The sequence below is a fragment of the Arvicanthis niloticus genome, chromosome 8 (assembly GCF_011762505.2).
Source record: "Arvicanthis niloticus isolate mArvNil1 chromosome 8, mArvNil1.pat.X, whole genome shotgun sequence".
Lineage (NCBI taxonomy): Eukaryota > Metazoa > Chordata > Mammalia > Rodentia > Muridae > Arvicanthis > Arvicanthis niloticus.
In genome coordinates this window covers 28,418,011-28,490,099 of record NC_047665.1, presented here as the reverse complement: position 1 = coordinate 28,490,099, position 72,089 = coordinate 28,418,011, and the positions used below count along the sequence as shown (strand labels likewise).

The 72,089-nt window shown below is 44.8% G+C and overlaps 1 protein-coding gene across 3 annotated transcripts; it reads right to left on the bottom strand.

Annotated features, from left to right (window-relative positions):
* Positions 1-25,345: 25,345 nt before the first annotated feature.
* Positions 25,346-51,259, bottom strand: Pxdc1 (PX domain containing 1). 3 transcript variants are annotated; one of them, XR_004607486.2, is made up of 6 exons: positions 50,373-51,259; positions 36,046-36,137; positions 35,217-35,334; positions 34,514-34,667; positions 28,449-28,560; positions 25,346-26,433 (listed from the first exon to the last, which is right to left on the bottom strand). XR_004607486.2 is itself a non-coding variant. In XM_034510876.2 (6 exons), the coding sequence occupies exons 1-6, from the start codon at positions 50,626-50,628 to the stop codon at positions 26,316-26,318; spliced, it is 756 nt and encodes a 251-aa protein (XP_034366767.1). In that variant the 5' UTR covers positions 50,629-51,254; the 3' UTR covers positions 25,346-26,315. The 3 variants fall into 3 exon arrangements, 2 of the variants coding, with proteins under 2 accessions (XP_034366767.1, XP_034366768.1); XM_034510876.2 differs by having other exon boundaries at positions 34,608-34,667; positions 50,373-51,254; XM_034510877.2 differs by lacking the exon at positions 34,514-34,667 and having other exon boundaries at positions 50,373-51,245.
* Positions 51,260-72,089: the final 20,830 nt, after the last annotated feature.

The following is a 72,089-nucleotide window of genomic DNA, read 5'->3' as shown; positions in this document are numbered from 1 at the left end:
TTGGAGTAGGTGTGGCCTTGTTGGAGGAAGTGTGTCACTGTGGGTGGGCTTTGGAGTTTCAAAAGCCCATGTCTATTCCAGTCTCTCTCTCTCTCCCTCTCTCTCAATAGTTGCCTTGGTCAATAGAACAATAACTAAGACAGATAACCACAGGTTGTTAGTAATTGGTTGCTGTCACTGTTACCCAGACACTGGAGAGGGACAGAGAAGCTACAGCTGTGTGATCTGTTATACAATGACCCCCAAAGACAATAGAGAGCACTAAGGCAGTCATGAGGAAGACAGTGGCAAAGGTCACCAGATAATCTAGGAGCCTGTCTATCTAGGCCAGCTTATCCCCATCATTGAGTGCTTACTTGACTCCATGTACTGGGGCAGAAATAATGACTGCAGGGGAAAGATGCTCTTACCACACAGCAGGCAGGAAGCAGTGACCGCCACTGTTTCTGTTCTTTGCGCTTTCCTCTTTTTTATGGGATCAATTTTTCTTTAATCCCATTGTCTATAATCTTATAAATTACATTTTCATCTTTATTCTTTCTGTGTTATTAACACATTTACATGTAAATTTCAACTTGTATTTTAAAAGGAGATTTGTAAGGAAGTCTAATAAACTCATTGGTTTCCTTGAGTGAGCTTGGGTGACATTGTGCCTCAGTTTGTCACCGGGACCATAGGAGGAGGAGGAGAGTTTGCTTTATGACTCCTACTCATAAATTTTAGGAATTTTAGCAACAGCATCTCTTACTGCAAATGCTCCTTTTCAACCAATGAATTATTGTTTCAGGAACCAATTTCTTTCTCTAGAATTTTTTTTCGCTTATTTTCAAATCCAGTGTTGATTTTCTTTTAAATAACATCTTGTGTTTTTGCTTTATATGTTCTATTTCTTGTTTGTTTAAAAGTTATGTTCAGATTGCTCTGTTATCTTATATTTTCTATTTATTATAAAACATAGTCTACAATATTATACCAATGTTTTGTCTGAATTCTTTACCTGCTGTATTAATCAGGGTTTTCCAAAGGAATATAACTGATAAGATGAATATATGTATACATATATATGAGATTTATTAGAGTAGCTTGCAGGCCATGGCCATTCAAGTCCAACAATGGCTGGCTCAGGATATAAAGGCTGAGCATCTGTCAGTTGTTCGGTTCATGATACCGATTTTCCCTACAATCCCAATCTGGTCCTGGAATCCTGGAGAATTCCTGAAAAGTTGCTGGCCTTCATTCTCCATTGAAATCCTGAAGAAGCTGGATTTAACACCAGCCACAGCACAGGATAAATGAACTTGTCAGCAAGACTGGGGCAAGAAAGTGGGTTCTTTCTATGTGGGCTGCCACCAGAAGGTGTGGCCCAGATTTAGGGTGGGTCTTCTTGCTTCAAATAATCTCATTTTTAAAATTTTCTGAAGGGAGTACCTAGCAGCTTGGATTTAAATTGATTATTGATTTAGTCAAGTTAACAACCAAGAGTAGCCATTGCACCTGCCTGGCAAAATTTCCCTGATCTCTAGTGGTAATTTCTCTAATGAGGATTCCTTCCATATGTATCCTAGGATGTAACAGGCTTCCTGTGGACATCTTCCTCATTACCTCAGAAACTCTTCTAGAGCTAAATTTGTTTTCTACTAGGGATTCTAGCCCTGAATAATGGTGTTGAGAATTCTGACCACACATCAATACTCAGTAGAAGTTATGACATCCAATTTCTCACAACTGATTTGATTTCCACCCACAGCCCATGACTGACTGGGTGGATTGTAAGTCATACAGATTTCCCTGGTGTCAATACACAGCACTATTACTGTGGCTCCAGAATTCATAGAAAAAAAATCTCAACATGGATGTTCCTAAACCTTTGACCCTCATCCTTAACATTAAAATCCCAGTCTTTAGAAAACATTTCTAATCTAGCTCTCATTATATGCCATATAATTTTCACTATCAGTTTTAATTTTTAAGAGTAAGCTTTATGTTAAAAAAAAAAGAGCTTCCTAATGTAGTTTATTCTTCTTTCACTGGTTTGAACTCAAAGGGAGAGGTTTCTTTCTTAGAATTTAGGTTTATCCAGATTGGCTTCTGAGGTCACGAGGCAAAGTTAAAGTCTTGGCCAATTACATGGTAGTGCTGCAGCTGTTGGTAGCTTAGTTAGGAGTGGGACAGAAATAGATTTGATGGGGAAACAAAAATGTTCTGTTAGGTCATCTTCTCATTCTCTTCATCGTTGTGTAATGAGTGTGATTTTAGGGTAAGATAGCCATCAACCAGTTTTTGAGAAAACCACATGGATGTCTTCATATTTTTATGCTCTTCAAAATGTACCAGATGCCTGCATGATAAGCCTCATTTCTATGGTATTATAACTCTAAACTTTTAATACTCTAACAGTAGCTACAAAAGAAATGATTAGTTGTATATTTAACCATTTGTGACAAGTAGCTAAGGTGCTGGGCAGGAAAGAGACTACATGGTCATTATTACAGAGTAATGTTTAAGAAGCTTTCAAATTAGTAAAACAGAAAGGGAAAGATTAACCTTATGGTATATAATATATAGGATGCATCAATATGAACCTATAAATTTTTAATATGAAGATGATAGGTAAATAGATATATACATAGATCAATAGGTAGGTAGATAGATAGATAGATAGTACATATACATATACTTATTTCCTCTGTTTAAAGAGCCTTTGAAGCAATGAACTTTGAATAGCAACAAACATGACCATGGCCCAGTTCTTGCAACCAAAAGAGCCCAAAGCTGATGAAGAAGTGGTTAGTTCCAGGACAAGGGCATAAACAATGAAAACAAAAACATAAACATAATACAAAGTGCCTAGAACATCCCCAAAGGCCAACAGTAAGGAAATGCGAAAAGGACCAGGTATTTGCAGATACCAGAGATGCCATCAAGGAACAACCTGTGGCCAAAGCATAAGCTATTCAAGGAATAAAATAAATAATCATGGTATTGAGTTATATACCAGAGAACAAAGTAATAAATTTGTGAGTCCATACTGATATACAATTGAGTAAACACAGGTTTCATGGGAAAATGTTCTTATTCAACAAAAATATCAGACAGAGATAACGCTTCCTTCTTTACAGAAGCATTCCAATTAGTAAATATCACCAAGAGTTAGAGAATTCAAAAATTATCACTTGATCACCTATTCAAATGATATACCGTGACTCACCAATGGAAGTGTGAGTGGGGATGGCCATTTAATCTCAATGTATCTCTCTCCCAATATCAACCACAAACAGAGCAATAGGAACATTTGAGTGGTGAAGGCCAGTAGATATGTATCCCCTTCACCAAGCAGCCAAAGAGAACATGAACAAGAACGCATAGCGATACAAGGCCCTCTGATATGAAGCACTGGGGTTCTATGAGGTGCTTTCCTCAAATATATAACCTTAACATAGTTTACAAGAACACTTTACAAGAACACAGACAAACTTGTACTGAGGAGGTAACTTACAAAAATGGCTTGTCAATACTCTTCAAAAGTGCCAAGGTGGGCCTGAGATAGCTCAGTGAGTAAAAGCACTTGCCCTCAAGCCAGATTACCCGAGTTTGATCCTGGGGACCCATATGGTGAGAGGAGAGAACCAACTCCAGCATTTGTCCTCTGACCTCCATATGTGTACCCTGATACAGATGCATCCCAACACAGATAGAAATAAGTACGTGTAAAAATAAAACAAATGCTAAGTTCATGAAAGATACGCAAAGATGTAAGAACAATCAGAAGTGGTGGAAATGGGGAGGTTGGTGTTAGAATGGCTGGACTCTGTACCGCACAGCAGCATGCCTACAGAGGCTAGGGGAAACAAGAATATAGACAGGAATGCAGAACCGTGGTGTAGCAGGCTACTTCCTCCACCAGAGTTTCTATTAGTGAAGTTATTACACAGTTGTTTTGTGGGGGGAGAGGTTTTGGTGAAGGTGCACAGGAATGCCGACCTGAGGTCCAGCAGTAAAAAGGAACATGAAGAAGGGCACACACAATGAAAGAAGGAGATGTGGGACTGAAAGGAATTCTCTCTCTCTCTCTCTCTCTCTCTCTCTCTCTCTCTCTCTCTCTCTCTCTCTCTCTCCCTCCCTCCCTCCCTCCCTCCTTCCCCCTTCCCTGCCCCCTCCCTCCACTCTCTGTGTGATGTTTCACAACTTCCAATACACTAGCCAGGAACTATGAGAGGATAGGGACTTATGGGAGCACAAACACACAGGGGCACCTAGGAAGCCTACATGATTTGATTTGGAAAAGATTTTCTGGGCAAAGGATCTTTTGAGAAGATGGGATTCAATTAATTTGTAATCACCAGAGAAGAATTTAGAGTTTTTAAAGTAATGACAGTTGAGTGTGCGACTCTTTAAAGTTTTATTCTAAATTGAATATTACACCTTTCATTTGACAGCATGAAAATATTTATGTTTATTTATTGTCCTGCATTCTGAGCGGGTTAATTAGCTAAATAACAAGCAAGCATGCTTGATTTAAAGCACTGGAAGGCAGTTATTTGTGCACATAACAATGCGCCCTTAGCCAAGATTCTTCCCCATCCACCTGGTAGTGACTTAACCTAATATTTGTCAACTCATTACTGAGGGTCACAAAACCATATGAAAGGAAAGCAACGACAGTTTCAATCTTCTGTCTTGGCACTAACAGCCTGGATGGGTGGAACCTTACACAGAATCTTCTGCTTTCCAGAAGACCTTTTTGACCAAGCCCTTCAATTCCACTGAAATCCTAGAGACCTCCCTTACTTCCAGGTAAGGTGAGGGCATTCATCAATAGCAGACCTGCCTTATAACCTCAGCAAAGACCGGACCTTCCTCATACAGTAGATGAAAATGTCAGGAAAGAAGAAGCAGAGAAATCAAAGCCAGGCATTCTTCCAATTCACCAACATGACTTGTCTTTCTTCTTTTACAATGAGTCTAGGCAGCATAGAGCTAAGAAAGGAGAGGGGGGCACAAGAGTAGCTGCTCCAATGTGGAACTTAGGAGGAGAATAACATCCAGGTAATGTTGAGAAGTGTGCTTTATGGTTCACTATGCAAAATTCTCTTGTGTGTCATAGTAACAGAACAGTGACTAACACAAAGGCAGGTGGAGCAAACTAGTTATCACAATTGCATTGGTTGGACAGAATGCTAAGTCTATGTTTCAAATGCTGGGCACAAAGCTTCATAAGCCCTTGTACTTCCCCAAGGATAGGAATCCCTTTTTTTTACTAGTGAGGTGGCCCTTGGGGACTTGAGGTGGGTCTAGACTAGACGGAAGCTGCCCACCAGAAGGACCAACCCCCAATGGAAGTTAGAATCTTCAGTTGCTCAACATCCATGGAATAGAGAAACTTGGACATTGTGTTCAATCTTGTGTCCAATGATTCAATCAAGCACACCTGTGTGTGAAAGCTTAATAAAAATTTACCAGGCCTAAGACTCAGTAGAGCTTCCAGGTTCTGAACATATTAACATTTTTATGAAGATAAAGTAGTTGGTGCTGGGGAACATTCTGGTCCCATTGAATCAGAGCCTACTGCAAACTTCTGTGAAGCAAAAGAAAGAGGCAGGTAGCTACAGGAATGTACAGAGTACAAGTTATTGGGGACGTATTCACAAAACATAAAACATGCATCTTTATCAAAACCAGTGGGTTTCTGAGATTGGGTATGAAAGAAGCGCTTTATATGATAGAAGAAGAAGAAAAAAATCCAAGCTGATAGAACCAGATTTGCCCCTGGTACAAATTGTGCCAGGATCTTGAGCAGGAAATTTATGTAGAAATCAGGCCAGAATCACTCAGAGGCCAGAATCAATCATGAGGGTCACCACTCAAGGTGGACTCAGGCAGATTAAGCTAGATCCAGACACCCAGGTTTCATGAGGAGAGGCATGTAAGCTCTTTGTTAGCAACTATATATGGCCCAGGGGTCTCCCAACAAGACTGTTCCTCGTCTATATTCCCTATAACAAATATGTAATTATAAATATAGTGCTTTCTTAGCTTCTGTGAATCATTTTCCCAAATTAGTGAACCTACAAAGAAATCATGGGACCCTTTGAATTTGCAGTGAAAGAGTTAAAAATCTTTAAACCTTCCACAGATGGAGTCAAGAGTGCAGATCAGCTTATTCTGCACTCTGGGTCCTAGGAAACTAGCTACCCACAAGACAAATAAGATAAGAGTTCAGGACAGCATGACCAAGCGCTATAGGTACCAGGAACTAAAAACTGACCATAAGATAGATTGAATAGGGTTTGAGCTGGGAGTTCAAGTTAGCGTGCCTGTGCACCCTGGATACCAGGAACTTGGCTGATGTATAGACTCTTAAAGAATAGCCTGTTCCTTGTACCCTGTCACAAACTGAATAATGGGCTGGGACTTTCCACAGGTGCTCTCCAATAGCCCTCCCTTACTCCCCCTGGGTTGTGGTTCCCCCTCTGAGTTGTGGTTTTGGGCTTTAAAGTCTCTCTGTCTCCAAAGCCCGGGGGTCAGACCCCACTGCCCCTGCGTGGGTCATGGATCTTGACCTCAGTATACTGATTAAAATATGCCTCTTGCTGATTACATCAAGTTTGGTGTCTTGCAGTTAATGGGTGGCCTCGAATTCCCGAGGCTTGGGTGAGGTCCTCCATTCGTGGGGGCCTTACAGCAGCTTCATCAGACAGAAGTACAAGTGGCCTGGAACACCAGTTGGCATCTGAAGTGAGGGCAGTCCTGATGGAACTATAACATTGAACTTCTAGGATCTATGTTGAAACTTCAAATGCTTGATATACAACTTAAATTTAATTATGTGACACCCAGCTGGTGTTAAGATTTGGCATCAGAAAATAAAACACACAAATACAATGTAGTGAATCTTCTTTAAAAGAAATAAAAGATTTTATTTTGAACCAAATATGAGTAACTCCAGATATACAGATTCACATTACCCAAAATGACAGGTTTTACCATAGAAGTCTCTGAAGAGACCTACCCTCCTATATAGGCTTTGGGAGTTCCTTTGCATTATTAACTTCAGAACTGGAAGAACTAGGAATCTAAGTTATGCATCTTCACAAATTTACCAATTGATCACAAGAATGTTAGACCATATACAAAGGATGAGATGGTGGGCTAAAGGGCATAAGAGAGCCAAAGATAATTTGGGCTGTAGACCTACAATATTGCGTCTGTCAACAGTCAAGATGATATTCTAGTCAACTGAGGTCAAGCCATGCACATGATCTTCGATATAGATGCAACTTCTCCAGAGACTTCAGTTCACAGGCAAATCACCCCAATGGTGGTTCTTGAGGAGCTGAGAATCATGTTCATTTGAGACCCAAGGATACCTATGACTTTTTTGCTCTCTATTTCTTCTCTCATACTTCACGTTGCTTCTCAGTCTATTCACTTCTACTCAGTATTGAGCAGATCCAGCTCCAACCCAGGACTGTTAACATGACATAAAATGCCTTTGTGCCTCCATGAAGAAAAAACAGGGCTGTATCTTCAATGGAAGAAAATATATATCTGTTTCCCAGAAACCTGGGAAAGGATGTAGTTAATAGTGTTATCTGTAGGGCCAGGCCACTCCTGAACCACCCAGACTATTGTGTTCATCACAGACTCTTCCTCTCTACACTTTTATCTTGAGTATAGTTTCTTATGGGAGATGTCACAAGTATTTTATAGCAGCCTACCTAACCTCTGTGCTATCTGTAGGACCAGGCCACGCCTGACTTCTATGGCCCTTTATGTTTCTCTAAGTCATTCTCCCTAGACTCTTATCTTTAGCATTGTTTCTGAGTCAACAGAACCCATCTTTATGAAAGAGGCCATATGTACTTTGTAAAGAGTTTCAATATAAACATGTCTTAAGCTTTGTTATTGATGGCGTTGAGTTAATTATTATCAGGAAGCCCCCACCCCTGAAAAAAAAAAAAAAAACTGTTCTGTGCTTAAATATGCCTAAAGTAAACTGCCCAGTGTATGACGTTAGAAGTTTGATTCAACACTGTCTGTTGAGTTGTGTTCAACAGAATTCCCTTCTTGCCTCATGGGGATTGTTACAAAGCTGGCTGGTGTTTACAGAGATCTGCCACACTTCTTGGTATTTACAGAGACCCACCACACTTCCCTAAACCTTTCTCATTCCAACTTGAGCCTAAAGCTCTCAGCCTGACCTTCACTGTTTGCTTAGCTCATTTGGTACCCATGGCCTGTGGTTCTTTTGTTGATGTGTCTCTTACATTCACAGGGTAAACGCCATGCCTCACACACCATAATAAACATAGTTGCAGTTGTACAATTGGTTAAATGTGCTGAGGGCTGCATTGGTATGGGATCAAATCCGGAGCCCACTTCATCTCTTGCCTCCTTTAATCCAGGCAATAAATCTGTGTGGTAGCATTTTGTTATGATCCATATTTGAGAGGTAAGGCTACTGAATCCAGGAGATGGAAACTAACATGACCATGCTTTCCACTACTGGTAAAGCAGAAACTTCTTACTAGAGGTCTCCACTCATGTAATACTAGATAAGGGGCTTTGCAATGATAAGCTCTTGTTTCATCGCCCTGTGGCAGTCCTCTGGGTAATGATGGCAACATGAAAGCCATTTGGGAATGTCTGAAATTTCTTTGAAGTCCCTGGTCTGATTCCAGAAATGCAGAAGGACAAGTAAATGGGACATTACAGATCCAGTGCTAAGGATTCTGGAGGGATATGCTAAGCTTGTGTCAATGGTTATGGAAACAAAACCAGACTGAGTACAAGCTTTGAGGCAAGAGTTTGAATTGAAGGAAAGAGGATGGAAAAACAAGGAACAAACACTGACCAAGGGGGATGCAGGCTACCCAGCTGCAGAGAAAGGTGCTGGCGTTTCATCAGTGCCTTGGAGGGCCTTGAAACTTGCTAATCTTGAGGGTGGAAAAAAACTCTTCCTCATGGTTTAAGGGGATTTTCCCACGTAACATGTCTTGGTGGACAGAGAGAAGCTTGGTGGATGACAAGCTGTATGGATTAAGGGATGAGAAGTTATAGTGTCCTGTCCCATAAGCATCTCTATTTTAGTAAAACAATACTGGATGTGAAGATAGGGGCAGATCTGAGAGAAGTTAGAAAGTTAGGGATAGAAGGGGGTCAATAAAAGAACAAAGTATGATTTACATTTTAATCACTTTGCCTAAGAGATCCATAAAACAAAAGTACCTCTAACCTGTAAGGCCCTTGCCCAAAGACAGATACTTCCCGAATTGCTGCAGGCTATTGTTTTCAGAAGAGAACAAGTCACAGGTTTTTGATCCCCTAAACAAGTTTATTTGGCTCAACTGCATCTGCATCAGATGTGCTAGATCACATGTAGGTGTTACATAGGCATGAAATACACAGGATGTATGCTTGCCCCTGCTTGGATATAGGCAGAAGGCACAAAGGCAGGAAGTATGTCAGGATATGGGCTTGCCCTCAACTGGACCTCATGGAAAATACAGTGGCCTTATGGGTGTGCCTCTGTAAAATGTGATTGGTTGCCATTTTCTGAGCGCTCAGGAATGGACCTGGCCAGAGTCCATTATCTTGGTCAGTATTTAATTAAAGTTTGCTTCAAGCTTGATTCAAGATTGTGGCAGTGGTCTTATTCCCACCAGACAGAATCAACACAAAATATGTTGTATAAAATTCTTAAAAAATAAGAAAATACTTATTAAAAATAATAATACTAACAATATAATAACAATGGATGGATGCTAATGATGGAGTGCACACACACACACACACACACACACACACACACACACTGAGCCATACTGCACCTTTTCACAAATCAGGAAAATGTGTTACTTTGAGATAGCCCCAAAGGGAAAAGCAGACTTGTGGAGCAGTCAACCCCAGGCCCTGGAAGGGCTCAGCTGAAGCAGGAGCTGGGGATCAGCCAGGTGTGAATTTAAAAGCTGAAAGCTACCTAATGCTGAACATTCAAGTTTATCAGAGCATCCTCCTCATCAGAAAAAGATGACGGTGACACTGCCCAATCCACAAGGTCATTATAAAGAATTTCCGGAATGATGAAGGGTTTGTAAAATCCTTGACACAGAGCAGTCTTCAACACCAGTTCTTGTTTTCAGTAGGATGATACCTGAGGGATTGATGACCAGGGAAAGATTGAACTCAGAGTGGATTTGAACTGTTCGACCAGGGTCTTCACTGGCCTATAATATGGCTGCCATCTAGGGGTCTTGATCTGATTCATTTCTCTGCCAGTTATCTCGAGCATAGCAAGCAGCAGCAGACAAAAGCAGCAGGTGAAGAAGGCTCTTATTGTGGATGAGGAGACACTCAGAAAAAAACAAGACCCTCGTCAGCACAAGAGATTCTGTCACTTCTTGGGGGCTGGGTTTTTAAAAATTTTTTTTTTGTTGTTGTTTTTGTTTTTTTAAATCTTTGAAGAGTCTTCCTATTCCAATGTTCCGATGGTCAGTCTGAAGAAAGACTGTCTGATTGGCCCAGAACTGTTGTGTAACATATCCTGACCCTTCATTTGAACTTGTTGAGCCAGCCCATCAGCAGGGGCCTACTTGCAAGAGAGAGAAAGAAAATACTTGCAAGAGAGAGAAAGAAAGAAAGAAAGAAAGAAAGAAAGAAAGAAAGAAAAAAAAAAAAAAAAAAAAAAGGCATACAAGGCCTTAGTTTTAGGGGCCGGGTTTTTGTCTTAGGTCTGGAGGGACAGAAGAACCAGCCATCTTAGAAATTCACCATCTTTCTTACCTAACCACGGCCCCTCTCTCTATCTGTCTGCCTAATTCTTAGCCCCTCAGTTCCAGCTGTTCTCACAAATGCACAAGCCATGAACTCCTTAATCTCCCATTGCCCTCCAGGCTGAGGGAGAAGGAACTGAACAAGGCCGGCTCTGGCCTTGTTACCCAGTGGCTGCCATGGGGTTGACTCATATACTCTGATTCTTAGCAGGAGGGTATTCTGCATTCTAAGAGGTTGCCAGACCTCTTAGAATTGGGCTCAGTTGTACTTAAGGGTGGGGGCCAAAGAGCAGGCAGGCAGAAGGCCTGCTTCTGACCCTGCCTCCAGGCCACTTCATTGCTCCAGCCCACAACAAGGTACTCTCCATCTCTGCATCTTCTGAATTAAACAAAAAAAAAAAAAAGAGAGAGAAGTTTTCAACAATGTGTTTCCTGAGCACATACATATTTGTGTGAGTGTGTGTGAGTGAATATTTATGTGTCTGTGTGCAAATGCCTGTCTCTGAGTTTTTCTTTATGTATGTGATTATGTATCAGTCTGTGTGTATTCGCATATAAGTATGTATACCTGTATGCCCACCTGTAAGCATAGTTGTGTCCATAGGTGAGTGTGTGTACTTGTGTGTCTGCATATGTTTCCTATTGTAACTATGGGATTGGATGGGAGCTGTAGCTCATTGCCTTTGCTTACCACCACCAAGAAGGACCTATAGCCTGGGGAAAATCCAAATTCAGATTTCTAAGTCCATCTTTAGGCCTTCTTATCACTATTATATCATAAGACATAAATTCCCAAGTCAATCTTATGTATATATTCTATATAATATGTATATGATATATGAACTATGTATGCATTGCATGCTCATCTCATTCCTGCTAGAATCAGCAAGAAAGTGAGAGCACACAGTTCAGGGTCACCTGATTGTATCATTTTGAGGGGCGTGTGAGTCTAACAAGAGTTCAGGGCGTGGCATGGGAGTACATGGGTCTTAGTGCAGCTAGGGGCGGGGCAGGAGCCCAGAGCTAAAACCTCCCAGTTAGACCATCTGTAAATAAGCAGGCATGGGGAAAAGGCAGCTTTAGATGATCAGTAGGTATGTGAGGGCTTTAGAGGATCAATAGGTATGTGAAGGGGTGGAATTGGGAGGGTTGTATGCTTGGTTGTCTGCTGTAGAAATGAGCTGTCTCCCTGCGAGAGGGCAAGGAAAGTGGAGCTCCCTAGAGAATGAGGGCTTTGCTGGGCTGAGTATGTGAAGGCAAGGCACAGATGCCCCTTAGAGGTTTCTCTGGCATCCTGGTGGTATATCTCTCTGGTCCACATTTGTCTAGAGGCTGGGCTCCCTCTCCCGACTCTGCCAATTTCTAATTTTACATACTCCACGCTGAGATGAGAATTTTTGCTAAAGATGTGCACTGTGCCTGCCGGTGAACATGTTTCACTGTGATGATCAAGACAAGATATGAAGAAATCTCGGGAGGATTATAATCAATCTGAGATCAGCACAGTTTGGCCCCAGGCACTATTCCCAGGAGGTGCTTGGTGACACGTCTCCTCCTGGTATAGAAGGTACTATAGGATTCCTTCCAACACCCAAAGAGAGTATAGTGCGCTCTCTCTCTCTCTCTCTCTCTCTCTCTCTCTCTCTCTCTCTCTCTCACACACACACACACACACACACACCATGGGCTTTAAGTGCAAGTGAGGGCTGAGGGAGCCTTTCTGTCTTTAGGGAGACAGCAGGCTGTGCCTCTTATGCCCATTGTGACTCATCTCACTGATTAAACCCACTGGCTTTACGTGTGACCGCTTCACATGGATAATTAATCCAGCCCATGAGGATAACTATAGCTCAGTTGAGATGTAGATTTGAGAATCCCTATTGTGTGAGGGAGGAACCAAGAATTCTTTGACAAAGAAATGTGACAGAGAAGAAGCACCTGATCCCTGAAAGCAATCCCTCTAGGAGCTTACTGAGGCAACAGCCAGCTGCCATCCACCAGCCTGCTAAAAATCATAGCTGCACCTCCTAATTTCACAGGCTAGACTGACAGCAGGCAATTCCTGGTGTTTTACAGGGGTTCCGGGTCCCAGCTGCTGAAAAAAATCAACCTAAATTCTATGTGTTCACTGGTTGTCAGGGGAGTGAAATTTGCCTTAAATAAGAAGGTGGGCACATGGAAAGAGAAGATGCCAGCTCTGGACAAGGCACTCCACATTTACAATTTCCTTTAGCTGGTTTTTGAACAGTTGTGGGAAGATGACAGTGGGCCAAAGTGTGCAACACTCTGGACCAATTTTGCCTTGCCTCAATGCCTTGGCCTATGTTCTTCTCTTTCCAGCTGCTCCTCACTAAGAAGACCCCAATCCCCTCCACATTCTGGCTCAATGATCATTCATTAAGGAGAGGCCCTGAGAATCTCAGTTACACTGGCACCCTCTGTGGCCCATGCCTCTATCTGGATATGTGTTCCAGCTGTAACCAAGCACTGTATGGGATGCCACTCTGGCTGCAGTTAAGTTTTCTCTGGGTTGGGTCCTCATCTGTCTTTGTGTGTAAGCCCAGGCTCCATGCAGAGCTGCTCCCTTGTATGTACTTAGGAGATGAACAACTGAATACAGACAAGAATATACTTTAACTCCACATCACCTGGGCTCCAAAGAACTTTGAAATCGTGGCTATAACTATTGGGTGACTAAACTAAACTATCACTGTCCACCTAAAAACTTCCACAAGCTTCAAGAAGAAAATGGTAAGCAGACCAAGAGTTTTTGTTTTGATTTCTCTTTTTGAGATAGGATCTCATGTAGCCCAAGCTAGCCTCAGACTCAATCTGTGTCCCTAAGGCTGGCTGTAACCTTCTGATCCTCCTGCCTGCCTCCATCTTCCATGTTCTGAGATTATAGATCTGTGCTCTATACCTCCCTTCAAAGAGTGAAGGCTTTGGTGGAGAGGGCAGATGGTTCTGTTAGTGAAGACCCTACTGTGCAAGTATGGGGATGCAAGTTTAGGTTTCCAGCACCCATGCAAAAAGTTAAGCATGATAGCTCAGGAACCCCATGGATGGGGGAGGGAAAGGCAAAAGCCAGTGGATACTTGGAATTCAGTTGTCAACCAGATTAGCCAAAGCAACCTAGCTCAAGGTATAGTGAGAGACTCTCTCTGAAAATAAGGTGTAGAGGAAGACATTCATTGTTGATCTCTGTCCTCCACATGCATGATCCCAGTTGCATGCACATATGTACCCAACCACACAACCACATATGAACACTAGATACACTCACACAAGAAAGAAAGAAAGAAAGAAAGAAAGAAAGAAAGAAAGAAAGAAAGAAAGAAAGAAAGATGTGGAGGAGAGCAAGAGAGAGACAGAGAGAAAGGAGAGAGAGAGAGAGAGAGAGAGAGAGAGAGAGAGAGAGAGAGAGAGAGCAAGAGAGCTCTGTGATAAACTTGCCACTGCTGGGTCAAATCACCAGGGACTTGGTGTTTAAGTCCACTTAGTTCTGAGACAAACTTTAACAACTCATCAGACATTCTATTTCGAAGTCACTATAACTAGGCCTTGGTTCTTGTGGTGACTCATTCCCCCATCTTTGCCCTGCTGCAGGCAGGCTGAGCCCTGAAATCCCACAGTCAGAGCCCCTTGTGGTTTGAATGTGAGATGTGTCCCACAGGTGCATGTGTTTAGACACTTGATCCCCAGATGACAGCATGGTTTGGGGAGACAGACTGGTGACATATTTGAAACCTAAAGAAAAAATGGTCCCCTTAATTCATCAGGATGTAAGGAGTCTCAGCTTCATGCTCCCACTACCATTAGCTCTGCTATGCCTTCTTCTCCATGATAGACTGTATACCCCTAAACCAAGAGCCCAAAAATCCTTCCTCCCTTAAGTTGCTTCTGTCAGTTGCATTAATGATTATGCAGATGAGAGTATAAGTCTGGTCAAGACACTCTCTCAGGTCTCAAGTCCCAGAGGTCACTTACCAAAGAGGCTGCAGTTCAATACATACCAAAAGACATTGTTCCAAGCAGTGATAAACAAAGGCCATTGTCCCCATCTGATGTCTCCTGCCCTGTTCTTCTCTGCTTGTTGGTTCAGTACATCCTCAGACCTGCTAAGTATTTCCATGGAAACCATTTACAGAAACATGAGAAAAGCCCTCTTAGAGTTAGACCAGTGGCCCTTGCAGCTGCTGATTATTATCAGGGCCTGGGATCCTTGGGCAGAACAGGTCTATTCCAACGTCAGTTATGAACAGGGCTTGGGCTCATCTTTTTAACTTCCCTCTGCAACCAGTAGTACATATACAAACTGATTATTCTGACCCTTCCTAGACTCGTTTGGAAATATATATATGTGTATTTTTAGCCATGAACAGCTTGCTTCACTTTTAAGGAAACAAATATAAGCTGTTCCAGACCAAACTCTTAACACCAACTGAAAAATAGAAATCTAATAACAGAATCTGTCACTTATTGGCCACATTTTCTAGACCAGCCAAGAATTTTACATCTTTTCTTTTATTTCCCATATCAATGCTGATAAATAGTTATTTTTAATCTCTATTTTCAATTGAGGAAACTGAGATCTTATGACCAGCTCAAAGAGGTTATGTGATGAGGTCAAAGGGGATAGATAGATAGATAGATAGATAGATAGATAGATAGATAGATAAGAGATGGATATAGATATATAGATGATACAGATATAGACATAGATATAGATACAGATATAGATGGAAAAATGTTTATAGACTGTTGTTAGGGATTGGCTTAGTAAATTAATGGTTGTAGATTCTCCTCCAAAAACCATGATTCCTCTAGCACTGAACAGTTACCTAGGTTTGCAATTCTATGCTTGGTACTTCTCTTGTTGAGTGGATCTTAAGTTCATTAGAGAGCTGTTGTTACCACAAAGCCATGCCCCATGAGGCCTCAACCCTACACAAAAAAGTACAGGTAACTGAGTAAAGCTGGGAATGGGGGAGGTGATCCTCCCCACCAATTGGTTATCCAATACCAAACAACCCTTAAAATATGAATACAGGTAACACTATATGGATTCAACAGATATTCATATATATTTAGGAATATATATACATATGTGTGTATATGTGTGTTGGGAGCCGACTTTTAGCAGAAGGCAGCTATCAGCTTTGCAGCCATCTTGAGCCATATACCCTGACAGGAGACTTGGATTACAATAGCCTACAACAGCTGAGCACACTCTGATAACATCTTGCTTTAGATACCCAGGACTTTCCTTGGGTGTGTGAGATTAAAGGTGTGTGAGATTAAAGGGGTGTGACTTAAGAGTGTGACTTAGAGATCAGATTTAGAGACAAGACCTAAGGACATGATTAAAGGCATGACCAAAAGGCATGGCTTAGAAGTGAGACATATAAAGAGAGAACAATATGGAGTAACAGAGATTCAGGCACTAGGAGTAGGAATAGAAATTAGACAGACAGAAGAAATTAGGAGTACAACTAGGAACTAGAGAAGTACAACTAGGAACTAGATTGAGTACAGCTAGGAACTAGGAACTAGGAACTAGGAACTCAAGACTTGGGACTTGGACTAGGAAGAGAGACTGAAGAATAAATGGGATTGAAACACGCTCTGTCTGATCTCCATTCTTTGAGTCCATCCTCACTCTCTCTCTCACTGAGCCCCAACCCTCGGACTGGAGCGGCAGCTTGGGCCAGGAAACAGTGGCTGCCAAGCATGGAGTGGAGAGGGCCACAACATTTTTGGCTGCCCAAAGTGAGGCTCCAGCTCGGGCTTCAACATTTTTGGCGCCCGAACAGGGACTAGTGCTGTTCTCAACATCTTTGGCGCCCCAAACATGGGCCAGCTCGGTTCTCAATAACAGTTCATGAAAAGAGGCCATGAATTTGAATGACAGCAGGGAAGGTGTTTCTATAAGCGTTTGGAGGGAGGAAAAGACATGGAGAGATGTTGTATTTAAATTACAATCTCCAAAATAAAACGAAGTTATAGGGCTGCTTAGTGGTGTAGCCAGAATGGGAACCCAGGTCAGTGTGAATACTAAAGCCTGGTGATTTATCATAACAATGTTGATGCTCACTAATACTTAAGAGAAGAAAGCTGTGTGAACAGCTACTTTACTACTGAGGTATGATGACAGTTATTAATGGTGGGTAACAATGTAAGAACTTGGAATCCATCCAAATCAACACTGAAAGACAGCAAAGTAGTGAGCTATGGCTTCCAAGAGAAGCCTGGATCTATATGAGGTATAGGGGTGGGGGGGAGCTAAGACTGAGAAAGAATGGAGTGTCAGCTCACCAGTTCGCCTAGACCAATACCATCTAGGTTCTGTCCAATGTCAGTCTTTCCAGTTGATTATCTAGGAGATTATGAAATCTAGTCAATCCTGCTGGATGTTTATGAGACTTGTAAAAGTTAAAGGTCCTTGAGTGAATTAATCTCCAAACCAGGCTTCTACTTTGCTGTGAATTCTCGAGGTGGGTGGAAAGGGGGGAAGCTTCCAACAGTATGGATAGCAGAACACATGAGATCATAAGTCCACTGTAGATCAGAAACATCATAGAGATGCAGTGTCTAGGTTAGTGGATGGCAGGGACATTAGTTCTATGGGCCCCAGGGTTGGAGGGAACATCTCAGTGTGGATCACGGGGAAGAGTGTCTGCAGAAGGACATACAAGTGCATTCTTAAAAGGTTTCACCTTGTCAGATGCCTGGCCAGTCCAGCAAATCACCACTGGGCTAATATGTCAGGAACTAGGAATCTTGGGCACCCAGCTCACAGTCCCTCTGCCAAAGCCTGTGGAGGACATGGCACTGCCACCCATAGGCCAAGCCAGGATTTTCCAAACTGAAAGGACTCACACTATCTGGTATTCCTTTAGTAGATGAGTCAGACCCGGAGCGCACAAGCAAGGAATCCATCATTATTCTTTCTTATTATTCCTGGTATGAGTTGGGGCCAAGGATGGCAAATTCCCCCCAGAAACTACAAAGGATCAAGTCTAACTGTTGCTAGAAAAAGTGCTGTTTCAGCCATTACAACATGTTTCTTCTGCACACAGCTTCAGCCCTTCTCTCACACAAGGTGCCATTTTCAGGGAGTTGGAAATGGGTTTGGTGGGATGAGTGTGACCCCCAATTTTCTGATCTCACTTTATCAGAGCTAAGCATTACTGAATTCTGAGACTTTCAAGCTGTTATTTAGCCAGATGCCAGTCACACTCCAGAAGAGGTTGGCTCTGCAAGAGGCTTGGTGCTAAGCCCAATCAAGTCTGAGCCTGGAGCGTGAACCAGAAGCTAGGTAAAAGCTACAAAGCCTGTGGATCTCAGCCCTATAGGCAAGGATGGGTTAAACACACATGTTCTCTGTGAGTGGGCCGTCTTGGTGATGCTAATCAGAGGATGAAATGGGGAACATTCTGTACAGTGGCTAAAGAAAGTCTCCGGGTGACCTGGTACTGTGTCAACATAGCTGCTAGCTAAGTTTTTACTGTAAGTACGAGGTTTTGATTCTTCTTTTTCTTCCCCATCTTGCCCCCTTTCCCTTCTTCCACTTTTGTGCTATGTTTCTGTGTGATTTTGAACATGCTATCTTGTCTTTAGAGGGCAGAGATGGTGTCTTACACATCCTAGAACAAAGTGCCTTGCATGATGCTTGGGACTCTATAAAAGTCCTCTTTGTTTCGTCTGTGGGATTTCATCGGTGGTATAGCCACTGGCTAGTTGCCCACGCTCCTACAGTTAACCCTGATTAAACTCAGTGGTTCACAAAACAAGACAGCAAGAAAACTGGAGAGTTTGTCTACACGCTGCCCCTGTTTTCCCTCCTAACAGTTTGAGGTGAATGGTTGTAAAATCAGCAAACCCTCTTAAGTGTTTAACACATTCTTCAACTGATATGGCTGTCTCTTCATTTGGAGTATTTCTATTTGAGAAAGTTCCCACTCATTTCTAAAGACACACTTAAATTTATACCAGGAGCTGGTAAGAAATGGCTTCATATTGAAGAGTTTAAGCTAAAATAATTATGTGAAAATTTGATGAAATAATTTTATCCATTTTTAATCTGTTGAAAATTAATTAACATTAATTGATCAAAATCTAGCCTGATTTCAAAATAATGTCTCTTAACATTTCATACAGATAAAGTAAGTTTGGTATAATTGTATTATTTCCGCTGACTTTTGTTCATTGCAATTATTATAATTAACCATGAAGTATATCAGATGACTCCAAAGCTGACAGTTCAGGAATGCCACTGTGAGAATCACCGACCTCATTTCTCTCTGAATGTTTCTCCTTCCAATGAAGCCAATTTTCATCTCTAGAAATTTTGCATATATTACATTAAATGTAGCATCATAAACTTTCAGTTCTTACTGCTATTTCTTGTTTGTTCATTTCCTAAGAACAAGACAACATCATGCTATTCTTCTTGAGTGGCCCGATGCCTCCCCACTCAGAGCTTATTTTCTCCAAAATAGAAATCACCTATTCCTTCACCAACACCCTACCCCCACTCAGGTCTCATGACTCTGGCTGCCTTTCTGCTGTCACTCCACTCCATGTTTCTTTACTGTATGACACTTTTAATGTAAAATAATAATAATTAATAATAATAATACGTGTAGCTCAATTAAAAATGGAGCCTTTGGGGGCATAACTAGTCACAGAGGTTCCAGTTCATGAATGGGGTTCGTTCTCTTAGGAGAGAGGCTGAATGGAACCTGTTTGCTCCTGCTGCTATGTGGAAATACATACAAGGAGGTGGAGTCTCAATAAACTCAGGTCTACTGGTTTCATCTTGGACTTTCTAGTCTTCAGAACTGTGAACAATGAGTTTCTGTTCTTCATAAATTACCCAGTTTAAGGTATTTTGTTATAGCAGCCCAAATGGAGCTGACACCAGTCTCCTCAGCCTCACCCCCTCAAGACTTTTCTCTGCCTCAAACCAGGAACGATCCTTCCACACAGCCCTATCTGTGCTCAAAGCCCTTCAGTGATTTCCATCTCCCTCAGAGTAAAGCTAAAGTCCACAATAGTTCCCAGATCCCCAAGGCTCTGAAAGGACCACATGACCCACCCACTCCCCAACATACACACCTCCTTGTATCGGTTCAAATTTTACCTTCCCAGGTGACTCTGCATGGTCACTATATTTCAGTCTGTACCCCTACCTTCACATTCGCTATCCTTTTTCAGCTTTGTCCAGAATCTCCCATGAGTCTTCTAAACATCTACTCATAGAGTTTGCTTCTCTATTGCATTCCCTATCTTCCAGAAATGAATGTCATTGTTCATAGCTACATTCCTAGTGCTAGTACAGCCTGTGTCTTTGCAGGCGACACCTTGTACCTATCTTTTGAATTAATCGTGGGTGAGTAAATGGATAATGTTCTAAAGTATGTGGTTACTGATTTTCAGATTTTAATTAAAAGAAGGGAACAGTAAGTTTTGTGAGGAAATAAAAGAAAGGAAAAGCACAGCTTAGCCAAATAAAAAAAGATGCCAGTAAAAAGAATGAGATGGCTCTACCAAGAATCTGCATCCAAATCATTCAGTGTGAGATGCAGGTGCATGAACAGGTATGTATGCAAGATTTTAACAAAATTACATGCTTTGGGGGTGTTACCCAGGAAACCGGTGATGATGGCTGTTCCTAAATAAGGAAGGCGAATGGCTAGGAAGCACAGGTTAGCAGGAACTAACATTTCAATGGGCAACACTCTACTCTTCAATGTTGTACCCTGTGCAAACAATATCTATTAATTTAAATTTTAAAATAAAATCCTAAGAGCAGCATCTGGGATTAGCAAATCACAAAGGAACACTCAGTGGAGGAAGAATGAGTCGTATATTCTTCGATTAGGAAGATGTCACCCCAAGACTTGAGTGTATGACCCATCTGAACATACTCAACTATCTAGGAAAGAAGTGACTCGGGGGCTAGCAAGATGGCTCAGCAGGGAAAGGTACACTTGCTGATGACCTGAGTTCAATCCCTGGGACCCATTTGGTAGCAAGAGAGAATGGACTCCTGCAAATTGTTCCCTGACTCCACAAGCATGCACACTTGTGCACATATGCACATGGACACACACTCAATTAATATATGTAAAAAAATACAATAAATAACTCAGAAAGAGCAGTCAACTACAGTGACTCTGAAGAGGCAAAGCTGTTCATTGCTACCAAACACCAGCTGTCAAAGAAAGGATCTTGAGCAAGGTAACAAACTTGAATGATCAGATCCAGATATTGGCTATTCCACCCAAAAGGACATGGTTAGAGCATGAAACATGTCCTTTTCCACTCTCCCATAAACACACTTCTCCTGGAGAAACATCTTCCTGATGATCAAGGGCGCGCCAGGGCAAGGATTAGGAGTAAAATTTAACATGTGTGAGAAAAGTGCTTTTGATGTGCCTATACAACGGAAGCTTCCAGACTTCTCTATTGATCACAAATGACAAGTTATACAGTCACAGGGGACTTCTAGCTGCTACTTAAGTATATTACCTGTTTAGTATTTACCTAACATTACTAGATGGGCTGACCATGATAGCACACACCTGTAATTTCAGTACTTAGGAATTTAAGGCAAGAGGATTATGAGTTAGAAGCCAGCCTGGGCTATAGAGAGAGAAATTCTATTCCAAAATCCCAAAGAACTGGGGATAATACTCACTGGTAGACCACCTGCCTAACGTGCAAGGCCCTGGGTCTGATTCTCAGTACAGAAAATTTTCACATATATGTGATGGTTACACTAGAAACTAACTGAGCAATGTTTGTGAGGGGCAGGGTAGGGCCAAGAATGCTGAAAACCACCTTGTTCTAATTTTTGGACCATTACAATAAATCATCCATTCAAGTAAGAAAATTTTTAAAAAGCAGCTACATGGAACCCTGTACCCTGGGCAAGGTGTAAATTTTATCATAAAGCATATAGACATGCTATACTTTGTGTTTTCTTGGTATCTCCTAATTATGGTAAAACCAGATGCCCCCATAGACTAAGTTCATAGAGCCAGGTGTATGATAAACATATTTTCTAGTTTCTATATTTGATGTTTTGGTATCTTGGGGACACACTGACTTAGATTGTTTCCTTTGGATTAGTCAGTTCTTAGAGATCCATAATAAGGACTCACTAATCCAGAGGCATGCTCCGAGCCTCCTCCTTTACTGGCTTTCATATTCTGAGGCACTACCCACAGGCCCTAGTCAGCCTGAGCCCAGATACCAAACAACTAGAGATGGTCTTCTGGCCCTAAAATCATTAAATTGTCTATGTTTTCTGCCTCTCCCCCATGCCCTACCTGGTCCTTCCCATGGAATCCCCACTGAAGGCTCTTGCTAGGTGTGCTGCTAGGACTCTCTTATCCAGTTTACATGACATGTGCCTCTCCACTGGGGATCTACACAGATAACAAACTATCTCTTCAAGTGGCTGTCACCTCCTGATCTATTGGCCTGACCATGCCAACATAATAATAAAATCTATACTTAAAAAGGATACAATACTGGCCTGCAATCAGTATATGAGGTGTATATCTATATAGCCATAGATGTAGGGGGAGAAATCAGTAACAGAATGTCCTCTGAAGTGAAAGCCAAGAATGTCACCTCTCCCCAGGAAGAGGAAGTGATGAAGGTTAGGATATGAGGCGGTCCCTGCAAGTGTAATACAGGGAAGTACACCTCAAGAAAAGAGATAAGACTGAAAACCCAGTGCAGACTTTGTCAACCTGGATCAGACTTCAAGGAGTCTAATGCCAGACAGTTAGTTCATTGTACAATTTGGGAAATGGTTTCCAGGCAACAATCAGCCCGATCACTCTAATTCCAGGTGCACAATAAAGCTTAAAGTGTGACTACATAGAAACTCTTGTACAAAGTGCATGTGACCATGAGGCTGGGTTCTAAAAGGCCTAGAATCTAGTGTGGTCTCTGATTGAGCATAGAAGTCAACAAGCCACAAATACATGTGCTGAGCTCCTGTAATGATGGGTAAAGGTCTACAGAGGGAAGAGTCTGGGATAATCATTCCAGCAAATTTGGGTGAGGTCTGCCTCTACAGCAAAAGTTGGGTGAAGTCTGCTCCCACAGACAGTAAAATAGTCACTGGGTCATTAAGAAAATCCAGCTTTCTGGATGGAATGCAGGTATGTGACTTTTATCTCCTCCACTGAGGAGACAGCCTGCGTTATTAACATTCCTGTTTTTCTTAGTGCTTCTCTGTGAGTAAAAGGCCTCTGTGCCTCAAACAAAGATACATGGCTCAAGGAAAGGTGGCCAGAAATATCCCTGTGAGAATGTGCTCTCTAGGTGAGAACTGCATGCGTCTGATGGACCCATGGTTCACTGAATAACCAGGTGTGGTAAGTGTGTGTGTCTGGTCTTCAAGGAGGGCATGCTCTACAGAGTATGTGAATTCTGTGTGCAGTGATCAGAGGATACATCCTGTTTGTTGACGATCATATTTTGCATTTTTACTTCATGTAAGCCTCATAGGAGAAAAGCAGCATTTATTTGCAAGCAAAAAGGGAAGGATCCTTTGGCCTGTGAATAGCATGTGCCAAAGGTACTTTTCCAATTTAGTTGACTTAAATGATCTTACTGGCCAAACCATCTTGAATTACACACTACTTAGTAAATGCTTGTCTACTGTGAATAGGAGCCAGAAGAGCAGCTAGCACACAATTTGAGTAACAAAGGGGAATGCTTAGATCAGCATAGTCCTTTGGCTGCCTGAACAGGGGGAGGAAAGTGGTCACCCAGGAAGCAGGAGAAGCAGGCCTCTGGAGGACAGTGACCGGAGTGTGGATCTCACACTTGAAACTGCCCCTTGGCCATTCTCAGAATTGACCACTTAGAGGCCACAAATTCACTTTTACTTGGTCAAGTTTCTTGTCCTTGTTTTGTGCCCACACTCACAACTGGGATCTTTCACCGAAGAAGTCAGACTTTTTCTCTACGTTGATTGGATAGTAGTGTACCACACTAAACAGCAGCGGTGGCTTCCTGTGTATGTTAACAAGCTCTTTGCCCACCACATCTGTCATCCTACACCCCCCATGGGGTTGCTGAGTGTCAGTAACCATGCATCACACTGTAAGGACTATCCATCTGCAACCCCAGAACTTAGGAGAATGAGGAAGGAAGACTTCGAATCCATGGCAGACAGAACTTGTCTCAAAAAAAAAAAAAAAAAAAAATCAAAGAAATATTCACTTATATTTCAGACTTTTTCTTTCTGGGAGGGAGGTGATAAAGGAGAGCTGAGACAGTCTTGTGTATCATAAGATGTCATTAAATTTCATACGGATCAAAAATGACTTTGAGTTGATTCTGCTACTTCTATTTCACAAGAGTGGAGATTAAAAACCTACCATGTGCTACCATGCTTGGGTTTATGTGGTGCTTGGGGACTGAACCCAGGACTTTGTACATGATAGGTTAAGTATTGTACAAAGTGAGTGAGCTTCAATGACCCCTCGACCCCTTCCCTGCCTTATATGATTCTTTGCAATGTGGAAACCTGAAGAACTGGTTTTGAAGTGCACAGTTTTCCACAAAAAGACAGAGAATGGGATACTTTGATAAGACAAACCCACGAAGATATTTGGCCTGTATTTTAGAGACCTCATGGTGCATTTCTGGAAAAGAAAGAAAGAAAGAAGAAAGAAAGAAAGAAAGAAAGAAAGAAAGAAAGAAAGAAAGAAAGAAAAAAAGACACTTCCTCAGGAGAAACTTGAAAGAGGCTGGGGCAATAAACTCACTGTGTGACAGAGAACTGGCCGGAGCCAATAGTTGGAGCAGAGGAGAAAAGGTCACTGGTCGAATGCTGGTTTGAGAAGCACGTCTGTAGAACGCGATCAATGGAGACTCAGACCCATCCAAACGAGCACTGAAGCATGGATTGGAATTAACTGAACACACTGGCTTGTTTGGTTGGTTTTGCTTGTTTTCATTTTTGAGACACAGTCTCACTGTGTAGACCAGGCTGGTCCTGAACTCAGAAAGATCTCCTTGTCTCTGCCTCCCTAGTGCTGGGATTGAAGGCATGTGTGTGTGACCACAAACATTGGCTTCAATGTTAACTGCTAAGGGAAACTATCTTTGTACTGATCTTAATTTGGTAGTAAGACAAGAAAGATTACTGGTTGACCCCAGTCAGTGCTTCAGGAGCATTTATGAAAAGCAGGATAGGTTAAGTTGGACACAGCTGGAAGGCAAAATCCACGGAAATCCCATTTGTATTGTAGCTCTAGGTCATCAGAGACACTTCCTGTGACTGTCAAACAGGACAGCAGAGAAGGGGAAACCCCTGAGTCCAAATGAAGGCAAGCCCATTATCTGGTTTGAATAGTTCGCCTCCTGGGGTGAGAACACATTTCCTAAACACTAGTGTGTCAAGAATAGTGCTAAACCAGGCCTCAGGATGAAGGTGGGGTGGGGCCAGGGTTGAGGGTCACCATCTACCATCCTTCTTGTCCCTAGGCAGGGGATAAAACAAACCACATCTTTCTTATACAAACATCCTCACTAGATCAATGTAGAACAATAGATTTTATTTAATTAAAATAGATTAAAAACAGACTGTGTAAAAGAATTAGAATTTTTCAATAATTTACTATTATTTACATTAGCAAGTGCTGGTCATTAGTAGACACAGTGAGGACATGAGCTTGCAGGACCCAGACCTTTTGTGGTCCAAGGTGTAAGCTTCCCTTCCTCCCTATCCCTTCCTTCCTGATTCATCCTCCCACTTAGGCCATTGAGCTCACCAGGAGAGGGACTTTGAGCACCCTAGACAGTGGTGACTGTGTCACAGCCTAGCAGAAGAGCTGACAGGTGGTGGCAGAGAGGAGGGAGCGCTCCTCTCTGGAAGAAAACTTTACACCAGGTTCATAAGCACAGGACAATGAATGCTCTCCTCTCCCTGAAGCCAGCTATCTTCTCCAGGCTTGATGTGTAAACACTCCTTCCAGCTCACCCCAAACCCAGTTTCCAGGGAGCAGATGTAAAGAAAAACAAAACGAAACAACAAAAAAAGAAAGCCACACATCCTTCTCGGGGAAATCCTGAGTCACTTAATATCCGTTGCCCACGAGGTCCAGAACTTGGTAACTTATCTAAAATCCTCTTGAAATAATGCTTTGTGCCTTTGACACACAAGAGAAAAGTGGGGAGTCAGGGCCATGTGACCAAGAGGAATGCTCCCCAAGTCCCCAAGTCAGCAGTGAGACAAGAGGAAGTATAGCCGGCAGGAAGAGTGTGTCCCAGAAGAGGCAGGCTGGAGGCTGGCAGGGCTGAGTGCAGGTAGACGGCCCCTCAGAGCTGTTTGTGGTCATCAAGATCCCTTGTGCCTCTGCTTTCTAGACACCCAGGCCTGCTGAACCTCAGGACCCTCAGAGGGAGGCCCAGGCTCAGCAGGAGCTTTGGCCTTTGGGTGAGCACAGTGGACAGCATGAGGACACGCAGTCAAGGATGGAGGCAGAGAAGTCCCGATGGAGAGGTTCAGTCCAAAATGTCCGTCTCAAATGGAACCAGATGGTAATAGGACAAGTTGGTGACATAAGCTGCTGGGTCATCACCATCTTCCAGCTCTGAGGTGAAATCACCACCATTTTCAAACCTGAAAGAGACGACAGAGGTGAAGGCCACTGTATTGTACCCCAGCTTGAAGAAAGAGGGGACAAGAGGTAGCTGGTGCAGTGCAAGGAAACTGAGGGATCCAGGCTTCTATGGAAGGGGACAAGGGACACCAACGAGATGAGGTCATTTCCAGGCCTGCAGCAGGCACGTTGGAAAAACTGTGAACACACAAACTGTTTAAAATGGGTGGTACCGCCCAAGCAATGCTTCTGAACTTTGCCATCTTTGCGGTTACTTTCTGCACCTGTAAGGTAGCGGGGCCTTCATGCTTCCTTAATTCACAGTGATATTCTGCCTCCTGTTTTGTGCCAGGCCCTGTGTCAGCTTAGAGATCAGCAGTGGACAGGTGGGTGATGTGTCCTTAGGAGCTTGCAAGGACACCAGGGAGGGACACTACAAGGGGCTCCCTATGGTCATGGAGGCAGGCTCTACCCGGTGGCCAAGCCTGGTTTGATCCAGGATGACTCAAGATCTGAAGGATGAAAGTTGTACAGGTTTGGGAAGCTTTCACAGTGTGCGCACAGGGCTGTCCTACACTTCCCAGTGACCCACTCTGCCTTCATCACCTCCCCTCAGACCAGAAGATGTCCTGAAGATGGGATGAAAGGAACTGCAGGAAGAACTACCTTGGGACCAGCACTGCCAGGGTTCCTGCTGACCCTCCTGCTCCATTCCCTCAGTGCCCACTCACTGGTGCCCATCTTCCTTCTGGGTCAAATTTGGATGTTCTCTACAGAGACTCCATTGCATTCCACTGTATGACAGCCGCTACTCCCAGCCCAAGGCCACATGGTAAGCAACAAGTGCCTCCAGCCTTCCAGTCTCTTAGTGTTCAACAGCCTGCTTTCGGGGAGGCTGATGCACATTCTGGGGTATTGTTGCAGGGAATAATGACAAACTTTCATAAAGGGCGTGAATGTAGAGGCTTGCATAAGTATAAGGTGAGAAACTGTGTTGATAGACCAATCCCTTGGCCTGCCTGGCCTCTAGGCATGCCTGGCCAAGATACTGTGGGATGCTGCAATCACCAGGTATGTGGTTTCTTGGGGACCTCTGACTGGCAGGGATGGCGCTCTGGTGCACATAGAATGAGTGTTAACAGAAGGAAAGCCCTTCAGCTTTGTGTGATATGTCACGGTAGCTGAGTCAGATGGAGACCTTTTCACATCACCAGTCGCTACAGGGCCTATATCTGCCTCCAGGGCACTCCCAGGGACTCCTTTCTGTCACCAGGAACACCTAGCAACAAAGCCAGACCTCCTGACTAGCAGGAGCCAAGCATGCAGGTAGCTGCTCCTGCTGGCCTCTAGGTGGCAGGCTCTCTACAGTACATTCTGGTCAGAAGTCTCATTGCAGAGGAAGGTAGAATGCAGGCAACAGTAGCCTTTGGCTGTCTAACCATCAGTAATCAAAGCTCATCAGCAATCAAAGACTAGGGTTCTAATGGATCACCCATCAACTTGTGAGACAAACGTATGTGTCAAAGCCCCGGTCCAGAAAGTGTGGAGGTATGTGGATCCTGGATTCTGGACCAGAAGATAGTGTTTCACACCTCAGAGCCAGCACAAACTAGATCCTGGAGTTTTGAGACTTCTGAATGGCCCTCATATCTAGTGACTGGGTGACTATTCCTCCCCTAGATCAATTCACAAAACTCTCCACAGACTATGAGACAAACTTTTAAAATAAGAACGCCCAAACCGGCAGAGTCAGCCTGTGGCCCACGACCCCTTTGGGAGTCTTTGGGAGTCTTTTGGGAGTGACTCTTTCACAGGGGTTGCATATCAGATATCCCGCATAACAGTAGCAAAATTACAGTTATGAAATAACAATGAAAATAATATGCTGGTTGGAGTCATGAGGATCTGTATTAAACATGAAGAACTGTGTTAAAAGGTTGCAGCATTGAGAAGCCACTTTCAAGCTGTAAAGCACTGTAGACACTACCAGTTTCCGACCCCTTGTATGAAAACGCATTAGAGAACGTGTACTCACAAATGCTCTGTGGAATCCGCATCCAGAAGCTGGTCCTTCCCGTTGGGTATGCTGTGGTCAATGACTATTGTTTCGGTGTTTGCCAAACAAAATCCATTGGACCTCATGATTTCTGAAAACCAAAGCCATGAGGTAAGTATTCCGGAGAGGTCGGAACGTAGGGTTAGAGTTTCAGGATTTATCATAGATTGACTGCTCTCAGCCTGGGCCAGAGACGTTTCTCTTTGCGGCGCGCAGTTATCAATGCAAACTTGTAACTGAACACAGTGCTGAGGATTCATGACTGCTAAAGGCTCAGGTCTATGTAGGACATCTACAGTCTCCCCCTCGGAGGCTCAGGGGGCATTGTGGAAGAGAGGACAGAGAGAATGGAAGGCATGAAAATAAGAGGGTGAACTCATAAAGAGAAGGGTGTGTGTGTATGTATGTATGTGTATGTGTGTGTATATGAGTGTGTGTGTATGAAATTTTAAAATAAAATTTTAGAAATGAAGTTTATATCAGTCTCCCCCTTCCCCATCACTCACTCTTCCCAGCTCTCTCCTGATGCCCAGAGAATCCCTAGTGTTTAGACAGGCAGGCCAAGGTGCTGACACCAATACCACAGAAGCAGCGTGTCTCTCCCTGAAGCCTGATCCTCTGGTATCTGCCTCTGGTATCTGAGTACCTCCATGTGTCCCCTGCCCATGAGTTTACAGTGGAGGATGGAAGTAGACAGAGGACTGGGCATAAGTCTGAGGCAGGCTCTATCCACCATTGTGACATGTGACAGCACACCGTTTCCCTGCCCTTTCTGAGCTCTAGCCTGTGGCTGAGACAGGGCTAACAGAACCTGCATCCTAGACAGTGCTAAGCATCGGATGAGATCAGATAGTGTTTTAAATGAGTGGCTCGCTGACTTTGCGACATGAAATTGTATATATACATTAATATTTTCCCCCAATAAACATGGACGTGGTTACTTTAGAAAAATCAAGAAACAAAAGCAGCTTCCTGTGTCTACACTGGCGGTTAGTTTACACGGGCTCTCCTAGGGCTGAAAGAGCTGAAGGGGAGGATTGGTGGCCGGCACTAAGCTAGAAGCTTACACAAAGCCTTGTAGCCTTGGGACTCTTCTCCTCCACGGAAAACCTTCAAGTTTGTATTTGAGAATGTCCAAGGATTTACTTCATTCTAGCATCCCATGATGTCCTGGATCCCGTCACAGCAAGCATCCATTTAGTTACAGACACCCTCTTTAAACATCAAAACCCATGATGTTTGAATCTCTAATGCAAACTGCGATGGTGTTCCTAGACTTTCCACCCATCTTCCCTCTAGGCTTTAAATCATCTTTAGATCACTTATAAAACCTGATGCAATGTACATGATATGTAAATCATTGTTATAATGACCGAGGAGAAAGGGTTACACATGATCAGTAGACATAGTACTTTTCCCAGTATTTTGGCCTGTGCTTGGTTGAATCCAGACTCTTGACCCACAGACATAAAGAGCTGACTGTTTAAGAACCTAGTGAGGCTTGGCTCTCTTCTTTTTAACCCACTGTAGCCTTGACGGTTCAGAAGGAACTGAGTCTCTCTCCTTTCCCTCAGGAGATCATCAGGCTTGTTGCCATCTTGAATCCTCCCCTCTCTGTGAGCCTCACTCATCTCCAGTCCTTGGCTCTCAGGCAGCTGAGGTCCACGCTCAGGACCACTTCTGTAGTCCTTTCCAGCAAGGCTCTTGGCCTAAAAGACACACTTAACACATATCCCACATTCTGGGTATGCTTAGTCCACAAGATCGCACCTTCATGTTAGAGACACAGCTGACTTTAGCCTTTCCTCTTCTTCAGGTGCACAGCCAACAAGAGCATCTCTCCCTATCTAAGCGTTACTGGATATCAGATGCCTTTGTTTCTAAAAGATGATCTTAGCCCTCTCCCCACCAGGTCACAGTTTAATTATTCCTGAGTATATAAATTTGCCTTTTCATGATGAAAATGATCACTTCCTGATGATTTTTAACCTTCCTAGGCATTTGGTGCTCCATTCTGAGAACTTCTGTCCATATGCAGAGAATTAGGGAACTACCCAGAAAGAAATAAAGAAAAATAGGTTTTCCTCTTCACTCTCCCAAAACGACTATTCATCAGTTTGCTAAGTACTTGCTGAAACGCAGGTCTGGTTTCCTGGAGAAGGAGCTAGCATGTGACATGTGTCTCTTGCAGCACATTTTCTCAGTCAGTCACACTCATGGGATATCAGCTCTGGCTCCCTCCTGTCTTCTTCCCTGCTCCTCCACCCAGTGGTGTACAGCACTAGGGAAGGACTCAGCAAAACTAAGTACGGAGTCTGGGAACTTGGGTCAGCTACATTTCTGTGTGCAAAGAGCAGAGGGAAGATGCTCAGGTAGTGAGCTGTCAGACTGAAAACCACTGAACCCCACACAAGTTCCGATTCTCTCGCCTCCCCAATCAGAGGGTGTGGCAGCAGAGAGCCATTTTCTTTACTGTTCTTATTAACTCTGACCCAAATCTGTCTGTCTGAGGAAGTGCAGGAAGCCCCAGTACAGCCTCCACACTGCTGACAGCCCACGTCTCCTTCTCCCTCCTACCAAGGGAATCTGGAATGGGAAAGGAATCCTGGGATGCAAATCACTTCTGCACAAACCCCTGAAGCTATGGGCATGCCTAATCTTTGCTAAATGTGACCTGCAGAGTTAAGGATGTGGAATCTTTACTGGTCTTTCCAGAATAGATTTTGGAACAAGTCACTCCTTAGATGTCTATGGCAAAGAGTCTTTGGAAACATGAATGAGATCTAGAGTTCCCAAGGGCAGCAGGGCCCTGAGGACACACTAAAGTACATTGGTCTCTGGTCTCTCAAAGTCCTAAATCCAGGCCACAGAGGGATATTGGTCAAACTGTTGGTATTTCACCAAAGATGGTGCCCAGAAGCCCTGGGTTCCTCATGGATCCCCAGGTTACCCTCATCACACACACAGATGGAGTCTAAAACCTTCAGTGCATCCACTCCAAACCAGCTTGGAAAGGAATGGCTCACCAAGAAACACAAACACAAAGCAGGTACCACAACAGGCTCAGAACCTAGCCAAATACATATGGCTCTCCCTATGCCTGAGCTAGCTAAAACTGGAGCAAAGACTCTGTGACAGTTTATATTTTCACTTCTTCCATTCACTTAAAAAAAAAAAAACATACCTTAAAAACAATACCACTTAAAAACCTAAGAAGAGTTATCCAAAATTCACAAGAAAAGCCTGAGCTTATCACACGTCTACTATCAGTTTAAAATGACCACTTTGCTAATAGTCCTGTAGCAATGCCCTCCCCAGACGCCATCTACACACTGAACAACAACCTCCTGAATGGGAAGTTACTCTTGGATCAGCCTTTACTGGAGGGTGGTGTGGTGACTTGAGTGCAAAATGTCCCCTATAGGCTTGTGTGTTTGAACACCTAATCCCCAGCCAGTCATGCTGGTTTGGAAGGTTGGGGTACCTTTAGGAGGGGAGCCTCACTGGAACAAGTCACTTAGGGGTGGGTTTATAGTTTGATAACTTGGCCCCACTTCCTGTCCACTCTGCCTCTCAACTACAGATACAGTGTGACCAGCTGTCTGTCTCACACCCCCACAACCATGGCTTCCTCCATCCGATGGGCTGTATCCCTTCTTAAACTGGAAGTCAAAATAAACCCTTTCTCCTTTCTGTGTCTGGTCAGGTATTTAGTGACAGTAATGAGGAAAATAACCAACAGGGGTGGTGTTGACCAAGAATTGGTGCCTTCAAGCTCAGTAAGGCCTTATTGATATTCATATTATGGGACTGTAGACTATAGTGCTCCCAGCAATCCACTGCATTAGCACGCGTGCCCACTGACCCCAAGTACAGCTGTTTCTAAGTCTGTTCCTGCTACCTGTGCCTGGAGAACAGGTTAGTTCTGCTTGGTTATCCTCTATACAGGGCTCAGCTGCACATTAAACAGGATGATGTGTCCGAAGGCTCTAACACGTAAGTCTCAACTAATACTAATTATTACCATGACACTTGGTCATGATTTTCCACCTGCTGTCACACAAGAATAATAATTAAGAGACTGAGGAAAATGTTATAATTAAAGAAATATTACAGTGCCTGCAGCCCGTTTTCAAACAAACTCAAGATACGAATTCCTCGCATGTCAGTTTAGTTTTAGCAAAAATCACTAGCTAGTTTAATTTTTTAGGCCACATCCTTAACTCTAGAAGCATTCACAGTACCCAGCCTTCCTCCTTTCTGAGTCCTCCCTGGCAATATATTTTCAGTTTGCTCCAACAACAGAACAAAAGCATAAACAATATCCTTGTATTAACTGGATGACTTGTCTATCTCCATAGTAAAAATTGTGACTAAGATTGAATGGATACTGGATTAAAGAACAAAAAAAAAAAATTTCCTTTCAAACCTTGATGGAAACAACCCACTTCTGTGGATGAAATCTATCAGTTCTACTAGCATAACTAGGTGACGCTGAGACCTCTGTTCCCTTTGTGCTGCGTAGTCACGGCAGCATCACAGAACACTTAAGAGTCATGTACTCTTAGATTTGATAAACATTTAGAATAACACAGGAAATGGGTGCTTAAGTCTGAGTGGCTGTCTTTGCCAAGGCAGTAGAATATTGACAAGATTCTTCAGTACATCCAGTGCCTGCTGCCATCTGGTGGAGCCCTCATCACCTACGGCCTCAACATCCACAGAGAAAAGACAGGACATGAAAGGCCTGGGCTCCATAAATCTCCATCCCCAGAGAGGGGAATCTGTGGTAACTCTGTGGTACCTGCCAGCTCTTTGAATGCCAGAGTGCATGCAGAAATCCCCCAAGAGAAGGAGAGAAAGGTCGGTGTGGGTCTGGACCATCAACATCTATTTCTTAAATGGAAAGACTTGGAGAGAATGACAGTGGGAGGGAGGGTTCACCCTGGTGACCCTTGAGGGTCACAGCACAAACAATGGCCAGAGTCCAGTGGAGGAGACCCAGAATCTGGAGATGATATGACAACATCAAAAGTTATCTATTGTTCAGACAACCCAAACAACCTCACTACATGCAGTCAGCTGGATAGAAGGTTCTAGAGCCTAGGTGCCAGTTAACAAAGGTCCCCTAGACCCTTAAACTGCCCGCTCTCCTCTAAGATAACCAGGAAGTTGCTACACAATGAACTGCCCAGATGGACCACCCACCCTGTGCACTCACGGTCATGGATTCTTCCACCCCAAGTCCTAGAACCCACACACCCAGTCAGCCCATGCACACAACAGCGATTGTCATCCCTGTATGGCACAGACACAACAGCAGCTTTACTGTCCCTGCTCGTCTTCCCTTCTCTCCTTATCCCTCCCACAGATGACTCTGGGCTCCTATTCCATCAGCTGCTCACCATCCAGAAAGGCAATAATGGACACAGATACCTCTCCCCTCCTTTCTACAAGTCAAGGCCTGATGGATCTCCTCTCATGTCCCCCTCTCCTTTTGTAAATGCAAGTGTCACCCTTTAGGCCACCAGCTGGTTAATTCCAACCCTTGCCTGGAGAATCCCAGACCTAGAAGCCACCAGGATAAGCTCTTTTTCCTACAAAGTATTCCTCAGCACCATGGTCCAAAGCTGAACTGCAAGCAGCGTATGCCTATAATCCCAATACTGAGGAGGTTGACATATGTGGGGAGGACTGTTATGAGTTCAAGGCCAGCCTGGGCTATATAGTGAGTTAAAGATTAGCCTCTTGAAGAAACAAGAAATGAAACAAAAATACAATTCTCTGGACAAGTATAGCCAGCTCTTAGGAAAACAGCAAACAGGCCAGGAGGAAAGACTCCTTCTTTCCTATGTACTTCCTACTATGGTGACTCCACCTTACAGTGGCTAGAAGGCTCATTTTTGGTGCTAGAAGGCACAGTACAATGTCAATGCCAACAGTGCCGAAGCCAAGAGCTTCCCTAAAGCCAACAGCCAAATTCAACACCACCTCTCAGGGGCTCCCTCACTGCCACAGGTCAGCCTATGGACTCCAGTCATTACCTCAGAAACGCTTTCCTGGGGCTGGAGAAACGCTCAGCGGTTAAGAATACTTGATGCTCTTCCAGAAGACCCACACTCAGTTCCCAGCACCCACCTGGTGGCTCACAACCGTCTACCACTCCAGTTCTGAGAGCTCCAATGCCTTCTTTAGCCTCTGTGGACACCAGGTACACACATGTAAATATAACATACTACAGACGTGCAGACAAAACACATATATACAGACACAAAATTAAAATAATAAGTATTGTTTAAAGGGAATGCCTCATTAATATTTTCTATCACTATTTTACTCTTTCTTAAGTAAATTCTAACTAATATGTCAAATTAACCCCTTTGGAAGTAAGAATGACACACCCTGCTGTCACCAAGCGGAAGGCGTCTACACTGCTTCGTGAGAACTCTGGGATCATTTTTCTGTTTCAGGGAAGTGACCTCCTGGAGCCCAAGGGTGGAGGCTGGGCACTCCTCCCCCAGTGCCACACTGGAAAGGCCTTGCAACCACCACAGTCACTGAGCACAGCTTCCCACACCTTCACCACAGTCCTCGTACACCTTCACCTCAGTCTCCCATACCTTCACTTCAGTCCTCCCATGCCTTCTCCACAGTGCTCCCACACCTTCACCACAGTCCTCCCTCACCTCACCACAGTCCTCCCACACCTTCACTACAGTCTTCCCACGCCTTCTCTGAGGCTCTTACCTGATATTTTAACAGGACTTTGAAAGCTGGGTTGGATTTTATGGACATTATCATTTTTTAACACCTGATCCAGAGGCGATCTTTCAAAGAAGGTGAGCACAACCTCAGACCTAGAATACTGGGAATAAACACAGTGGTTACTGATGATGTAAAGCTCTCCACAGCAGGCCCCACATGTGTGCTGGGGTGGTGTTTCTGCACAGAGGTGACCCCAACTGATGTGACGCTCAGGAGGCAGTCCTGGACCTGTGCAGGGGCTGGTTGATGGCCTATGCCCAGTGACTGGATCACGGTAGCTTCTTTGTTTAGAGGTGGCTACGGTCAAGGCCTCTTGCTAGGGCGAGTGGCTCTGCAGAATGCTTTGCACAAAGCTGGCATAGCATTCCCGGCTCCCTCCTTTACTATCTGCTGGGTTGCTTCTATGTGCCCCATTTCCCAGTGGGCAAAACATAACCTTTAAGAGCTAAGGATTCTGCCTGACCCTCCAGGTCCTTATTTCCTACATCAAGCTCACAGACTCAGTGTACAGAGAAATGTAACTGAACGCTGGGCTGCCAGCGTGGATGCTCACACTGCCCTTGGCTTCCTATTCTGAACCTAAGCGAGAAGAGAGGGTTTTGAGGGGAGGGAAGAGAGCAAAGGCCACTGCTTCTGGAGAAGCCTCTGTCCCCTCCTTCTTCACACCTCATGGCTCTCCTTCCAACTCTCCCCAGGAGAGAAAAGACTCGAGCAGGGAGCCCACAAACATCTCCCTTCCCTTGAGCTTCCCTTGAGCTTCCCTTGAGCTTCCCTCCTGGTGGTCACGGGCCACTCTGGCCGTCCTGCTCACCTTACACGGCATGCTGATGACCGTCTCCAGCAGCTTCTCGACTTCATTAAGCCTGGTCTCTATGTCATGTGCACCCTTGATGGCAAGCAGTCCTAGAACAGAGACAGAAATGGCCACGTCAGTTAGGTGAGCAGCCTGTGATGAAATATGTAACAGATACACGACAAGTGTCCCTCGATGAAGACGCCACCCCAACATCACCAGCCACAGCAAAATGTCCCATTCTTAAGGAAGACACATCTCAGTGTGTCCCATGAATTCTTGAAACCATGGATAGAGCTGGGCCTTCTCCATCCTGATTCCGTCCAAATCACAGCCGTACCCATGGCTGCCGTTCTTGCAGTTTATACTGAGATGGGAAAGCTCCCATGAATTTCGCCTTCACAACTTCACAGATGATACCCTCTACTGTAGACTGTAGACCCCTCTGCCTGCATTTGTGGGTTTTGGTTTCCTCATTTAGGTGCGACTACCCACCTCTTCTCTTGAGGAAGGGCTTCATAGCATTTCTTTGTGTGCCTGAATGGCCAGCATAGCTACTCTCCCATCTTATGACCAGGATTAAGCAAAAGTGGGCTTATTGGACACTGAGCACTGAGATACCCAAACATGAGAGACCCAATAACCAAGACTGCTGCTGATGGTTGGCAGTCAGTTGGCACAGACAGTGTGGAGACCCGAGACAAAGTCTCATCCCAGGAGAGACAGGGTGGAACGGATGGCTTAACAATTCATTGTGCACCTCAGAATGGCACACAGTTTGAAATGTAGGAATTGTTTATTTTGAGAACTTTTGACCTAAAAGAACGGGAAACAAAGCCTCAGGTAAGGGAGACTTAGTACTTGCTCAGCCTTGGGTGTCAAGTGTTAACCTGGAAGGTCCTGTGCTAACCTTCCCCAGAGAAGCCTACCAGGAATGTATGATTCTGCCTCGATCCATGCCCCCGCCCCCCCCACACACAAACAGCAGTGGAAGAAGAACAGGGCTATAAGATCCCCTGCAGTGGGACATTCTGGGGCCATGCCACTAACACCTGGACACAGCAGAGCTTAGCCGGAGACCCCTTGGTTGCCACCACTATGATGACTGCACAAGGGGTGGGTGGCCCAGAATCTACTACCCCTAATGACACAGGAAAGAACTCACTCTGTTAATGACAGCTGTCCAGACCACAAGACCTGTGTAAATGGAGCCCATATTTAGGCAAGGCATGTAAATGCAACGTTCAGAAGGAAAAATAGATCTCAGCGAAAACCCATGTGGGCATGACTCATGGCCCTCTCCAGGAACCCAAGCGTCGATACTTGTTATGGGCACCACAGAGTGGTCACCACAGGCTCTGACAGGGTCTTGAGCCATGCAGTATTCTATTTTTAAAATCTTATAGCTCAAGGCCATATGTGGAGTTTTCCCCATGAGTAATGTAAAGGTAAGAATTCTCACTTCAGTGTCTCCCACCAGCTTTCAAGGGATGGAATTAAGAGTCCTTTGGATGCTAACTTTGGCCCAGACTCTGTATGACCAGAATGGCACAATCCCTACAATCTGTAACAGACCACCAGAGACCTAGATCCCAGAACTGTGGTCAGTCCTGAAAAGTTTCTCTCAGGCTCTGGTTTGGTTTTATTAACAAAGAGTAAAGTGTTAAGGTTTTAGGCAACTGGCCACCTGCATCAACTGACCATGATCTAAAACAACCTGACTGAAATTAGGATGAACCCAAACACACAGTTCCTGGGAGCTCCTGCCAGAGAGTCCCCGAGATATAATGAAAGAACATTTCTAATGGCTAGCTAGGCTATCCCCAATGTCCATGGTAGTGCCTCCTTCACCTGGCCCTCCAAGTATGCAAATAGCCTTGCTTGTTGAGAGTGTTTTCTGATCCTTCCCTCCTTCCCTCCCTCCTTTCCTCCCTCCCTCTTCAGCCATACAAGCCATGGGTGGTCAGGTATGGAATGTGCAAGACCCAGAGGTGACAGAGTGGGTTGTAATTGGCTCATTGGAAAACCTCAGGCTTCATACACACTGCATCTGCATACACTCAAGCACAACACCTCAACCATCACTAGAGGAAAGAACTGGGCCACCTCCCTCTCTTCCTAAGCCACGCCCCACGTCTGTTGAAGAAAGGAAAGGAAACACAAAGCAGAATTAACAGTGTGCCAGAGGAGTCAAGGCCCTGAGCTCCTCAAATAGATTTCAAATATTTATATGGAGAGAGAGAGAGAGAGAGAGAGAGAGAGAGAGAGAGAGAGAGAGAAGAGAGAGTTGGCAGGATGGCATTTTGGACATATGTGGCATATATGACATTGGTCCTATAAGAGATATCACCTAGTAACAGCACAGCTGGCTCAGTTTATGTAAATACACTCATGATAGTCACACAATGACAGAATTCTCTCAAAGACACCTTTCTCAGCATCACCATCATTAAAAGGATGTGGTTGTGTGCATACATAAGAATGCAGGTACTATTCTTGCAGCAGGTTGTTTTGAGCATCCTTCCTTGCTACAGAGTAGTCTACAGAGGACAGAGCCTAGTCAGAACTCCTTAGAGTTATTTGTAAAGAGAAAAAAAAAAGCAAAACAAAAACCCACATAACAGTCCCTTGGGGAGCTGATTTCTTCAAAGAGGCAAAGCCGCCCCCCCACCCCCAGTTTCTGAGAGCTACAGTCTTCTTTCTGAGCCCCCATCACACTGACACAGCAACTATGCTTATTCTCTGAAAGCATGGCTTGTCAGAGACCATCCTCTTGTGCAGCCAGTGCATGGCCGGTCTACACCACTGTTCAGGGTGGAAGCATCCATTCTGGATTCTCAAAGGATGAGCTTTCATTCTTGCTCATTGGCTGTGGTGAAAGGTTACAACTGGTTACACCTCTGTTCCTCTTGATTGGGTTCACAATCTCCAACAGAGAGGGAAACACACGCTGCTTTATTTACATCAGTGTGCTACTTTGAATGAAAATGTCCCCAAGTGGGCTTGGATGGTTGAACAGTTGGTGACATTGTTTGGGGAGGTCTAAGAGGTGTGGCCTTAGCCTTATTGGAGGAAGTGTGCCACAAGGGGCAGTCTCTGAGAGTTTAAAAACCCACACCTTTTCCAGTCTCACTCCTCTGGCTTATGGTTTACAATGTGAGTTCTCAGCCCCTTGCTCCTGCTGCATGCCCACTGATGGCTGACATGCTATCACATTTGGAGCTTTAAGGACACATCAGCTTTTCCTTCCATGAGTTGCCTTGGTCACTGTTTTATCACAGCAATAGGAAAGCATCAACAACCATCAGTCTTTCAAGGAGGCCAGATTTCACAACCTAGTGAGTTGTGAATTTCAGATAAACCAGGAGGAACACAATAGTAACGGCTTGTCTATTGGAAATACATTTGCTGTTTGTCTCGTGCTCAACATGAACTTCATGCCCTGTGCTCTGTCTTTGCTGTGACCTACTTCCCAGGCTGCAGTAGAGAAAAGCAAGGGTGTCCTTCGGGCCTCTGGAAACAGCATCAGAACGCTGGTCCTTCTGGATGTGAGCCCAGAACACTTTACCGGTCCCCATGCCATTCCACGCAGCTCTGGATAACACTGAGAAAAAAGGTCCTGCTGACCAACAGGTCTCCCATGCTCACAGTGCAGCCTCTGTCTGTCACAGACAGCCAGGAGAACACTGTCCAGGACACAAGGGCATTCAGATTACAAGACCTTCTGGCTTGATTGTATCTGCTTTCTTATACCAGTCTGTGCTTCTGAATGAAAACCAAGTGATGTTCTCTAGAAATGTAAGTGTGCTTGAGAATCGAATGAAGGGGGCATCTGACCGGGGAAGGAAGCCCATGGCAATTCTCTCAAGCTGTGAGACAGAGCTGCTTTCTTTCAGCAGTTACTGCTCCATGCTGGCTCTTTGGTGACAATCTAGCTGGCAGTCTAGGTGGGCTTCCTTGAAAAGCCATATCCTGTCTCCAAGAACCCCACCCTCCTCAAGTGACAAGGAACTCTGACCCCTTCCCCAGATGGTACAGCAGCTTTGCAAAACTGGATCCGTCTGCATTTGCTGAAGTTTTCCTAACAGTACTACAACCTGATGACCGTTGCTATAGTTACAGCTCCTGGGCTAAGAGCACAACCTCAAGAAGCAGGGAAGAGACAGCATCCGGCGTCCCTGCCAGCATCCCTACACCTAACCTCTACCAACCCCCAGGCTGACAAGGCACAGATGAGTCACCGCCAGCCACTGGGCTTCTGACAGCCCCAAACCCCAAAGCTCACAGGGTTCTTTCCTTGGGGTCCTGGACATCACTTCCCTTCAATCAATTTTAAAGTATTTTCTATCCAAAAAATGTCTTAACATGAAATAAACACATCCATGGGCACGTATGTCCATGAGCAAACACACACAAACAGACCTCTCCCTCTACTCCAGGACTGCAATGCAGAAAACGGGATACATTTTCCTCTGGAAGCTTCTGATTATTTTACACTCCTGGGGTTTCTTAGTTTCACAGCTGGTGTGATCCCCATATACCTGATGTCACTGTACCACTAATAATCAGACTCTCCAAGCACCATCTGGGAAGGACGGAGCTCTGACAGCGGTCCACTTGCTCGAATCTGCGCCCTTTCCTTCCACACCTGTTAAATCTTTTCCTTGGGACTCAAGTCACTTGGCTCTTAAAGGCTTAGGCCAGCTTTTCCAAATGTCACTTTTTCAACTTTATTTTTTAATGTATTTAGATATAACTTTGGAGTACCTGATGCTTCTTGTTCCTACATTCCAAATATCACTAGTGGTTTAAGAAAAGTCATGGAGCTGCCCAGGGGCCCTTTCTCCCTAAAGGATTTAGCCTTGCAAGAAAAGAACAGAGAATTTGTTTGTGTTTACTGGTTTTGTCAAAAGCAAGCACCTGCTTTATTCCTGGAACCAAACTTGAATGAAGCAGGCATAAGAGCTGTGATTTCCAAATAGTATCTAAGATGATTCTGTTATCTGAGATTGTAATGAACGATACTGTAGGTGGACAAGATAAATGTGACTGCACAGACGCATGCAAAAATGTCACTGGGAGGCTGTAGTTCCAAGGTTGACCAGCAGAGGGTACCAACACACCACATAAACCTAAGGAGTTTGATCACAAATTCTAAGAAAATGATTTTGTCTGCTACTCAACATGGGAAGAATTTGACCCAGAAAGCTTCATTCTCCCTGAAAATTTTCTAGTTTCTGAAAAAGAAGAATTACTCATATAACCTCAACATCTAAATTTCCAACACATAGTTTGTAACAAAAGAATTTTATCCAAGTTTAGTACAACCAGTTAAAAGTTTTAAGAATGTTTAACAATAGCATATATATTTCAGCAATCCAAATATATAAATATTGGGGACTAAATGTCAGCCTGGTTGGGCATGGTGGTGCATGACTTAAATCCCGGCATTTAGAAGGTAGAGGCAGGCCTGGTCTACACAGGGAGTTCCAGGCCAGCTAGAGCTACATCATAGTGAGACCCTGTTTCAAAACTGAGTCAGCCTAGAGCTGCCCCACTCCACTCCAGGGATGGGGCTTTAGCCTCACAAGCACATAGTTTGTGGTTGTTTTATAATTAGCTGCTTTCAGCAAAAGTAAACACCTGCTTTATTCCTGGAACCAAAACTCAATGAAGCAAGCATAAACAAATTAGTTTCCTAATCACAGCAACCTGGGTCTGAAGTCCCATGTTTCTGTTAAACAGAGCTTGGTCTCTTGACAAACGCCCCAGGCTTCCTCTGCAGAAGACTTGGGTGGGTTGGGGGGCCGGAGAAGCTCTTCTAACATCAGTGCTTCCTCTGCAGAGGAATTCTGGTTAATAAAGGCCAGATGAAGTGGAGGCCAGCAGAGAAGACACATTACAAGCATTGTGGGTTGTCCATGGCCCACAGCACCTGCCTCTCTGAAGAGGGAGGAAGCTTTCTGACTTAAGCTCAAAGCACAAAGGACAGCCCAGGGGGAAACTTTTTGTTGGGGCCAGACAACAAACTGCATTGAAATGGCTTGTTATCCATTTAACAAATGTGCCCATCAGCGCACTGTGCACAGAAGCTCAGGGCTCGGGAAAGCTAACTGTATTTATTTGTGTGCAGTGAGAGAGATACACAGTCTTGGGAGTTACTGAAAGGCTGAATGCACCACAAATTCTGGAAACAACATACTTTAGAAAAAATTCAGTAATTTCTAAACATCTCCTTCCCTCCTTCTTGCTTGTAGGCTGGCTCTCTGGGGATAGAACCTGGGGTCTTGAATTCGTAAAGCGAGTTCTCTTGATAGAGGCAGGAACCCCAGCCTCTAAATAGGTACTCCCTCAAAAAGCAGAGACTAAGATCCTCCAGTAGCGGTTCTAAAGCCCTAGACAAACCCAAGTGAGTCTTTGCTCAGTGCTGTTGCAAAGTCTGAGCACGCGCACATGCGCAAGTGTGTGTTGACACAGGACAGAACAGCGAGGAACACACACATTCCCCTGAGCTCTACCACATGCAGGAGGACTCTGGCTGGCTGGCCCGCCCCTCCCTTCTGTCCCGTTGAGCTGAGCACAGCCAGGTTTTCAGAGATCACACATAGAGAGGTAAGAAGTGTCAGTGTCCTCCTGTTTCCTGTTCATGTCTCTCCCGGGATGAAAAGCTGGAAGGAGAACACAGAAGGGAGGGGCAGAAGAGGTGGAGCCAGAAGGAAACTTCCTTGGAACCCACAAGAGGAAGCTGTTCTTCCTTCCCCTTCTAAAGCTTCCTGCCCACAGCAGGGGCCTCCAAAAGGGACCAAGTTGTTTTCTCCAAGTGAGAAATGGAACTTTCTGATTTTTCCCAGTTTCCTAATCCCTCTTCTCTGTTCATTATTTTTCTCCCACCTAAAGCAAAATTCCCTTCCTAGAATTCAGGCATTTTTTAGAAGCCAATCACAGGCCAGGCTTGGTGGCACATGCCTGTAATTCCAGCATTCAGGAAGCTGGCCCAGGCTGCAAGATGAGACCCTATTTAACGAAACAAACAAAAACCCATTCACTTGGCCAGTCTTTTTCTACTGTGCTGGGACTCAATCCTAAAATCTTTCATACCAGGCATACGGTCCACCACTAAGCTACCCCTTCTGCCCCTGCCAGTTGGGCTTAAATAAAAGACACAAGATATCTGGCCATTTTCGCCTCTTCACACAGGAAGGGCACAACACACTGTTTAAAGTTCACAAACCACCGGTTGAGGGATGCCATAGCCCAAACCTGGGTGGAAACCCTGCCTCTCCTGGACGTTTGTGCTGTCCGCAAGGTGGTCATGAGGCATACACTGACCACACATGGTGGGCAGGGCCCAGGCCCTAAGACAACACAGAACATCCCCAAACTCATACCATCAGGAAGAGGCCTGAAGATGAACAGATATGGCAGTGTGGAGGCCCACAAGAGGCCCTGAGGCTGGGGAGAGTGTGGTGTGCTGAGAACTGAGGTGGAGAGAAAGACAAGCCCCACTGAGCTTAAGGAAACCCCAACTTCCCAGGCAGGTTCAGGCAACACGCATGCCACATGCTTGGCAATTCTATTTCTTGGAGTGACACATACGTTGACCCAGGATTCCTCAGTCACTCAAGTCTGACCCGCACCAAGCAATAAGTACTATTTGGGACTTGATAAAGACATAGGCCCAATCAGTCCCACTGTGGTACATGGTTCTCTCTTAGCCAGGGCAGGAAGTCACTGGGAGGATGGCGTCACACCTGCAAAGGGCACTGTTGGGATCAGTGAGCAGGCTCTTAGGTGGGTCAGCCTCGTAGGGTGCTCCGTCTCCACGTTCTCCTGCCTAGAGCCCTCTTACTGGGGCTACAGGGGTTACTCTGGGCATAGGATAGACAGTTTGAGAAAGCTAGCAACTCCATGTGTGTAGCTTGGTGCTGGGCACTTTGTGGCTACAATTCCTCAGAAGAACTTGCCACACAGATGTTCTTATAGCTATCAAATCATCAATGAGCCCCCAGCAAGGAGAGAAGACAGGGGAGGGCAGTTTAGTAGGCAAAATAGAATAAAATATGTGTCTGCACTTTCACCATGAAACCTATTACTTTATATGTTTACTAGAAAATAAGAGGAGGAAGAGGAGGGGAGGAGGAAGAGGAGAGGGAAGAGGAAGAGGACAAGGAGGAAGAGGAAGAAGAGGAGGAAAAGGAGGAGGAAGAAGGCTACTTGGCTGAAAGCCACAAGACACAGAGCAGCTTCCACCTGTCTGGGAGCAAAAGTAGTGCCCTTTTACGGTGACCTGGCTGTGTCCCCTGCTTTGCCACCCAATCTCCCAGGCCCTGGGTATCCTCACACGGGAAAGGTAACAACGGGAATAAGAGACACTACAAACAGTCTCTTCCACTCCCCTCCTTTCCCTGTTCTGTCCGAGCACAGCACTGTGTTTTCCTCATCAGCAAAGGGTAAGCAGAGGTCTGTTCTCCAAACAAATGGGAAAAGGGAGTTCGCATGTGTAAGTTCCAAGAAATAACTTGTGGCCGCCATCACTCACTTGGGGGTGGGATGAGGACAGGCACCAGCCCTCGGCATCATCAGAAGAGCTAGCAACACAAGAGCATGCAGACCAGCAACTTGGCCCTATTCAGGAGACACCACAGCAGGCAGCAAAGACCAGCACAGGACCATGGCTGCTCTGCACCCTCCCGTCTTCCCACCAGCAGGGACAAAAGTCAGATCAAGGGGCTCTCAGGGCCCTCTCCAGAAGGAGAAGTGACAAAACACAACCTTTTAAGTGATGGCAACTAAAAAACAGACAGTACAGGCATACTGTGACCCAAAGATGCCAAAGAGAAGCAAAAATAGCATTGCTGTGGGGCTGAGAGTATAGGTCAGAAGCAGAGTGGGTATGTAGAATGCACAGTGATGGGTCCAATCCCCACACATAAAATATATAAATACTATAACCATCTTTCTGTGTTATAGCAGTGCCAACCCATGACATCACATGCCTTCAATCTATTGTCCCCAGCCTGCTGCTGGCCCAGGAAAATGTGCAATGGCCTGGCCTTCACCTTTGAAGACACTCAAGCAAAACACAGACTGGCTTGTACCTCATTGCCAGCCCCTGCACCCTCCCAAGTTCAAGCCCACGTTTCCCAGTTGCTGCAAGCTGAGCTGTGGAGGGGTGCCTCGCCTTTGATTCTCTCTGCCTTACTATCCACACCTACTGTGGCTAGTCTTACTGTCAACCACACACAATGCAGGAATGGATCTCCTTTTACTTCTGGAAAGTGTCTGCCTAAGCAGCAGAGAAATACCAGGCCCAAACTGGTTTTTGAAACGGAAGGGACCTAAGTTTCTGGGGAGCCACCTGAGTGCACAGGGTCAGGGGTGCCTTGCCTGCAGGCTCACAGTGAGGCCTGGTGGAGAAGAGGCAAGCTTCTCCCTCCAGCATCCCATGTGAAGCTGTGACACAGACACAAGGTGCTGGGCCAGCTATGTAAGTTCTAACAGGTTCCATCTGCAGCCAGGAAAGACAACTCACATGCCACGGTGGCCCAGGGCCATAGCACAAGATCATGGCATGAAGTCAGGGAATCATAAACCAAGTGCAGCCAAGAAATCATTCACGGAGGATGGGAGTCAAAGATTTCAGAGCGGATCCTGGTGTGGGCAGCAGGGCAGGGATCTGGGATCAAATACAGAACGAGAAAGAAGGAGGCAGCAGGCACCCCAGGACAGGATGGGTCAGGGGGGCTCCATACATGAAAGAGCCGATAAATAAATAAATAAATAAATAAATGGATGAATAAATAAATAAATAAATGGATGAATGGTGAGTCAGAGGAAATGGTCAACTCCAAGAAGTGAAAGCTGCCCAAATAGGATGGTAGGCTGCCCCTGGGAAAGCTCTACGTGGGGATGAGGCTGCAGCAAATGCCAAGGGTTGCATCCTAACATCCCAACATCAAAGGCCAAGCAGAAGTGGCAACTCCATACCCTGCTCAGCTGTTCAGACCCACCTACAGCATGGTCACTAAGGAAGCAACCTGGTGCCTCTGAGCTGCAGCTGGTCCTCCCTGTTTGCTGGTGACATCACACTTCTCCCTGATGCCCAGATGTGATTGGGAGCTGGGGCAGACCTCGGGACGGAGCACATGTCTGGGATGTGAGGCCAGGTGCGGCATCAGTGTCCAGTCATTCCTGGTAACTGTCCCAGCTGAGGCTCTCGCATCTGGGAAGATACAGTGTCCTATACACCCACGGTGCTCAGCACTGGTGACGAAACTGAACACAATGAGAACAGAAACACCATGCGCAGGTTCACGTTACAATTTGGGCTGCTAAATGCCAGCTTCCAGACTGGCCCCCTCAGCCAGCCCTTCCTACTCCATAACCCAACCCCCCCCACTTCGCCCCCCCCCCAGGTGGCTCCACTGCAGCACAGTGTGCCAGAATTCTGGCTTATGCTGTGTGCCACACACCAACCTCTAGTCTCTCGGCACCTCCATGGATTTCCCCTCCAGGCCAGTGTGCAGCCCCTTCTCACTCCTGCTCGATCAGACCTGGTCCCAGCTGCTCTCCAACCTCCTCCATGCTCCCTTGTTCTACCTTAGCACATCAGCTGGAGTTCAACTCATACCAAATCAACTGCATGGCTCAGAGTCCTCCGTGATGACGGAGATCATGACTGACGGTCACCTGCCTCTCCAGCTGCACTATACAGCTACACTCTCCAGTGCAGCTATAGTGACCTCTCCACTCAATCCAAGAGTGTTCTCTATCTGCCTGGAGGCCCCAGGTGCCTACCGCTTTGGGTTTTTTTCCTTTGAATCTCTAACTCAGTAAGATAGATCATCCTTGACCTCCTGGTCTAAAACCTCAACATGTCCCCTGTCCCTAAAGCCATGGCCTCTTTTGTGGCTTATTGTAGTGTTGATTCTTCTGAGTATTCATCATACTTTATTGCATATTGATCTTGTTTATTGACGCATTTCTCCTAACCAAAATGCAGATATCAGAAGGATAGTGCAAGGTTTGAGCTGTTGCTGGCTACTTGTTTCCTCGCCCCCAGCACCCGCATGGCGGCTGGCAGCCCATATGTGATCGAATAAATGAATGGAAACCCAAAATGCAGTCACCAAAAGTCTAAGCTCACCTGGCCACTGTGAAATAGAATCTGTAGCAGCAGAGATAAGCAGGCCAGCTCAGACACCACAGTTCTGCCATGGGTGCTTACTACAAAGAGGATCAAAATACCCTGAGAGTCTCATATGGTCAGCAGGAAACATGTGCATGTTTCTGCTGTTAAGCGCTGGCCTTCCCACATGTGCGAGATGTAAACAAATAAAGAGGTCTTGCTCACAATCTGAAGCAGTAGGTATCACACAGCACAGGGGACTTAAACACAAGACACAGCCTCGTGTGAAAGGGACCAGAAAAGTAAGAGGGGACAAGGGGACTCCTTGACAACCCAGACACAATGTCCACAGGAAGCAGCCACCTCCCCCTCCCAGGGCTGGAGGACAGACAACACAGCAAGAAGTGGCTCTACCAGCCCTGGGTTATAAGTTACCAACCTGCTGCTAGTTAGTGTCTGGAGAGACCTGGTTCCGTGAACAAAATCATGCAGGAGAGAAGTGAGACTAAGACCAGCACTGCCCTATCTCATCCAAACAGAAGGCGGGAGAGCATTGTGCCTCCATCCCATGCAGGGTACCATTATCCCTGCCTGTGTGTCACCAGGACACATAAAAAGGCTATGGACATCCACCAAGCATAACACCACAGAAGAAGAAGAAAGCCTGATTCTCCCCCATCTAAAGTTCTCTGGTGGCAATACCGCAGGAGCCAACACAGAGGGCTTGGCACCTCTTCCTCTGCATGAAGATTCAGAAATGCCAAGTAGAACCATGGCCCCCCTACTCTCTGCCTGTCGAGCACCTACTACCCATCTATTCCTGGAGAAGATTTTCTAATGAAAACCAGATAACATAAATCGAATCTGGCCCAGAAATTTCAATAAATACAGACTTGGGAATCTGACGGACAGAAATTAAATTGCTAGCACTCCACACAGCTGGACACCTTTCCTGTTGTCTAGTTTGAAAATACAAATTTTTTAATGCAAACAACAAATTTGCATGGAAAAGAGGTAGAATCTTCTTTTGTGTCACTACGGGGGTATTTTACTTGGCACATGACTTTCCCTAGACTTGAAAGGACCAATGAAAGAAAAAGGGCCTTCATGGTTTTGTGGAAGAAACTGAGGGTGGTACTACGGGAGAATGAAGCAGAGAAAGGAGAGCCAGAATGGATCATGATGCAGGGTCACCTCTCTACTGCCCCCAGGGTTCGTCTTCAACCTGTCTAGGGAGTACTAGGTGGGTCCTCATAAGAGGTTTGCATCAGCTGGGACGGGGCACCAGTGATGGGCAGTTCTAATGGTCACACAGCAGGTTGTCAGCCACTGTGTCTCACTCCAGCTGCCCCTGCCAGCTCCATCAGTACATCTAACTGCCCCCCCCCCCTTCTTCCTATCCTTTAGATACTTGGAAGGCAGCTCCCATGGCCCTTGTTTTTCTCCATGATAGCCACTTCTAAGTACTTCCTTTACTCTTTGGAGACTGTGCGGCTACACTGCAGGGCCTATGACTCGACTCCAGATGGTTGCGTAGATGCAAAAGAGGCCAGGTGAACAGAGGTAAGATGGTTTCCTCCCTTCTGCTTCAGGGAAGGCCTTTTCACCTGTGACTCCACAACTGAAGACACGCCCCTTCCCACAGGATCTGCCACCAGCATCCTTGGCCAGAAGAGGCTGGTGCTGACAGTAAACAAGTGGCATTTACAGACACTTACTGTCACCAGATACAATCAGACATTTCACCCCTTACAGAAACCCACAGGCAACAGGTACTCTCATAGATTATGGCTTGATTGTAGTTTGTCTGTCACAGTAGAGTTCTGGGACCTGCTCAGAGGGACAGCCAGAAGTTCACCTTGTTTATGGCCACCTTCTTCCAGAAGAAGCCGCTGAATAAACTACCGACCCCTTCCTTATGTGTTCCTGACTCAGACGTTCATTTGTTAAAATAAAAATACAAGAAATAGCGAAATTAAAACAATAAAAACAGGTCTAATCTTGAAATGTTGCTCAGCCGCTGGGAGGGGCTGGGATGGAGATTGTCACTCTGGGCCTCCACACTCACTTGGTTTTGGGAATCTGTCCAAATGATGTGTCTGCCAGGGGATGTGTCATGAGAATGGAGCTAATTATCCACATAATCCACACATTGGTGGAACCTATCACCAGAGGGAAACGGAGGTTATCTCAAGCCCTTAGCCAGACAGGCGGCCAAGGAGACATGTACTGGCTAACCTTGAGTAACTTCGCCCCAAGCTGTCACAGGATGACTGCTTTGAAGACTCTGCGGAAATGAGGGCTTGGGTCCAAGAGTCTCGGAGCCCCTGGGGGCCACGCATTGGGGGAAGTCTGCTCAGAAGCTCCATGCCTCCTGCCCCACCGCCTACCCCGCTAACCGGCCACACTTCACTCTTCCCTGTCTCTACCAAGGTCTCTCTCTGGTTTCCTCCGCTCTTCCAGTCCTTTTGCTGGCAGTAGGGAAGCCACTGCTGTTCGAGAAAACAACAGTCCCGGCCAACCCGGACGGTCACAAGGCCAGGGAGGAGGCGGCCGTGGCTAATCAAATCCGAATGCGGACCCAGCTCAGGGGTGGGGACCCTGGGTTGGCCGGACAGATGCAGGCGGGGCGCCCCCCCCCCTCCCAGAGGTGGAAAAGATTGCTGCGTGGCACCTCGCTTTCAGGCTCAGCTGTCCTCGGGGCAGAATACGGATGAGGTCTCTCCCGGGCAGGACCTGGGCAGCGATCATACCCGCTGCGACCCCCCAGTTCTGACACTCTATACCTGTCTCAACTCTTTCCAAGCAAACCCATTCCAGCCGCCACTGGTTCTCCCATAGCGGCTGGGACCCAGTAGCTGTCATCTCCGCAAAGCCGAGCCTCAGCTTCTTCACCAGCAGCTCGCTCTTTGGGTCAGGCGAGAGTCCTGGTGACCTTGTCCTCTTCCCCACCCATCTCATTTATCCTCCAAGAGTGGGCGCCCCAGGCTCGGTGCGAGCTCCCAGTCCTTCCTGAACCACCGTTCAGAAAAGCCTGGGTCTAGATGTCAGATGCCTGGGTCCTCTGTCAGATGCCAAGCCGTAGTTTTAAGTAACTCTTCCCTCCGACTTCACTGCACTTGGACGCGATCTCGTCGCTATGTTCCTCCCCGAGAGCCCCTCCCGCAGCCCGCAGCTCCCGGCATCTCCCGGTGCCCCCAGTCCCGCAGCCCCGCACCTTGCCGCAGCGGCGCGCGCGCCAGCTCAGACCGGTCCTCGGGGAAGGCGTCGCGGAGGCGCTTGCACAGGCGGCCCAGGTCGGCGAAGCTGCGGTGCAGGTAGAGCACGCTGCGGTCCGACCACTCGGTGCGGATCTCGAAGAACTCCTCCTCATCGCCACGCCGGCTGACGATGAGCCTGCGGATCCCGTTCACCCAGCAGCCGCGCACGAACATGTTCACGAGCGACGTGCCCTCAAACACCGCCGAGGCCATGCCGCGGGCAGCGCATGCCCCTGCCGCCGGGGGCGCCCTCGGCCCCCGCTTGGGGTCCGCCTGGGCACAATGGGTCCCCGCAGGGGCGATCAGGGGTTCTCCGTGTGGGACGCGGTCGATCCCCGCAACGGCGATTAAGAGTCCCTGTGTGGACAAGCCGGTGGCCGGCGGATACGTCCCGGCTCTGCGCGAACTTTGGGGCGACTACGTGCGGCCCGCGCTCAGGGCGGCGCCGCCAAGAGTCTGTCGGACTGCACCGGCTGCGGCTTTATAAGGCACTTCCCATCGCGGGCGGCGCGGGCGTCGACGTCGAGTCCCCGCTGCCGCGCCTCCCTCCTGCCTCCCGCTGACCCGCCACGGGCGGTCCCGGCCCCGAGCTCCGCGCACTGCACCGCCTCCCTAGTCTGCTGGCAGCTAGGCGAGGCCGGTCTTGCGCTCTCCCGGCGCGCGGGGCGACTTTCTCCTCCTCATTCCTACTCCGGATCCTCGGGAGTCTCCAGGCCCTAGTTGAACACTCCGCCAGGCCCACGCAGGGGTGGGATTGACACGTCGCTAGAGTCCAGAGTCCCGGGGCGGCGCCGCACGGGGCGGGAACGCCGGCTCATACCACGCGGGAATCGGGGCAGTGGGACTGGTGCTGGTCCCCGCGCCGCCCTCGACCCGCCCGGCCTGGGCCGGGATTCGAGCTGGTCCGCCCCCTATCCCCTCGGTTACCGGTGTCTCCGCCCCGGGTCCTCCAGCGCATTCCGGTCGCGCCTTAGCTTGACAGAGGCCCCGGACGTGGCAGGACAGACCGACCAGAAAGCAAGACCGTGTGGTTCTTAGAAGAGGAGCCACTACGAGGTCCGCTAGCCGGCCATCCCTGGGGTTGTCCGCCAAAAGGGTATGGGACAGAATTGTAGGGAACAGGGGTCTCCCTGGAAAGAGCAACTCGGGAGGAGCTTAGGAAGTACCACCATTGGCAGAACTGCCCACTGAGAACGAATGCACCGCACTGCTCCCAAATGAAAAACAGTGTCTAGCATTAAGAATTGTAAGTTGGTTCCAGACACATTCTTCTCCCTACAACCGGGGAGAAAGACTATGCTTTTTACACGGTTCTGAAGAGTCAGTCAGTGAAGCCCAGTGTAGAAGAGAGACATTAGAAGTTGGCAACAGGTATCCCTTCTCTGGACCTCATTCACCCTCATTTCCGTTGACCCATCATCCCCGGCAAGGGGCGGGTATTTAGATCACTTCTGTCACTGCAGAAACCTGCTGGGCAAGGGAGTACCCCTCCTCCTATGTACGGAAAACCTCTGCTGAGGCACTCCTGTGCTAGCCCCCACTCTTGCCTGGACCCATGTCCCTTCTGAAGCTGTCACCTCCCCCAGCATCATCCCCAGGACCCCCAGAGGTACGCTCTTTAAACACCCCATCTTTAGGTAGAGTTTGCTGGGAACAATCACGTCTTCAGTGCAGTTCGCTGCTGCTGCTCAAGTGGCCTCCCGCGGTGAGGCTGGCCTCCACTCTGAGCCTGTCATTCCTGAGCGCTGAAGAAAGTGTTTTCTTAACAGTGGAAGTTGCTTAAAGAGACCTGGAAGTAAAACTAGATGGCTGAGTAAAAGCAGTCACTGTTGGGGAGTCACTGGGTAGAACACACTATCTTTTATGCTGATACAGTTTAGAAACTTCATTTTACTACTTTAAAAAAAAGAGATGGTATGGGTTTAGAGTGGCTCACATATGTAATTCAAGTAACCCAGGCAGGGGCAGGAAGACCTTCTGAAGCTGGAAGCCAAGGTTCCACAGTGCCTTCCAGGTCCGCAGCCTGTGTTCCTTGCTGAGTCTTCCCTCTCCCTCCCCCTCCCTATCTTTCTCCCTCTTCCTGTCTTTCTCTTCCTGTCTTTCTACACACACACACACACACACACACACACACACACACACACACACACACACACCTCAGAGCAAGAATAAACACCAAGCCCCTAGTCCCTATTCTTTTTAAGGTAAGGTCTCACTTTGTAGCCCAGGCTGACTCAAACCACTGATCTTTCTGCCTTAGTCTCTGGAGTGCTGAGTTTGGAGGTATGTGCCACCCTCAAGTGGTCTTTGAATCATCTTTTTTTCATATCTCAATTTTCCCCACTTGGTTAATAAGTAGAGTAATTTCTGGAATGTGTGCATTCCACAGAGACATTTGGGACCTGTATTTCTAACCTTTGAAAATCGGATGAATTTGAGAAGAACAAATGCATTTGCTTCTAAGGGAAGTGTGGACTTTTAGAGATTGATAATGATGTTTCCATTGAAATAAACCCTTGGTTGGCAGCTAGCAGGGCTTGGCTAAAACTAAAAATATGTATAACTTATGGCCCAACAATTCCTCCAGGGAGTATGCTTCCCAACTCTAGAAAATACCTGCGTCCACACTAAGAGATGTGTGGTTACACTCTTGGCTAGTGTATAGCTGCTCATCCAGAGGGGAGTGGGTGAACTACTGGCGTGTAAGCACAGGGGTCTACCCTACGGCTGCAAACATGAATCAATTCCAGCTCTGACTGCTGCAGTACTGACCTACCTGGCAAGATGTGCCCATTAGTACAACAGTGGTTTCTTGGATAATGGGAGCATGTAATGCTGGGTAATGCTCCACTATAGGGACTTCATGACTGGTATAGAGACCTGGTCAAAAGCCCATTACTGGGGGGACATCACAGACCCTGGGAAAGGTGATCATTGTATCACTAAAGGGTGGTGTGGTCAAATTGCCTTCTAAATATTATGGCCATACCTGTGGATTCGTGTTGCTCTCAACTTTAGTTAGAGAAGTCTCTTTTTGCAGGGAGTAGTGGTTGATGCGGAGACTTATAAGTGGTCTAAGTGCCAAATGTAAGTAGCTGTGTGCTCCGCTGAGGATAAGTCATCGGTATTAATCTCCCCCATCTAAGGCTCAGAGAACATCACAGAAAAGGAGGAAGAAAGAATGTAAGTTGGTGGGTGGGGAGGAGCCGTGATATGCTGACTGCTGGACATGACATGGCTGTCGTACACCTCAATTCATAGGAGCCGTAGTTACAGGCACTAGGCAATGCTTGGGACCGAAGGTGTTTTCTGATATGCACATAGACAGTACCAGGCTGACCATCCCTAATCTGAAATCCAAAATGAGTCAAAATCTGGAACTTTTTGAACAGCATCTCAAATTAAGTTGGGACTTTGGAGCAAGAATTCAAAAGCTCTCCAGTGCTGTGGAGGGTAGAGAACACCTTTGAGGGCCCATGTGGCATAAATGTCAGTAAACACAGGATGTGGAGTGGTTTCGGGTTAGAAGTCAAGCTTATTGGTTGATTCAATCCTGGGAGCTACATAATAGAATGTGAAAATGGAGAGCAAACAGGCGCTCTCTGGGTCACCTGCTCCACCGCCAAGCCTGGTTTACGATTACCGAGTCATATCCAAGGCGGAGCTTTGCTCACAGGTAAGAGCTTTGGAACCAGATACTTCAATTCCAATAGCAGGCTTGTACACAAGTCTGCGTAGAATTCAAAGCCTGTATTTTGGGAGGAGTGCTTGGATATTCAGTTAAATTTCTTCTGTGATTTTCTTACTTTTATTTATCTTCTTTAAGCTTTTTTTTTCTTCCTCCTTTATCTTTCAGAGTGAAGAGAAAGAAAACACAAAGATTGGAAGCCTTTTCCCCAGCTAACCCTGAATGACCCATATATTTGGCAGTAGACTCTATAAAAGCAGGGACCTCAGAGTTGTGAACAGTTTCAGGGATTAACGGGTATGAGTTTCATCAGCCCAAGGGCATGGGGAGGTCATTACTCTTTGACAGAGGAGGAAGCTAGGGGTAGGGACTTCCAGAGCAGGGACCTACCCCCAAACAAAGGTGCAAAATAAACCTGAGTACTCAACCCAGAGCAGGGAGTGAGGATGAGCCAGAACATGCCGCCAGGGAAACCCGGGATCCCATAGAGCCAGCTTTTGTAACCATCTGCCTCACCTACTCACCTCTCTGGCCCATCTTCCCAGCATTCATAGCTGGGGCAGTAGGCAGCCTGATTCTATCCCTTGCTTGGGGGAGTTTGGAGACGTTTGCCTCACTGCCAGCAGTATGATGTGCACGTGGGCATCCTGCAGTTTATCTGTTTCTCCTCAAAACAGAAGCAATGGGACCTTAGAGTTGTGAACAGGTCTCAGGTACTAACTGGTCTGAGCAGCCCAAGAGCAAGCACATGGAAGAGATTACTACCCCTTGACACAGGAAGAAGTAGCTGGGAGTGGGGTGGGGGGAGTGGGGCTTCAGATGAGGGACCTAGTACCAATGTTCCCAGAATATTGGCTTTCCTTCATTGTCCCCCGCATCCAGGGCCACACGCAGAGCTGGCTAGCTTTTGTTGTGGAATGGCCTTCCTCCATTGCCTAAACTATGGATTCCTAGTCACTCTTCCCACGAGTGCCTCTCAACCACAGTGGGCCTGTGAATTTCCCAGGACCTTAATACAAAGCAAAAGTGTGCCTAAATAGAGCCTCAGCTGATGGGGACCGAGGGGTTTTTTTGGTCATCTATAAGCTGCTCTGTATAGGTAGCATAGCTGTTCATGACAGAGCCTCACCTAGTCAGGATGGTACCAAGAGATGCTTGGTGTCTACATGGGTCCATAGTCATTATGAAGTTGCCATCAGATTTATCTGGCTAAAATGAACTCTTTACAGGTCAAGGACTTCCTTCAACCACATCTGATAACCATGTTTGTGTTACCAGTTCCCAGGGCCTGGCACTTGGTAAGTGCCCACTCCCTGTCTGCTGAACCAGTGAACCAAAGGCACAAAGAACTTCGGAGATAGATGGGCAATCTGGCTTTCATATAGAAACTGCTCTTCTTCCCCTTCCATTAATGGGACATTGGGAAAAATTTCACAACCCATTGTCAGCCCTGAGTTTTACCGAAAGCACAAGTTCTATGTATTGAAAAGGTACAATGTTCATGGTTGCTGTCTCCCAAGAGTGGGATCTTAGCGTGTGAGCTTTTCCCTTATGCAATGGTTACATCTTCTGAATTCAACCTAAAGCCAGGACATCACTGCTGTAATTGCAAAGTAATTTCAAAGTTCACCTGAGCAAATACTTTCCTCTCAGTGACCACATTTTTTTCCTTCTGTTAGTTGGTAAACTCATGACATGGACACTGTCTATCTATGCTGCTCAGTTTAGTCAGTGTTTCATCATTGTGACAAGGAAAGCCCACAATACTGCAATTTAAAGGGGAAAGGTATGCTTCGACTCATGCTTTCAGAAGTCTTGGTCCATGGTCACTTAGTCCTGTTGTTTTGGGCCTAGGGAGAGGCCACACATAGAGATGGAAGCAGCCAGCAAGCCAAGGCTCCAGGGACCTAACTCCCCCAACCAGGCCATACCTCCCGAAAGTTCTACTCAGTAGTACCACAACCTGGTAGCCAAATATTTAGTATGTAGGACTTCAGGGACACTTACAATCCAAACCATGAAAACCACAAAATGAGCACAGACTACATGTGACTTCTGGGACCTTGGGCCTCCCCAGCAGGACTTCCCTGTGAGTATCTTTGAATCTGTGCTTGCTATCCCATCTTGGGCTCACAGCTCATAAGGCAAGGGAATCCCAGGGCCTTTCCTGACTGTCTCATATCTGCCACTCATACCAACCTGCACACTGTCCTGTCTGCCCCTCTCCTGAGGTTGGAAGTAGCTTGTGGCCTGGGTCACAGAGTTTACCTTTGGCTGCCTTAGGGGTATTAGCATATTTAAGTAGATTGTTTTTATTTTGAGACGTATTTACATATAGTACAATATATTTATATATAGTACAATAAAGCAAATGCTTACGGTTGGCCAGGAATGGTGGTGTACATCTTTGATTCCAGCACTCAAGAGGCAGAAGCAACCAATCGCTGTGAGTTTGTGGCCAGTATGTTTCTGCATAGTGAATTTCAGGGTAGCCAGGGCTACATAGTGAGACCCTATTTAAAAAAAAAAAATTATGGTCAGAAAAATTTTAAATTTTTTTGTGAAAAGTGAGCCTAAAATCAAAAAAGGAAAGCTTCCATGATCAGAATTTGGATTGAAGACATTACTATGAAAGAGTGACTTACATTTCTTCTCTCACTGCAGTCGCCATGCAGTACTTTGAGAATATTTGTTTTCTTAGGAGCCCTTCCCATGTTTCATGTTGGTTAGGGTTGGTTGTTTGTTTTGTTTGTTTTGTCAACTTGACACAGGATAGTCACTTGGGAAGAGGAAAACAGTTGAGACTGGTCTACCGGCAAGTCTATGGGTTTTTTTTCTTTGATTAATGATTTATGTGCAAGAACCCTGCCCAGTGTGTGTGGAACCACCCATGGACAGGTGGTCCTGGGCCGTATAAAGAAAGCAGACTGAACAACACCTCAGTAAGCAACATTCGTTCAAGGGTCTGAATTTTCTTCATGGCGGATCACAACTGTAAACCGGAATCCACTCCTCCCCAAGTAGCCTTTGATCACAGAGCTTCACAGCAACAGAAAGCAAATGAAGACAGATCTGAGGATGCTCAGACCTCTTCAACTAAATGGCATAGTGTGAGCACAGAATGTACGCACTCCTCCCCTATGCTTTAAATCATGTTTAAATGATTTATAAGATGGCCACAGCGCTTAAATAATTGTACATGATGTTTAGAAAATAATTACAAAAAGAATGTCTGTAAATATTCAATACAGACTTACTTTTGCCTTTGTGGTTGGTTAATCTGTGGATACGGAGGTCTAACTATATTATCTGGCTTTGGTGAACATTTGTACGCCATCACCACTTTTAAACACTGAGATTCCTAAAATCTGAAGAAAACTCGAGACTGTGTGAAACTAGGCAGAGTTGGTAACTCAAGCCACTGGTCTTAGGAGGCTGAGGCAGGAAGGCCTGTCTAAGCTGGAGTGAGTTCAAGACCAATATAGACAGTTTTGAAAGACCTTGTGTCAATACCGATAGTGAAAATGCAGGTAAGAGTATATAGCCCGAGAATGAAGTGCTTGCCTGGCATGCAGGATGCCCAGGATACAAGACTATGTAAGACTATTTGCAGCTGCAAGTAACCCCATTGGGAAGGGATGCTTGGAGTTTTACACTTTTTCTAATATTTAACCTGTAAGGTCATTCAGCAAACAGCCTGTGGTCACACAGTGTTACTAGCCCTTCCCCCACCCACTTTATCCTATCCCTCACTGGCAGGAGCTCACGAGTGTTATCTTTGGGGTTCATGTTTCTTACTGGTGGAAGCAACTACTTGACCCACTTTCCATGGGCCGCCAGAGCTCATCTTGAGCAGGTGAGCTAGTGAGTCTGTTTATGGAAACTGTAAGGAAAATAAGCAAAGTCTAAAGGTTAAGCTGGAAATGTTTATGGATCAACACTGTGTCTGGAAACAGTAACGTCATGCTGGATCGTCATATTGCTTACTGGGACTGCTGTGTTTTGTGTGGTTAGATTTATTCAGATATCACCCTTCCTACATTTCTTTATAGAGCTAAAGTCTTCAGGCCTGAATATCATTCTTACTTGCTTTGAGCTAACATAATGCTTCATTAAACAGCAATATTAGCAAGCAAAACAAGCAAGACAAATTTAAATTTTTTAACCACGTAAAGTTGATAGAAGAATAGGGGCATGGATATATAAAGATAATACAGATATGTTTGATTCTCCCAAAGGATGTAAGATCACCTGCCCACAGTGATGTCCAAAACTGTACATACATTAGGATTTGAGACTTAGGAAAGTGTAGAAAAACAAGGAGCCAGGGGAAATTGGTACATAGATAAATAGCCCACAGAAGCTCATGCACTTGATCCCTGTGGATGCACAGTGGCTTTGCTCCAGTGTCTTCCTGAGTCAGAAGTAAATTCTAAAACTCAGCCTGGCTTCTAGATGTCTGCATGATCCACACTCATCACACGGACTTCTTGTAGTATCTATCTTCCATCCCGGCCCCTGACACTTTCACACTTCCATGGTCCATTCTTCTATAGACATACCCAGCTAAGGTTCAACAATTACTCCAGGATGGCACTGTTTCCTAGGTCCTCAAATGCCCCCTTCCATTATTGCAGCTCAAATCTAGCACCTCTTCAGAATGTCAGCCTTGAGTGCTTCCCACGACAGGTACACTCTGCCCATCACTTCTTGGTACTGTGTGACCTTATCTGTTTTCTGCTGTTGTAACAAAATACCAGGGACTTGGTACTTTATAAAGACCAAAAGGTTATTTCATATCATTGTGGAGGCTGGAAGTCCAACATTATGATGGTGGAAACTGACAAGGGCCTTCTTGCTGCAACATGACATGGTAGATGATATCATATAACAAGGAAGTGAGAACAGACAACCTCCAGTTTTGCTCCCTCTTATTAATCACAGAAGCCATGACAGTACCCACCTTCATCATCTGAAATAGATCTCTTCCCTGGGCCCCATTCAAATGCCATCAACATATGAATACGGGAACTAAGGTTTTAACAAATGGGCATTTGGGAGATACATTCAAGCTATGTTTCTTTGCAACACGTGGCATGTATATGTCTGATTTAGCTTTTAGATAGTACATAGATCCTGTGGCAGAAGGAGCTCTTCCTGGTTTCATACATGGTTGGATCCTAGAAATGGATGAAGTCATGTTCTCTGGTCAGAAGCAGAGGGCATGGGTTTTCTTTGTTGACTGAGATTATTTCTGTGTGCTTCTAAAAATATTCTAACCAAGCACTGGGATTATAGGATGGATATCACCTTAAAATTCATGTCCACATCTGATCAATATTCACATCTGTGGAGCTGCTATGTATGGACTAGGCAAGGAGAACCTGCCACTGAAGGTCCCAGTAAGCCACAACCCTCCTTAATGAATGAGTGATGGGAAAGTCAAGAGCCAGGGTTACCTGCCCCGCAGTTGCCATGGTAATTGGAGCCTGAGAAAATTTCAAATTCATATTTACTAATTGTTGTGTTTATACACAGAAGCAGATAACCAGCATGAGTCTTTAGAGGCATCCAACCAAGGTAATGTTATAAAAATAGGATATGCTTCAGAGTAACTGAGATTAGGGATGTAAATGATCATCTGAATATTAGAATGCCCTTAAGTCTAACAGCAACAAGAATGACCCAAGTGTCAATAATTCACTCCTAATTTGTAAAAATAAAATCATGTCATGAGCATAAAGAATAATTCTTGGACCACTGGGAAATTATTTTCATATAAATAGAATATCTGACGATACTTATATAATTTGTGTTTATTTTTCTAAACATGCTTATTGTGCTTTGTAATATAAATAAACTTTTTTTGTTTTATTTGCTGAAGAACTTATATTATGGTAAAAAAAATACCCTGACTTTAGACTACCCTGCAATTACTAGTATATAATAATACATATAGGCATATAAGTGTAATACTTATAGACATACAGGTAGCAAATATATGAAGGAAATGTAGCAAAATGTTAAAATTGTAATATCTAAAAGAATTAGTTCAGACTTTTATCAGACTACCCTATTATCTCAGCTTTTCTGAATTTTCTAAATGAAAAAAAATGACAAGAAAAAATTGGAAAGGGAAAATAATATACTTCTGCTTCTTACAATATCCAGATAATCTAAGCATGGCTTCAAATCGTGCATGATACATCAAAAGGAAGAGGAAGAAAACGTAGGGCTTTCTGGTTTTATTTCTCCTGCTATTCTCATGGGCCATAACTAGTGTATGTCAGAGAGCAAGGATCTGCCCTTCCATCCTTGCTGGACCAGAACCTCTGAGTACACCTTCTGCCCACAGGTAAGATAACCATCTCTACCAGATACTCTGATGAGCCCCTTAAGAAGTTCAGGTCTTTTTCCTACAGCCTCTAAGAAAATAAATAGGAAAAGCTAAGATTCTGTAACCTTAGGAGTGGTCTGAACTTTTATGGAGCACATTAGCACATTAAAATTAACCTCACCATTCATAGATTGAAGGGTCAAGGAAGAAGATCAACATTACCTTTTAAGTAATACAAGTTCACAGAGTTATGAACTTGTAACATGATGTCACAAAGGATTCATACAGCACGTCCGACAGCCTTGGAGTGTTCAGCAAGTGTGTGTGAAGAACTACACAGAGTATTTACAGAATGTGTGAGACAGCTCCATAGAGTTGTGTGGATTCTGTGAGACAATTTTCTAGAACTCCCATAGAGCATGCAAGACAACTTTCTGGGGTTATCCACAAGGTGAAAAGGATGCGGTTGCTTTATTGAAAGCCTCTGTACTTCTGGAAAGCCAGTTCAAAGTGTATCAGGTTAATCAAAAGGCCCAAGAGGCTTCAGCAAGTTGAGTCTAGAGTATTGCTTTTTATACCTAAATCCCCCAAAGAGATGTTTAATGAAACAACCACAGAATCATTTCACATGGCCACTGAAAGCGATGATTATATCATTTGACTGTCATCAACATCCGTTGTAAAATGACGCAGGCTCAGTGGGACAGCGATAGTTTTCTGAGTGCTTGAGTCCTGTCATGTAGCATGGATGGCTTAGAGTTTTTTTTTTTCTGTTGCTAAGATAAAAAATATCATGAGAAAAGCAGCCTATAGAAGAAAGAGTTTATTTTAGGTTTATGGTTCCAGAGGGCTGAGAGCTACCATGTCAGGGAGACGGGGCAGCAAGTGGCAGGCGTGATGGCCAGATCAGGAAGCTGAGCAGACACATCTTTACCCATGAGCACGAAGCAGGGAGATCAAACTGGAAGTAGGGTGAAGGTATAAACTCTCAAAACCTGCCCCCAGTGACATGCTTCCTCCAGCAAGGTTCCTTAACATTCACAAACAGCTACCACCTGGGAAACAAGTCTTTAAATACCTGAGGCTATGGGGGACATTTCTCATTATGACCGTAAAGGACTTTCTAGACTGGTACCCAGTAAAACATTTTATTCTGTGAGCAGCAAAAGGTGATGGAGGTTCTTCAGAGTTGTTTAAGCAGTTGTGTAGGAGTGACTGGCATGATGCTTTCTTCTTTTGGTATGTATATGTATATCTATATCTATATGATGTATATGTATATCTATATCTATATGATGTATATGTATATGTATACGTGTTGCGGCCCTCTCCGCTCCACACTTGGGAGCCAAATTGGACCGCTCTGCCACTTCGGTCTGCGGGTCAGGGTCTAGGGAGAAAGAGAGAGAGAGAGAGAGAGAGAGAGAGAGAGAGAGAGAGAGAGAGAGAGAGAGAGGATAAAGGGGAAGAGACGCGAAGAATGGAGACAAGACAGAGGTTCTGATCAAGTCTTGTTTACTGTCTCCCACAGACTATATTCACATCTCCTATTGACACTATTACAAGGAAATCCTGGGTATTTATAAGCACAAGCAGGTGAAGACATTTTACCAACATGCAGCTGCAGTCACTAAACAGCAAAACAAGCTATGTGGAATAAATAAGATGTTTTCAGAGTGTGCTCAGCTGTTGTAGGCTGTTGAAAAGCAAGTCTCTTATCAGGGTATATGGCTGGGGATGGCCGCAAAGTTGATAGCTGCTTTCTGCTAAAAGTCAGCTCCCAACATATATGTATATGTATATATGTGTGTGTGTGTATATATATATATATATATATATATATATATATATATATATATATATACACACATAATATGTGTGTGTGTATATGTGTGTGTGCATGTGTGTGTGCGCGCGCAGGAGTGTGTATGTGTACATGTATGTATGTGTATGTGTGTGTGTATATGTGCCCCACATTGTGTCAACTGTGTGAAGTTTTAATTTTTCATATGATTTCTTGGGACCAAGTAAGCAAATGCTTTTGGTTCAGAAAAATCAAGGCTGAAGTTCAGTGTCCTTCACTTATGCAACGGCTACACTGCTGAGCAGGTTCACCTACGTTTATTCAATCAGCCATGACTGTGCAATAGGTGATGTGCGTTACCACGGAATCCCACTCTTTCAGGAGACTGTTATATGTCCTCAGCAATCACTGGAAGACTCTCAAAGACCTATTCTGGTTTGGAAAGAGTTGTAGGGATAGACCATTCACGAGAGGTCATAGACTGTTTTTAAGTGCCCATCAGGTTATTTGGATTGAGGTGTTAAACAGTGGGCAAACAGGTGTTCACAAACGATCCCGGCCCAGCAAGGATCCATGCATTAAACATAGACTGTGATTTGCCAGGTCCACTACTCTTGTTCTTGAGGCCATTTCTAAATAAATAAGCATTACTGAGCGAAGCACCGAGAATCCTCTAAAGCTAGTCTGATGACGTAGCCGGCTCCCGAGTGACGTCGGGTGAGCAGCATACACATCACAGACACACCGGGCAAAGCAAGAGTTCACCCTGGTGGTGAGCGTGTGAGAATCAGAATAGCATGCAATTTAAAACTTGTGGGTTTTTATTTCTGAATTTTTCCATTTAGTATTTTTAGATGCACATCTAACTGTGGATAAGTGAAACTGAAAAATGCAAAGCTGTAGGTAAAGAACTGTGGACTACTGCACTTCAAACCCCACGCCCAGATTCGCACAGTGCAGGTGTGCCTAGAGCACTGAAGACTCCCATTTTGCCTTTTCTTCTCTCCAACTGGCCTCTGTGTTTCTATTGTCCCCTAGGTTGTCTTGAATTACAAACATTCCAGCTAATTGCCAGGTGTCTGCTAATCTCGGTCTTACAATATTCATAATTTCCCTAACAGATGTCAAGTCTGCCTGGCAGAAAGCATTTGGTGACAGGGCCTGGAACACATGCCAGGGGACACATGGTTCAGGGGTGAGTGTTACAGTGTTAGCATTGTGGTGGTTTGAATAGGTGTAACCCTCATAGACTCATGTGTTTGAATGCTTGGCTCATAGGCAGTGACACTATTAGTAGGTGTGGCCTTGTTGGAGCATGTATGGCGTTGTTGGAGGAAGTGTGTCACTGAGGGGGCAGGCTTTGAGATCTTCTCTGTTTAAGCTACACCCAGTGTGGCATACAGTCTCCTTGTGCTGCTTGTGGATCAAGATGTAACTCTTAGCTCCTTCTTCAGTACCGTATCTGCTTACACTGTGCCATGCTCTCTGCCATGACAATGACGGACTAAACCTCTGAAACTGTAAGTTAGCCCCAATTAAATGTTGCTGTTGTCACGGTGTATAACCATAGGGACTTTCTATGCTGGCTCCAGCTATGAATAAAGACATGATAAAGACATGGAGACTTATATTTATTTATGAATGCTTATGTACTTATAACTTAGGCTTGTTCCCAGCTTATGCTTCTTTCCCACTAGCTCATAACTTAATTAACCCATTTGTACTAATCTAAGTTCTGCCACATGGCTCATTAGTTACTTCTCCTTCAGCCCCAGCCTGCTTCTTCCGCCAGGTCTGGCTGGGGAATTCTCCAGTGCCTGACTCTTTCCCAGAGTTCCTAACTCTCCCTGGAAGTCCCACCTGTTCTTTCCTTCTTTGCTATAGGACATCAGCTTTTTAATTAAATCAATCAGAAGGTGATGAAGAAGAGTACAAAACACTATGACAGGTGATGCTTAGCAATACCAAAATGAAGCCAGTAATTAGATCTCTGCCAGTAGAGGAATCAGCATTCAACTAATACGAAGACGATCTTTTTACACTGTGTACAAAAAGATCACCCATCACAGCAACAAAAACTCTAAGACAAGCATGTTTGTGCTAGTTTGTGATTAGTTGTTCTGACGCTCACCCAGACAGAAAAGTAACAGAAGAGTCCCTTCCCAGTGGCTTCTTAATGTGAGCATTCAAAATTACCTGGCTGTGGGTGGAGAGGGTAAAGGTCCATACTGTACAACATCCATACTGTACAACAGAGCTCGAAACCTAAGAATTTGTTAAATGTGTAAATAAATGAGAAGAACCTATTTTGATCAATGACTGAAGAAAAACTAAGAATAACTAGGGTATGCATTTCCTCCTTAATATTAGAAACTTTATTGCTTACAACACTTATATTGGACCTCCAAGAGAGAAATGTGGGTGTGCCTGCACGTATTTATGTATGTGTATTGTGTGTATATATGTATATATATGTGCATGTGTATATGTACATATGTGCATATATGTGTGTGTGCAAGTATGTGTGCATACATGCATGTGCATGCCCATGTGCATGTGTTTGATGTGTGTGTGTGTAAGTGTGAATATTTGTGCATGTGATTGTATGTATGTGTATGTTTATGTGTGTACATGTGTGTATATGTATGAAAGTTTGTGAAAAGTTTGTCCCTTGTGGTATCTATTGCCACCTCTCTTGCCCCACCACAAAGTGTATAGTCTAGAAGATCAATGCTAGTTCTGGTACTATAGTCTAGGAGGTAAGCAACTGCAGACTGTTCTTTGTTAATAACCTATTTTAAACTGGCATCACTTTGGATTCTAATTATATGTCTTTTAAAAGCCCACTCTAAGTTCAGTGTCAGCAAATCCCTGTCTGACAGTAAGTTATATCATTTTCTTGGCTCACCCGTTTGCTGCTTCTGAAAAGAGGGACAGAAAAAGAGCACTGCTGCCAAGTGTCCACAGGCCCCTCCCACCACATCAAATGACGGCTTGGCTCAGAATCCATTGAAATAGCTGGGAGAGCACGGTGGTCTGTGCTGGCAAACAACCAGGGCTTTGAGCTTTCTGCAGTGTCTCACTCATAACCACACCCGTGCGTAGCACAAACCCCGTCTCGTCTTCCGAGGCCCATATGTAATTTTATCCTTGATGATGATAGTTCTTGGTGATTAATTTTCCTCCACTTTCAGGGAAACAGGTTCTAACATGTAGTCAGGGTTTTTTGATCAAGAGAAAATGGAATTGAGGAGGCTGTTTTCAGATGAATTAATCGCAATGATTGGGAATCCCACATTCAAAGAAATGTAATTCTTCTAAGAATATAGCTGCACAGAACATCACAGTTGCCCTGATGCCTGCAGGGGACTGATTCCAAGATGCCTCAAAGAGGCCAACCTTCTGTGAAACGGCAGCTCTTCCAAACAGCCAGTGCACAGATACCTATATACTTTATTTTATTCTTCTTATTTTATTTTACAGGAATAAAACCCAGAGCCTTGTGCATGCTACATACACACTCTATCACTGAGGTACATCCCCGGTTCTTTTCCGTTTATTTTCAGACAGAGCCCAGGCTGGTTTTAGGCTTGCTTCTTGTAGCGCGATCTACCACCATGCCTGGTGGTGTAAATGTGTAATGTAAATCATCTCTAAAGGACTTGTAATATCATATATATAGTTATCATGCTGTATTGTTTAGGGAATAAAGACAAGAAGATGGCTTGTTCATTTGTGATTTTTGATCTGTGATTGGATGAATCAGATACGTGGAGCTAGTGGACAGAGAGGGTCAGCTGTATCTGTAACTACTTCATTCCGAGAAGGGTTAGCAGTGGTTGCCAAATGATGGGTTAACTAGTAGCTAGGGATATTGTATAGACAATGAGCACACCTGGTTGATTTTACTTCCCTGTTACTGCTACTGTTTAAGTGAGTCCATGAAGAAGAAGATGGATGGTGGTCCAGGGGGAAATGACTGCATCTTAATGATGCAGTGATGATGGCTGCATCTTAATGAAGGATAAGCACTCAAGTGCCCTGAGGGCAAGGTGACTGCTTGTTGTTTAAAATTTTAGATTTTTTTTTCAGTTACTGTAATTTGGATCTAGACCATTCTCCAAAGGCCCCAATAACAAAGGCTTGTTTCCCAATGTGGCCCTGTTGAGAAAATGTCCTAACTAGTTTACTTTCTATTTCTGTGATTAAACGTCATGACCAAAAGCAACTAGGTAAGGATGGACTACAGATGTAGTCCGTCATTATAGAAAGTCAGGGTAGGGTAGGTGCCATGCCCCAGGGGTGGCACCGCCCACAGTGGGCCGAGCTCTCCCACATCAATTATTAAGAAAATGCCCCAAAGACTTACCCCAAAGACTTACTCACGAGCCAGGGTGATGGAGGTATCTTCTCGGCTGAAGATGCCTCTTCCAGTTTGTGTCAAGTTGACAAAAAATTAACCAGCACAGAGGTAGTGGACCTTAAAACGGTGGGGCATAGTGGAAGGTATTCAGGTCATTGGTGATGTACCTTCCAGGGAGACTGTAGGACCCTGATGTTTATCTACCCTCAATCTTAACCCCGAGGGGAGCAGTTTTGCTCCATCATATGTTTCCACCTTGTAGTGCTGCCTTACCACAGGCTCAAGCCGACAGTCATGATTTGGAAGCTCCAATAAGCCATTCTTTATAAGGTGATAATAAAGGAAAGCTGCCTGATGAATTAGCCTGGAAAGGCATGAATTTCTCAGTTCCCACGATTCTGGAAGCTGATTGTCTGGCATCTCCAATAAGTTCATATATCAGATTTTAGTTCCACCATGGCTGCAGTTTCACTGTCAAAGATGTTTGTAGTGTAATCAAAGTAAGTTCTTCAGAGCACAGCCATGCTGAATGTGCTTGCTATGGGATGTGTCCTGGAAAATGAAGCTAGATCTTCCCCAGATGGCATGCCAGTCATTCCTAAAAGTTTTGTTTTATTTTATTTTTCATTTTTATTGTTATAATGGTACTAGGGATTGAACTAAGCCAGGTCCTACACACATGGACACGTGCTCTATCATTAAACTCTACTCTGCGGCAGACAGTTTACGTCTGCCCCTAGTTCCCCATCCACTATGAAAGTCACATTCAGACTGAATGCACAATTCAAGGCTCATTTCACACGAAGCTTTTTTTTAAATGCATTTTAAACGGCATATTGGGTTTGTCAAGGGAGATCTCTCCTGTCCTTCCTTCTTATAAAATTCACTTACAGATTCCTTGTCCTGGATTTTAGTCATTCTGTGCCCTATAACGAAAAAAAAGCCATCACGAGAAGAAGCTACAGGTATCTATGAGTGTCCCAAACTTCCAATTCCATCCCTGTGATAAAGAGTATTACCATTGAGTCGCATACGTCTGCAGTCCGAGTTTCTGCTGAAATATGCAAATCGTGAATATGCTAATGGTAAATATGCTAACCATTCTAAGCAGTTCAGAGCATTGTGTCTGCAAGGAAGGTGGAGATATAAAAACACAATCAATTCGAACAATGTGGTGAGAGAAACCAAGCCTAACCACAAGGGATAAAGAAGAAAATGGCTGGTTCATTCTTCTCGGTCCTTTCCTCTTGATTGCTGCAGCTAGGTTGCATTTCAGAGCCTCCTTGCTCAGTGGCTTGGTGGGCTCAGCCCTTCTGCACTCAGCAGAGCCACCCAGGACTGCAGGGGAGGTGAAGGGTCCTCTCGAGGGGGCAATTCCAAAGCATTTTCTCTCAGGGAAAGAGAACTCTAAAGATTGTTTTGCTATGAATGTGTGCCCACTGTATTTGCATAACAGCTACCTGGAGGTCCCGGGAGCCCATTCCCAGCTTCCTGAAGGGTATAGAAAGGCATTTTAATATGTGTTTTATTCTGTGTGATGGTTGAAGCTTGAGCCTCTAATCTCATTACCAGCCTGTGTGCTTCCAGTGAGTTACTCTTCTGTCTTCAGAATTGTTCTTCCAGTCTGTAAACCCAGCTAACAATTACGTTTTCATTGCTGAGAGATGCCCAATAGAGAAATGCTTTTGGTGGGATTTAAATCAAACATTACAGCAGGCTTGACAGGGGCTAAAGTTATAAAAACTCCTTTTTGGAGCATTCATCTTCACCCTGACAACCTCACAGGAACTAAGTTAAGCCGGCTTTGATGAGCCCCGTTCACCGGATGGTCAACCTGACCATGCCAAACAAAAATAATGTCTAGGCATGAAGAGAATGCTCAATTATTGACACACTATCTGAAGGAGATACAGGGAATATGTAAACAACCCCCTCCATCCTGGCCAGAATCACCAGTCCATTAGCCACTCTTGGGTTTTGCCACCATGGCTAGCATGGTATGATCAATCAGTAGATTTGTCTAAATGTCTCATACTTTCTCCACACAGAAGAGACAGATCCGAGATAAAGAACCACATCCATCTCCTCATGAATTAATGCATGCAAAGCTCCTCACTTCACCCTTGAAAGCCTCCCAGGCCTTCTGCCTTTTTGCTGCCTTTCTAGGACCTTCTAGGGGCAGGGCCGTTCTCTCAGCTCTCCCCTCCTTTTGACTGGCATCTGCCAACCAACAAACCTGCTTTTCTTGTTGCCCCAGAAACCTGCTTTCTGACAAGGTGGGCAGTTTGCACTCCAGGTTCATCCTGGTTAATATCTAGGGTGCTTATTAAAACCACAGGCACTCAGCATCCTTCTCAAAGACTCTGGACCTTGGACCTACTTGAGAACCATAGATCTCCATTTGGCAAGCTCACTGCATCACTCTGACAATGGCTTGAGTGAATCCACCACAGACTCACACATGGAAGCCAGGTTGCCACTGTGGCAGCAGGAGAAGAGGGGAACCTTTAAGAGATGGACTCTAGTGCAAGTTGTTGGGAACACTTCCTTTGGAATGAAAGCATCGGTGCTTGTCTTCTTGAGGGAATTAGTTCCCATGAGCTTAACTTGTCATAAAAGAACACAGCTGGTCTCTGGCATCCATCTCACCAAATGACCATCTCATACATATTCTTGCCATTGTGGTTCTGAGGCACAATAGAAGGCAGGGGAAATTTAGGTGTTATGAGAAGAGAGAGGAGCCTCTCACTCTGGAAGCCAGTTGAGGTCTCTTGCCAACAAAGAAGCAAGAATTTTAACACAATTAACAACTGTTCAAAGTGTTTCTCCTTTCCCAGCTGTAAGCCTAAAGTATTATTAGTAACTATACCAAAAATACTATTTAAAGAAAAGGACATATCCTAAGCTTTTTGAACTACTATAAGGACTCCCGGTTTTACCCCTTTATCAGATTATAATTCTACCCAAAGTATCTCATTTAAATCAGGAAGTCATTTAACTCTCATACAAAAGAGAAAAAGAAGGGGAAAGGTTTTAAGCAATCTTTTGAGATGTAATATGAAAGCCACCAAAATGGTACCTATAGTTAATATCAAAACAATTCATTGTGGCTGTCCTTCAAGAAGCCGATCCCCACACTTGAGTCTTAGTCTCTGAGACTCTCTGAGAAACTCATGCTCTTAGCTGTGTCTTGCTTCATTACTATGGCTAGTCCTGAAACTCTTCAATGTTCAAGTCATGAACCCCAGTCTGACTGGCGTGATGGTCCCTAAGCTCCTTGGGCTGCTGGAGGGGCCAAGGTAGAGCTGTGTTTCTGTCCCCTCACTGCTAACAATTCCATCTGCTAAAAATGTCTCATCCAGGCCAATGGGAAGCCAGAGCAATACTCTCATACCTCTAGAACTGTGAGCTAAAGAAACTGCTTTATTACATATCCAGCCTCAGGTATTTTGCTATAGAAACAGAAAACAGGACAATAATTCAAGTATGTGATTTCACACCATGAGCCCCTTGTACTGGTACTGACCAGATGTCATCTCAATTTCAGTATCATACCTTAGAGTATCAAAGGATATATTTTTAAGACTATTGAAAGGATATTTTTACAAGCTATTGTAGTATTAGCAGTGATCATGATTTGATACCATTTTACCCTTTCTCATTCAATGGCCAGTGCTAGTTAGCGTTTTGATTTAATGTGAAAAGGTTTGATTGAGAAAAAAATAATATTGGAACACTATTACATTGTGTTAAGTCTGGAGAAGCAGGGGCTAAAGATGGACTATGTTAATGATATGGAAAAACAGATTGTAGACTTGGTGTTTTCAATTTTTCATATTTGGTTTCAAAATGATAAATAAATTCTTTTATGGAGAATGGAAAGGCAGTCCCTGTCCCAGGTTCCTCATACACAAGGATGAGGTATGGGAAACTCAATGTCTTCAAGGGATTTTGACTCAGTGGATGCAAACAGTAAAAATGTTGGTGCTTATTTGAAGATAAATTACATTATGCTTCGAACACTTTCATTGAAATGCCAGTATTCCAAATTCCTTGCTTATGTAGCTGAGAGTCTATTCTGATTATGAATTAATACACCTAAACATAAGGTCAAGAACAATGTGGGCTGAGAAAGTTGATCAATGATAGAACACTTGGCTGTCATGCACAAAGCCCTGGGTTTGACCCCTCCCCGAATGACTCTACTGAAAAATAAAAACAACAACAACAAAAAACCCCAACTACGGTAGCAACCATGAACCCAGCTTTGAAGATGCAGCAAGAGAGACTTTAGTCCTACAGCAGCCTAGGCTGCATAGTAAGAACATGTACACAAAATAAGAAGAACATGAAACTGGGCTGTCAGAGACAAAATCAGCCTTGTCCACTGAGGGCCACCGGGGCTCACTCCGGAACATTTAGAAGCCACAAGATCTCAGAACAACATCTTGAAATAATTGTTGTGTTTATTCATTATCTTAAACAGAAATAGAAATAGGTACCACGAGCATCTCAGTGACAGAAAGTATGTGGAACCATCTGAAGACTGGCAGGGTCTCTACCACAGAGAACAGAATGTATTTCAAGCCTAATGGGTCTGATGAAGGACAGAAAGAAAACACTGAGACTTCGAAAGGAAAAGATTTTCTACTCGGGAGTATTGTTGATGAGTCTCTTTTCAGCAGTCAAAGACCTTAGCACTGTTACCAACATTGCCGAGATGGTTGCTAACACAGACATTTCTTTTATATAGAAATATTTTCAAACAAGAATGTTAAAATGGGCTGTTACAGAACATGCCTAAGTAATGCAAAGTCCCCAGCTCTGTGGTAGGGGACAAAGTTACAAAAATTATCAAAGAATATTAAAATAGCAATAAAGCAGGCTTAAGGCCTGACTGCATGTAACTTTGGGCAAAACTTCTCTTCCATATATTTTCTGGGAGTCTTACAAACAAGACTATTAACTCTGCTTACAGTGGCCCACTGTCCTGCCTCCCTATTCCCTGATATTATGATTCATAACAGTAGCAAAATTATAGTTATGAAGTAGCAATAAAAATAATGTTATGGTTGAAAGTCACCACAACATGAGAAACTGTATTAAAGGGTTGCAGAGTTAGGATGGTTGAAAAATCACTGAAGGTCTAGAATGATGTTCTGTTTTGTTTTGTTTTGTTTTGTTTTTCAAGACAGGAGTTTTTCTGTGTGATCTTGGCTGTGCTGGAACTCACTCTGTAGACTAGGCTGGCCTGGAACTCACAGTGATCTGCCTCCCTCTGCCTTCCGAGGGCTGAGATTAAAGGAGTGCACCACCACTCTCGGCCTTATTTTATCAATTGAATTTTATCTTATCAATTGCATTCCCGGTAGTTGTGGCTCAGGAACCACCCTGTCAGCTCTTTCAAAGTCCTTAGCAATCCTTCAAAAGTCTCCAAAATTCTCCATAACTAGTGTAAAGAGGTAAGACTCTCTGGAAACTT

Excerpts from the sequence above, each read along its gene's own strand:
- Pxdc1 (XM_034510876.2), bottom strand. The coding sequence starts at position 50,628 with ATGGCCTCGGCGGTGTTTGAGGGCACGTCGCTCGTGAACATGTTCGTG. Across the intron at positions 36,138-50,372 it reads GCGCGCGCCGCTGCGGCAAG|GACTGCTTGCCATCAAGGGT; the intron begins GTGCGGGGCTGC and ends TCTCTGTTCTAG. Across the intron at positions 28,561-34,607 it reads AGACGGTTGTGAGCCACCAG|AAATCATGAGGTCCAATGGA; the intron begins GTGGGTGCTGGG and ends TTTGGTTTTCAG.